Here is a 72,089-nt window from a genome sequence, read left to right on the forward strand (position 1 = left end):
CGTATATGAGTATTGTAGTAATAAATATGGTAACCTTTCAAATGTTGTAATGTTTACCCTTAAGTTTGCTTAAGTATAGTTTTTAGTAGCTTATAACCATTAAACTTTGTTATCGAAAAGAATACATAGTAAATGTGCATTTGATTTATGGGTGATGATTTGTTTTGTTGTATTTAGTTGTTTCCACCCCCCCTCCCCAAAAAAAAAAATTTTGCTAGGATCTTCTATAAGAGATGCCGAGGAAAAGTTTAGGCCCAAAATGGAGCGGTTATGCATTTTTCAAGCAGCAGTATTCATAAGTCCATGGTGCATTTAGGTGTTCATTGTCATAACCTATTTTTAAGTTTTCCCTAAAATTGTCTTGTTTTGAAATATAAAAATAATAAAAAATATATAAAAATGAATGAGGATCGGCAAATTTATTGGAAAAAAGACAAGCTAGAGAGGGATTTAAGTGCAAAACTGGAAGCTCAATCATATCCTTGAAGGACCCAAATGTGAGGAAAAATATAGATTCAAGGGTAACTTGAGTGAATATTAGATGAATTTGCATAGAAATTAAGTTTGAAAACTTAATTAGACTTTTAATATACCAATTTGATTTAATTATGAGCCTAATAAAAGATTTAAGTAATTTTAAAAATTAATTTAGGCCATAATTAAAAGATTTAATTAAGTGCAAGGACTTAATTAGACTTTTAATTAGTCAAATTAATTTTTTAAGTACTTAATTGGTGAAAAATTAAACTTGGAAGCCTAATTCGGGCTTAATTGAGAAGATTGAAATTCTGGAGGACATTTGTTTTTTACAAACTTAATCAGATAAAATAAAAGGCAAATTTGCAAGAAAATCAAAGTTTAAGGGTCAATTGAGAGCTAAATTGAAGAATTTCAAGATCGAGGACCACTTTGTAAAAAGCGCAAAAATTTAAGGGTCAAGTTGTTTAACTTGTAAGCCTAGACCCTGAATAACATGTCATTTAGGTACTATTCATTGTCTTTTTTTGAAACACAAAAGAAAATGATGCTCAAATACCCACTTTTCAGCCATAATTTATCCATCACCTCAACATCACACCATACAAATCTAATTCCAACTTATATCCTATTACTTGTAATTCAATCCAAGACAAAATTCCAACTCTGATTGAACAAAAAATACATGCAGATTCTCTTCCAAAAACACTACCAGCACTGCTCCACCTGTAAAAACAACCTTTTGTTCCCTTATTGCTAGTTGCAGAGCAAAAAGCTTCAACAAATGGCCGAGTCTATTCTTCAACATCAAGGGTCAATATAGCATCAATCCATAGGTCATATAACCTCCCTGCTATCCTATAAAAACCCTACAAAACCCTAACCCAAGTAGCCTGGAGAGTGAGGAACATTGACATTTATTGCCTCCCAACCAAGACTACAACAAATATGAAAACTCCAACCAAAACATCTTAAAATAAACCCCAAACCATACAAAGCTTGAACCACTACAAGACCATCCAAACAACCATTTTTCATACTAGAAAAGTCCATTTCCAAGTCACCCCAAGACAACCCTCAAATGATCACAAAACAACCCTTACAAGTAGTGGCAGTAGCAACTAACTATAAAGACAAAACAAGAGCATACATCGAACTTCAACGTAGCAGAGCTTCCTCTACAGAGATTTGATTGTGGCACTGTTAGTGGGGAATCTGATTAGTACTTAAAAGTGCATTTTTATCAAGGTTTTATATCATCATTTTGCACTTAAAGTATCAATAACTCCTTAACTAAAGCATGTTTTATAATAACATATCGAATTATATAAGATACCTTTAATTTATGGTAAATGTTTATCTTAAATGCAGGCCTATCACATAAATGAAAGAATTAATTGATGAGTTGAAGTACTGAAATTGAAAGGACAAAAAGATGGCCAAAGAGATGCTGGTGCAGTCCAAACTGGAACACTGTTCGGTAATTGGGTCATATCTAGAGCTGTAGATCTTGGATTTAGGTCCATTTTATATGGATGGAAAGCTAAGACATAGGCCTACAACTTTCATGTGGAGCCCAAGATTTAACAAGGCCGTTTTCAAGTCCAAATTGTAGCAACAAAGAAGAAGTCCGAATCTGTCCTGCAGCCCAGACACTGTTCAGTGTTCAGCCCATATCTCGAGTTCTAGAAGTCCAAATGATCTCCAATTTTTACCCTGGAAAGATGAGACAATTTCCTAGAACTTTCATGATTCAAGTTTGTTCAAATTATGACGTCATCAATGACGTTTTTGGCAGACAAGAAGATAAGAATTGTCACCAAGTCAAGATGTGGCCACCTACTCATCAATTAGTCAACAAATCAATAGTTCCGAATTTTGGCCTATAAAAGGAGGCATTTGCCATGTATTTAAGCATCTTGGTGTTGAGATCAAGATCATGCTCTTGCTTTCTCTCTTTATATTTTGTAATGCTTAAGTTTTGCTTATATTAATCTCTTGCTTATGCTTTTCATTTCCTTTCCTTGTTTATCTATGTTTCTTTCTTTCATTATGTCTAGCTAAGTTAATTATGTCAAGGTGAAAAGGGTACACTAATGGTGTAAGAATAAGTATAATATAAACTTAACATGGACCTTAATGTTGGATACTAACATGCTTTATATTTGCTATCTTGTTCACTTATAATACTTTGCTTGTTAAATGGTTAATCAAGATTTATGTTGTATAACATTTGGTACAACAAATACTTGGCACTTTCATAGCCCATACTGTATGGTATAACCGACACCTGAGCTATGAAAGGAACTTGATTTGTTGTTAACATAAGTTATAATCATGAATGCCTGACAACATTTACAAGTATTAGCGTTATTCGAATAAGATAACTAATGTAATCATGTTAACAATTTATAATCTGATTGGAACCTCCTTTGTGTGTGGTTTCCAATTGAATAATAAGAGTTTATACTATACTTGTTTGATGTACCATTAGTGGATCCTCTAACCTTGATATTTGTTGTTATCCTTGTTTAATCCTTAAATCAATATCACATCTCAAAGCTTTCTTTAACTTATTATTATTGTTGCTATTGTTGTTGTTGTATTATTGTTGTCTATAATTTATACAATTAACCTCCCTGTGGTTCGACCCCGGTCTTGCCAGGTTATTTATTACTTCGACACTCCTGCACTTGGGAGAAGACATCAATCTTTTGGTCGTGTCAAGTTTTTGGCGCCGTTGCCGGGGAGGTAAATTCTTGTACAAATTATAGTATTTACTTTATTTTCTCTTTTCTCTTTTCTCTTTTCTTGTATCTAACTTTGTTACTTTTGTTTTGTTTCTCTTTCTTTTATTTTCTTCTTCCTTTTATTCTCTTCTTACACGTGCATGAGAGTGTGGTCACGTACATTAAGTGGTAGACTTTGTAGGGTATCCTCATCATTTTCAGAAAATATGGCTGAAGAAGATAACCAATCACTTCATAATGAGAATAATGAGAATATTCGGGTTAGAACTCTTAGAGACCACATGAATCCCACAAGGACAAGTGCACCCTCATGCATAGTTTTTCCTCCTGATGCATCTCATTTTAATTTTAAGACAGGCATTATTCAACTTTTACCATCTTTTCATGGCTTAGATTTAGAAAATTCATACTTGCATTTAAGGGAATTTGAGGAGGTTTGCAGCACGTATAATGACTCAAATTGTAGCATGAACACCATTAGATTGAAGCTTTTTCCTTTTTCATTAAAAGATAAAGCTAAAACATGGCTACAAAATTTGAGACCTGGATCCATTCGTGCTTGGGATGAAATGCAACAACAATTTTTAAAGAAGTTTTTTCCATCCCACAGAACAAACTCTTTCAAAAGACAAATCATTACTTTCTCTCAAAAACCAGGAGAAACATTTTATCAATGTTGGGATAGGTATCGAGACTTACTTAATACTTGCCCCCATCATGGTTTTGAAACATGGAGATTAGTTTCACATTTTTATGAAGGGTTAACTCCTAGAGATAGGCAAATGGTTGAATTGATGTGCAATGGAACTTTTGAGGATAAAGACCCTAATGAAGCAATGGAGTACTTAGATTTGCTAGCTGAAAATGCACAAAATTGGGACACCACAGGTACTTATGAGGCACCAAGTAAAACCCAACCTCATTCATCTAGTGGGGGTATGTACAACCTTAGGGATGATCATGACCTCCAAGCCAAGTTTGCATCTTTAGCTAAAAAAGTCGAAGCGCTAGAATTGAAAAGGAGTGGTCAATTAAAATCTGTTCAAGACATTGCATGTCAAATCTGTGAAACCAACGAACATTCAACCAATGACTGTCCAACCTTGCCTTCTTTTAAAGAATGTCTCCATGAACAAGCCCATGCATTAAATAGTTTTCAAAGGCCCAACCATAACCCATATTCGCAAACATATAACCCTGGTTGGAGAAATCATCCAAATTTCAGTTGGAAGAGTGAGAACAATAATGCTCAAACTTCATAGCCACCATTTCAAGCACATCATAATTTCCAAAATTCTCATGGATATGCACCTCCTTATGCTCCCCCTCCTAGAAGAAATCTTGAGGAAACATTGCATGCATTTATGGAAAAGCAAGAGGCAATTAACACTCAACTTGCTCAAAGCATGACAGATTTTAAAGATACTCTTGCAAAGTTCACATCTGCTCTCATTTCCAAGAGAAAGGTAAGTTTCCTTCTCAACCACAACAAAATCCAAAGGGGCAATACAATGTAAATGCAAGTAGTTCTGGAAGCCAACACATGGATCAAGTCAAATCAGTCATCACTCTTCGCAGTGGTAAGGTTATTGAAAAACCCACTCTTGAACCTTGTGAGAATGATGATGAATCAATCTCTGAGGGTAAGGAAGGGGTTGAATATGATCATTGCAAAGAAAAGACTGATTCTCCGCCAGCACTTCCATTTCCTCATGTCATGACTAAACAAAGGAAAGTCAATCACAACTCTGAAATCTTTGAAACTTTCAAACAGGTAAGGATCAATATACCTTTGCTGGATGCTATCAAACAGGTTCCTTCTTATGCTAAATTTTTGAAAGATCTGTGCACTGTGAAGAGAAAACTGAATGTGAAAAAGAAAGCCTTTTTAGCCGAACAAGTAAGTGCCATTCTTCAGAACAATAATGCTTTGAAATATAAAGACCCTGGTTGTCCTACAATTTCTTGCTTTATTGGAGAACATAAAATTGAAAGAGCCTTACTTGATCTTGGAGCTAGTGTGAATTTACTTCCATATTCAGTTTTTCAAAGTCTCAATCTAGGTGAGTTAAAACCAACTTCTGTAACTCTTTTACTTGCCGATAGATCTGTAAAAATGCCTAGAGGAATAGTTGAAGATGTGTTAGTACAAGTCGATAAGTTCATTTATCCTGTGGATTTTATTGTCTTGGACACACAACCTGTTGAAGCATGCAACTCATTTCCTGTTATTTTAGGGCGTCCATTTCTTGCAACTTCTAATGCATTGATTAATTGTAGGAATGGACTGATGAAGCTATCATTTGGGAACATGACATTGGAGATGAATGTTTTCAACATTTGCAAGCAACCTCGAGATGATAATGATTTACAAGAAGCAGATTTTATTGAAGAATTGGTTTGTGATCAATTTGAATCTACTTTGAGTAATACTGAGTTTGATGAATTTGAAGATTTGCAAATGACTTATTCTCAGGAAGAAATCACGGATGAAAAAGACACCGAAAATGTTGATGCGAATCTTTTGTCAAGAGCGACAACAGATTCGATATCTGACATCACACCAACCGATGATTACTTTCCTGATAAATCCTTACTTTCTCTTAGTTCAATGCCTTGGTTTGCTAAAAATATCAATTTCCTTGCCTCAGGAGATTTGCCAACTCATTGGAGTACCGAAGACAAAGATGAGTTTCTAAACGAAGTGAAGAAATTTAATTGGGATGACCCTTACTTATTCGAATATTGTCCTGATCAAATATTTCGAAGATGCATTCCTGACAATGAGGTAAGTAATGTCATTAAATTTTGTCATTCTGAAGCATGTGGGAGTCATTTCTTGTCAAAAAAGACCATTGCGAAAATCTTTCAAAATGGATTTTATTGGCCCACCATGTTCAAGGACACGCATACATTCTGCAAAGCTTGTGAAAATTGTCAAAAGTCAGGATTTATTTCAAAACATAAGGAATCTTTAGATAATCTTCTATTGACTTTGAAGACATATCCTGGTGGAGATGTGCATTGTGCATTTCAAGACTTATGACCCCATTTCCATAAAGAACGTGATTGACTTAGTCTTGGGAATCTGACTGTAAAAGACCCTGTTTGCCAGCTTTTAAGAAAACTGGATGGGAAGCCTATCCCCGACCCATAGAGGGCGTTTAAGCCGTTCTTGGACGTAAAACCAAGGGAAGATGTGAGCCACAATCACAACTACGATTTGAGTCTTAGTTTGTAAAAATTTATGTCTTTCGGTTTTATTAATAGCATAATATCCTTTTGTTTTGTTATCTCTTATATTTGTTTAAGTGTGTTTCAGGATTGTCAGTGTTCGTTGTTTCAGGTAATGTCTTCTATACTCTATCTTTCTACCTTAAGACATTGAGGACAATGTCTCGTTTTGGTTGGAGGGAGAGGGTAGTAGTATTTAAAAAAAAAAAAAAAACTAACCAACTAACTGTTTTTGTTTTAAAAACCATTGGGCAAAACTGTTATTACTAGGATGGTAGAGTAAGGGGGAATGACTCTTGAGACGCATCTTAGTAAACATTTTCTAATGGTTATTTGCAATATTCATAACAAGGCCTATTAGAATACTTCTTGAAATATTCAGGTTTACAAACTCTCGCATTGTTATCACTTAATTCTGCTCATATACTCATTTAACAAGTATTCTTAAACCTTCATTTTCACACACACACTTTAACATATGATTGTGGGTTGCACATTGGATTATTACATTATTTATGTTCTTTTGTTAAAGGTAACAACTAAAGGATAGGGATAGTCTATATTTTGCAAAAAAAAAAAAAAAGAAGAAAAAAAAAAGAAAGAAAAGAAAAAGAAAAGGATGATAATAAAAACGTAGATAAGTTTGATTTCGTAGCCTCCCTAACCTAAGCAATTAAGCCCGAAGGGGTGTTTTAACACCTAATACCCTAAAGTCAACTGATTTGGGAGCTATTGGCCCAAAGCTTGTTACATGGGTTAAGGAGAAAAGCTTAAGGGAATCAAACATTGCACTATCTACGTATCAGTATCTGCAACCCGAGTTACTAAGCTCGTAGGGGTGTCTCAACACCTAATGCCCTAAGATCAACTGGTCTGGGAGTCATTAGCCGAAAGCTCGTTACATGGGTTAAAGATACATTGTGTTTTATGTTATATGTATAGATATTAAAAAAAAAAAGTAAAATAAAATAAAATAAAATAATCCCAACCCAAGGAAGTTAACCTTAAACATTAGAACAAAAATATTGTTTTCTTCCAACAAAAGCCCCATCATCTATGTTTCATACATTGAGCACATAACAAGGAAGGTTTATTAATATTTTGTTTAAGAGGTATTGAGCAGATATATAAATTTAATGAGAGTTTGTTTATCTGGATAGATTAATGGAAGTTGAATGATGAATGCCTTGCTTTGTGGAAATTTGCAAATTGTTTTTCTATTTTAACGCCTTAATTACTAGGGACTAGTAATAAGCTGGTTGGGGGGTGTGATTAGTACTTAAAAGTGCATTTTTATCAAGGTTTTATATCATCATTTTGCACTTAAAGTATCAATAACTCCTTAACTAAAGCATGTTTTATAATAACATATCGAATTATATAAGATACCTTTAATTTATGGTAAATGTTCATCTTAAATGTAGGCCTATCACATAAATGAAAGAATTAATTGATGAGTTGAAGTACTGAAATTGAAAGGACAAAAAGATGGCCAAAGAGATGCTGGTGCAGTCCAAACTGGAACACTGTTCGGTAATTGGGTCATATCTAGAGCTGTAGATCTTGGATTTAGGTCCATTTTATATGGATGGAAAGCTAAGACATAGGCCTACAACTTTCATGTGGAGCCCAAGATTTAACAAGGCCGTTTTCAAGTCCAAATTGTAGCAACAAAGAAGAAGTCCGAATCTGTCCTGCAGCCCAGACACTGTTCAGTGTTCAGCCCATATCTCGAGTTCTAGAAGTCCAAATGATCTCAACTTTTTACCCTGGAAAGATGAGACAATTTCCTAGAACTTTCATGATTCAAGTTTGTTCAAATTATGACGTCATCAATGACGTTTTTGGCAGACAAGAAGATAAGAATTGTCACCAAGTCAAGATGTGGCCACCTACTCATCAATTAGTCAACAAATCAATAGTTCCGAATTTTGGCCTATAAAAGGAGGCATTTGCCATGTATTTAAGCATCTTGGTGTTGAGATCAAGATCATGCTCTTGCTTTCTCTCTTTATATTTTGTAATGCTTAAGTTTTGCTTATATTAATCTCTTGCTTATGCTTTTCATTTCCTTTCCTTGTTTATCTATGTTTCTTTCTTTCATTATGTCTAGCTAAGTTAATTATGTCAAGGTGAAAAGGGTACACTAATGGTGTAAGAATAAGTATAATATAAACTTAACATGGACCTTAATGTTGGATACTAACATGCTTTATATTTGCTATCTTGTTCACTTATAATACTTTGCTTGTTAAATGGTTAATCTAGATTTATGTTGTATAACATTTGGTACAACAAATACTTGGCACTTTCATAGCCCATACTGTATGGTATAACCGACATCTGAGCTATGAAATGAACTTGATTTGTTGTTAACATAAGTTATAATCATGAATGCCTGACAACATTTACAAGTATTAGCGTTATTCGAATAAGATAACTAATGTAATCATGTTAACAATTTATAATCTGATTGGAACCTCCTTTGTGTGTGGTTTCTAATTGAATAATAAGAGTTTATACTATACTTGTTTGATGTACCATTAGTGGATCCTCTAACCTTGACATTTGTTGTTATCCTTGTTTAATCCTTAAATCAATATCACATCTCAAAGCTTTTTTTAACTTATTATTATTGTTGCTATTATTGTTGTTGTATTATTGTTGTCTATAATTTATACAATTAACCTCCCTGTGGTTCGACCTCGGTCTTGCTGGGTTATTTATTACTTCGACACTCCTGCACTTGGGAGAAGACATCAATCTTTTGGTCGTGTCAGAATCCAAGAGAGGATGTAGTAGTTTCAGACCTTGTAAAATTTTATCCCACCAGTAGTAGCACTAAAACACAGTAATAGAGAAAAAAGACAAATCTGGGTTGAAAAATAAAAGCAAACATTGTACTTTAATGTAGCAGAAATATACCTCTATAGAGATCCATAACACTCCCACCGTTATAACCTCCTTATTTTAGTTGGTACAAACCAAAGCTTAAATGTGAATGTCATATCGGCACACTAGGACATTACATTAACACATGCAATGCATTAGAAAACAAACTCTTATAGTTGATCAAAGTCGAATGGATAATATTTGAGAAGACTCCAAATATGAATACAAATCCACTACCTAATCATGCTACGTTTAGTAGATCCATATACGTGCTAGAGACTGAAAGCCTAAGGAGCTTAAATGTGTCTTTGGATAGTATTTATAAACTGTTGGTAGAAACAAGATACAAAAAGGGTAGTTATGAAGACGGGTTGACAAGTAGGGATTTCTGTAAGTATCACTAAGAAAACGACCATATGATCAACAAATGCAAAGATTTTTGCAATGAGGTGATACAAATATTGACTCAATAAACTCTTATAATTAAACCGGCAACAGACAGAGAGGTGTTCGTGGTAGATGAACCTAGCAGGAACAAGGAAGTCTGCCAAACATAATTTACTGCAGATAGGTTGTGCAAATTAATTTTGTCTAAACCTATAGTGGCAGGTAAGAGAAATTACAATGCCTTGTCATATAACTACAAGTATTTCTTCTATAGCATGCAACCAATACTCGTTTTTCAATCAGAAGTTAGAGGTCTGACATGAAGTTGGAGGTGATTTACCCCATAAGAACTTGAGAACAAAGGAAAACTAAGGGGAAAAAGGTAGTTGACCTGTTAGAGGAAGTAAATAAACTTGTCACTGAGGAAGAGACCAATAAGTTCTTGTAGCTGATAAACACAGTGAATATAATGTCGTTGAGTAGCTTAAGAAAACTCCAACTAGAATATTATTGCTATCATTGGTTTTGAGCTCTGAACCACATAAGAAAGCTCTGCAGAAGATGCTAAATAAGGCATATATACCTCAAGATATCAACTAAGAAACAATGGAGCACCTGATGGGTAGAATCTAGAGCTCAAATTATATGTACTTCATTGAAGATGCATTGGACCCCGATGGTACTGGGTATAACTAACCATTGTACATCACAATGTAATGCAGAGATGCCCTGTTAGGCAACATAATGATTGATGATGGTTCGATATTGAACATGTTGCCATGACATATGCTGAAGGAAATATTTGTCGATGAATCACACATGAGGCCAAGTACCATGATGGAAAGGGTGTGTGATGGCTCATCAATACAGATAATCAGGACCCTAGGAGTGGAGTTATATGTGGGATCACAAGTGTTCTTGGTGACACTGTATGTGATGCACATTCATCCTTCCTATAATATGTTGTTAAGAAAACAATGGATTCATGTAGCTGGAGCAGTAGCTTTCTTATTATATCAGTGCTTGAAATACATCATGAATGGGATGTTCGTAACTATTACGGTTGAAGAAATAGTTTTCATGACAAGGAACGTGGTTGTACCATTCATCAAGGTAAAAGACTGTAAGGACATGAATATTCATGTTTTTGAAATCATGAACACTAAGTTAGTTTTTGAGAACAAAATGATAAGAAGGACAAAGATTTCAGAAGCAGCAAGAATGAAATTAATTGTTTCATAAAACATGAGATTCCTTTTCAATTTGATCTCGACATCAGAATGCCAAAAGTTAATTTGATGAAACTAAAATGTCTTAAAGGAAACCAATGAACAAATTAAGGAGATGAAGGTCTAGATGACTATAGACGAGTTACTAGGATCACTAAGGAAGCAAGGATGGTGAAAATTTTAGGAAACGAACTAGAAAAAAAAAGAGCTGGCTATCCCACCACGTTTGTTTTTTCTCGATTTCAACCTTCAACGTTATATTTTTTAGAAATGGGGCTTACTAATATTTTTTATTATATCACGAGTTTAACAAGTTAACTTGGATTGGCTCGGGTTATTTTTTTAGCCACCATTCTCTAATTGATTTTTTTTTATTTCATTCTTTAATATTAATTTGGTTGGAAATTGAGTTTTGTATTTTTTTTAATTCTTTCTAAGAGATTATCTCGATTTCATGATCTCGATCGTGAGTTTGATAGATTAATCAGTGTTGACTCTGTTCATTTTTGTTTACTATGTTTTTAATCAAATATTTTTTTTAATTGGGATTTGTAATTTTTTTTCTTTCTATAAGGTTATATCAATCACATGACCCGAGTCACGTTTGACAAATTGACTTGATTCATATTTTTTGGGTTTTTTAATTGAATATATATATATATATATATATATATATATATTTAATTTCACCCTCTAACAAATCAATTTTTTTATTTAGTTTTGTTTTTTCAATTTTATCATTTGATATTAGATTGTTTGAGAATTAAGTTTCCTAATTTTTTTAATTTGCTTTATGTGGAGTTATCCCAATCTAATGGATTAAGTTATTTTTTCTCAATTTCAACTTTCAACATTGGATTTCTTGATGATGTAGTTTCATAATTTTAACTTTTTATGAAGTTATTCGGGTCTCATAGTCATGTCACATATTTAACATGTTAGCTCGGGTTGACTTAGGTTATTTTTTCTTGGTCATTTTTTTAATTGATTTTTTTTATTTCATCCTTTAATATTGAGTTTGTTAGAAATTGAACTTCAGGAAGTTTTTTGATTTGCATTCTTTGAGGTTATTCCGATCTCATGACTTGGGTTACATGTTTGGCAAGTAACTCAAGTAGTTTTTTTTATCATTTTTTAATTTAATATTTTTTTTTCAATTTTATCTTTCAACATTAGATTGATTAGGAATTGGACTTCATAATTTATTTTGATTTGCTTTGCTTTCTATAGGATTATTATGGTTTCATGACTCGGTTGAAGATTTGTCAGGTTGACACGAATTAATCCAATATATAGCTATCTTAATATTTAAAAACAAATATCATCAAATATGTAGTTATATCAATATTTAAAAAACATGTTAATGATTAATATTTTGAGTTCATTATTAAATGTTTTTTATTAAAAAACATGTTAATAATACTAATATTTTTCAATGTTAAAAATAATATGATCCTCAGAGCAACATGTTCCAATAATATAATGGAAGCTATAAAACAATAAAGCAACACTAGGCACGTGCTATTTTACCTAAATGTCCATAGGAGCATGGGTTGATGCATGCTGGTTCTCTCTGTGAATTACATTTATTTATTTTAATAGCGCAGTAAACTATCCTTGAAGGTGCTCAGAAAGTTGTAGAGAAGGGAGCACATGCAAAAGACACTGTAGTTGAAGGGCCTAAAAAATCCACGCAATATGCTACAGAGAAGGGAATACAAGCAAAGGACACTGTTGCTGAAGGGACTTAGAAAACTACCCTTTATCTTGCAGAGAAAAGAGCACATGTAAAGGACACTCTAGTTGAAGGAGCTAAGAAATCTACCCAGTATGTAACAGAGAAGGGAGCACAAGCAAAAGACACCATTGTACAAGGGGCTAAGAAAACTTCAGAGTACGTTGCAGAGAAGGCAGTAACAACTAAAGATGTGACAGTGGAACATTTCATCAAATCTCGTCTGACACCAATGCTATTAGATCAGCATCCGTAACTCTCTAGAACATCAGCAATTTAGATTAGAGTCAGCTAATAATTAAAGAATTCAATCCCACAAAGGTTTTTCTTTCTCTTTTCAGAAAGCATGATTAGACTTCACTTTCAGTAAAGGTTTCTGATGCTGACGTCCAATAAACATGACAACCATGACAAATTGGCAGGGCAATCACTGAAGTCTCTGCTGGATGCAAGGCAGAGAATCTTCAATTTAATGCAACTATCTTCTAACATCAAATACTCATCAATCTAATCCCTATTGTTTTACCTGATCCTTCCTTTTAGCAACAAAATGCTTGGGCTGTGTTTGCTTCTAGGGCGAAGGTGAGGAAAGGGGGAGAATGGGGAAAAGTAAAAGACAAACAGCAAAAAGGAAAATAAAGTAATGTGATTGTTTGAATTTCATGGGAAAACCTGTGGAAATATAGCAGAGGCTCTACTGTTCTTCAAGTCACACTCCCACCAGAAGTGTCTTATGGTCAAACATACAGACAATTTGATTTTTCAGAGACAGGATTCGTATCCCTAGCTACGAAGTTTTCTCCTGATTTTCCTCTAGGTTGTCTTAATTCTCAACATTTTGGGGAGAGAATGGGAAGCCACAACCAGCACCGTCTTTTCTTCTTGTATTTTCCATCCCAAACATAAAAACGCAATAAGATGCTTGCTTTTGCAAGACCACAGCAATCATCCAAAAAGCTGTTCAAGATGGAGGAAAATATGACAAGTCATCTACGAAAAACAATCCTCAACAGTACGTAAACTTAATGGAATGGCACAAGGTTAGTAAGATATCATCATCAGTTCACCTTCACCTTTTCTGTTTCAGCTACACCCAGTTACAGTACCGTGTAACTTGAAAGAAAATAACTAAAATTTTTTTTTGATAAACATAAACACATGTATAAAAACTTAGAACAAAGCAAGTCTGATATGATGACGCGGAAACAAAATGTGGGAAAAACAATAATGGTTTTAAGCATCTTATTTAGACATATCCAGAATTTAGTAACATGCACATTACTTTGCAAGTTTCATTCCTAGCTAGTCCTCGTTGAGAAGAAAATTCTACAGGAGAACTAATTATAACTGCACTTTTGCATATGAACAAGCACTAAATAACATGTACTGGCAACATAAACGCCAGTAAGGTAAGTTAAAAGCAAACTGACAAACACGGCATCCTTGTTTATTGAAAGTCCCATAATGCCCAACCTGATGCATGCCACTCTCATGAGCAAAAGCATTACCTCTAACAAGTGGTGCAGGTGAAAACACAGACAATAGGACAATATCAAGATAAAACATATTAATGACTGAAATAAGGTACAATATAAAAAACCTTAATTTATAGTTTTATTTCTTAAAGAAAAAACTCTATTATGGCCTTGTTTATTTAAGAAATTTCCAACTCCTTAAATAAACCTAGAAACCATTCTAAACAAACTAGAAAACCTGAAAATAATAAAAATAATAAAAATCCTAAACAAACTAGAAAAATAAAATTGTCAATCTAAATACTTGATTTCTAAACTAAATAGAAAAAAAATCATTATAAGAAAATATATTTCCTTAAACTATATAGGAAATTAAAAAAAATAAGAACAATATTTTTTTTTTCTAAAAATCCTCCTCCATTAGTTTCCCCAAATTAGAAAGAACTCTTCCTCGAGTTCTGATTATCACGTTGCTTTTGTTGTTGACCACTAAAAACAGTGTTATTGCTCTTGCGCTCTCTTGTTCCACACCGACTTAGATAAGATAGGCCAAGAATCAATTCTTAAAATACCCTTAATCTTGACAAAACCATCACTAATCGTCAATGATGTGTTCCACACTATATCTTTACTCACATTATTTGGACTCTCCACCTTTTCATCTTTTTCCTTTTCTTCCTTTTCCATAATTCTGGATAAAAACAACATATTTTTACCCATACTTTCAACAACCTCCTTCTCTCATGTTGGCATGGCTTACCTAATAGTAGATGACATATATCCATGGGCACAACATCACATCAAAACACTATTAAAATATTGTTTGCCTATAGAAAACAAAATGAGTCGATGCATATCCATAATTATCTCAGTGTCTTTATTTAGCTAAGTTAGCTTGTAGGGCATAGGGTGGTTCTCGATTTTCAATTGGAGCTTCCATATTGCCTTTTTAGACACCACATTCTTTCATCCACCATTGTCTATCATTAAGTTGCAAACTTTATCTTCTAAAGTGCATGTTGAGTGGAAAATGTTAGAACATCGTCAATCTTCTTAATTTTGAATCACCCTTGGGAATCAACTATCTCTTTCAGATTACTATATTAACACCACCATCTCTACATAGAATCTCTATGTTGTTATCTAAGTCATTATAAACAAGATTAACCACATCATCCACAGACTCCTTTATCAATAAACATATTCTTATCCAGGTGACTTTTTTGTTTTACTATACTTATTAGCTTGATCCCCCAATTCATCATATTTGTAACAACAAATTCAAAAAGTTAACCAGGACCCTAACTTGTACTCTGACATGTTGTCTTCTGAGTTTGTTGAGTAGGTATAGCTTGAGAGGTGGTTGGAGTTTGATTATTGTTGGGTCCTCCTCTATTGTATTGATCTGTTTAAAAACTTTTACTAATTACTATAGCAACATGTTGTTTCTTAATTGTTAAAGCCTTTTGATATGTCTTCAAAACTGTCCACAAATACTGCAAGCACAACATGTCCTAGATGGATCTTCGTAAACCCTTTATATATCTAGCCACCATTTGTTATTTTGTGCCAAGTTATTCTTGACCATTAATTGATAAAATACATCAGTATAATCATTGATAAATTTACCTTTTTATCTCATAGTCATTGGTAGAAGGTTTACACATAGCTAAAAGGAACGAAGTGCTCCTTCATCATATCCCAATTACTGATTCCCAGCTTTCCTTGCCTCTCCTGTGATCTCTTTAACGATTCCCACCAGGTAGTAGCCCAGCTATTCAATTTAATTACAATTAGTTTCACCCTCATATGCTCTAGAATATCATTCATTTAACTGATGAACTCATCTACTTGTAAAGTTCCTATAAAATTAGGAAATTGAATTCAAAAACAAAATCTTCACAATGTTCTTCCCTATTAAGAGACCTCCTCCTTTGCATCTGCCTTAGGAATGGGTTTAAGTAGTGGTTGGAGACCTTTGGGTAGTCTCTTCTTCCTCTCGTTAGGGTTTTTCTACCAACCATTAAGTAAGCTTTGCAATTTGCCTTTGCATGTCCTCTATCATGAGCTCCTGAATGTTTCTCCCTTGAGAAGAACCTCCTTATCCCCTCCTATCTAAACATATCCTACTTTGCGACCTTTTCATATCATGGTTTTTCTGCAACACGCAACAAAGCAAAAGTAATCTGTAATTGCAACACCTAACAAGCAATAAAACAGGATTGTTAGGTTCTTATACCGACTGACACACTCAAAAGCACAAACAATAGGACAATAACAAGATAAAATAGATTAATGACCAAAATAGAGTAGAACACAAGAACCTTAATTTGTATTTTTATTGTAAAAAAGAAAGCTTTATTATTGTTTGCCTCTTTTTAAGAGGTTTACAACTCTTAAAATAAGTCCATAAATCATCCTAAACAAATTAGAAAACCCAAAATTTTAAAAAAATAATAAAAATTCTAAATAAACTCAGAAAATAAAATTAAGAAATTTTGTTTCCTAAAAATTCCCCTGCGTTAACAATAGCCTTGTATGGTTGCACATGTAAAGAAATAAAAGAACCAATTATGTATTTGAGAATTACACTTTTTCTTGATTATTTGTTATGTACATATCCGGCTGGCAACAGCTATAGATTTGAATTCATGGGATCATATCTTCCAACCATTTATCTGTTGCTGCATTCACTGTCTTGTAGTCTTTATCTGCTGCTGCATTCATGGAGGATAATTTGATGCTGCTTCAATCACGAGTAGATCAGAGTCCTGATCTTCATAGGATTGTTTGGTGTGATCTTCTGGAGTTCCTGTTACTGCATTCACGGGTGGATCAGTATCTTCACCCTTGAATTCAGTAACCATTACTTGATCTTCTACACGCCCTCTCAATCTGGAGGGTAGGTCACGAACATTCAGATTGCGTTGAACCTGTCTGAATTTAACTGGTGGCAAAGGCTTGGTAAGTGCATCGGCTAACTGATTTGTGCTAGAGATAAATTGAACCACGAGTTCTTTGTTGTAAACTTGATTGTGGATGAAATGAACATCAATTTCAATGTGTTTGGTTCATGCATGAAATTTAGGATTGGACATCAGGTAAGTTGCACCAATATTATCACACCAAAAAGTTGGACTATGCTGCGGGGGCAAACCGAGTTCATGGAGAATGGATTTAAACCAAATGAGTTCTGCAACAACATTGGCAATGGCTTTGTACTCAGCTTCTGTGCTGCTGCGTGCTACTGTAGGTTGTTGTTTGCAACTCCAAGAAATTAAGTTGGAACCCATGTAAATACAGCAAGCACCAACTGATCTACGATCATCTCTGTCGGCGGCCTAGTCAGAATCGGAGAATGCCTGCAAGGTGAAATTAACAGTTTTGGTGATGAACAGACCTGTTGAGATGGAGTGCTTGAGGTAGCGAAGGATACGCTTGACAGCCAGCCAATGAATGTCTAGAGGATTGTGCATAAATTTGCTAACTTTATGAACAACAAACGTTATATCAGGTCTCGTGAAAGCCAAATACTGCATATTACCTACTATACTGCGGTAAAGGTTGATGTCTTTAAATGGAGTACCATCAGTAGAAGTAAGTCGACAGTTAGAGGCCATTGGACTGGTGTAGGGCTTAGCATTCTCCATCTTGCTTCTTTTTAGCAAGTCAGCAATATATTTGCGTTGAGTTAAGCATATACCATCTGTGCACCAAAGTGCTTCAACACCAAGAAAATAAGCAAGACTGAATAAATCTTTGACAGCAAAGGTGATTTGTAGAGAATGAATGATATTATCGATGACAGATGCACTTGAGCCAATAATTAATAGATCATCAACATATATAAGAATGTAGATCACAGAATTAAATTTCTGAAGCACGAAGAGAGATGTATCTGCCTTACTTTTACTAAACCCCAACGACAGGAGTTTGGTTGAAAGTTTGGAGAACCAAGAGCGGGGAGCTTGGCGTAAACCATAAAGGGATTTGTGCAGTTTGCACACATGGTTAGGATACTGAGGATGAACATAACCTTATGGTTGAATCATAAACACATTTTCATGCAAGTCACCATGCAAGAAAGCATTTTGAACATCCAATTACTTGATAGGCCACTTATATGTTACTGCAATAGAGATGACTAACCGAATGGTGGCATGTTTGATGACTGGGCTGAATGTTTCAGAGAAATCAACCCCCTCCTGCTGATGAAATCATTTAGCTATTAAGCGAGCCTTATATCGCTCAATAGCTCCATCACCTTTCTTTTGATTTTGTAAATCCATCAACATCCAACAATATTTGCATATGTGGGAGGTGAGACCAAAGACCAGGTGCCATTATGAATTAATGCTGAGAATTCTTGATTCATGGCCTCTTGCCAATGCATAGATTTGGAGGCTTGACTATATGATGTTGGTTCTATTTCTGTGGGAAAAAGTGTTGTTGTTAAGGCTTTTGGTAATGGATAGCAAATGAAGTCATCACTTGATTGTCTAAGGCGATGAATATTATTTTTCGACCTTGTGACCATAGAATGATTGTTGGTAGGAACGGGCAGAGGATCAGCATGTGAAACTGGAGCAGTAGCTGGAGAAATAGTGGAAGGCAAAGCTAGTTCTGTTTCTGTAGCGTGTGCTGGAGGCGGAACCTAAGCATTTGTTTCTGCAGGAATCAACATAAGAGGTGCAAGTGGTGTTCATGTAGGAATATGGTTAGGATGCAACTCATTGGGACATGGGAATTGTGGCACAATGATCTGATGAAGAAGAGACACAGACATGGAAGGAGAAAGTTTATCACTCACGGAGATAATGGTTTATGAGTAGGGGAAAAGAGTTTCATCGAATATAACATTGCGAGAAACATAGATTTTACCCATAGAGAGATCTAGACATTTGTACCCTTGATGACAAAGACTATAACCAATGAAAATGCAGGTTTTTGATCTGAAATTGAGTTTATTCCTGTTATATGGTCTTAAGTTTGGCCAGCAGACACATCCAAACACACGCAAAAAACGATAATCAGGGATCCTATTATGAAGTATTTCAAAGGGGGATCTGCGGTTTAAAATAGGTGTTGGAAGTCTGTTTATGATATAGGTAGCGGTTTGAAAAGCATCTTCCCAATATATCTTAGGTAATTGAGAATGAGCTAACAAGCTCAAACCAACTTCAACAATGTGTCGATGTTTGCGTTCAATAGAGCTATTTTGTTGGTGAGTGTGCAGGCAAGCTAGGCAATGATTAATACCATTTTGGTGAAAATAAGTGTTTAGTCGTCGATACTCCCTACCCCAGTCTGATTGAATTGCTTTTATTTTCCTGTCAAACTGTTTTTCAACATATGTCTGAAAATTTAAAAAGACATGTTCAACATCATATTTAAGTTGAATAGGAAATAACCAAAGAAACTTGAAATAATCATCAAGAAAGCTAACATAATATTTAGCACCGGTTGTGGAAGACACTGATGCAGGTCCCCACACATCGGTGAAAATTAAATCTAAAGGGTGCAACAAAATAGAAGTAGAAGTTTTAAAAGGCAAATCATGGCTTTTTGCCATTTGACATTCAGGGTGTGTTTTATTTTTCTCTATGGGAAAAGAAAGGAGGGATAACACTTGGTGAACCACTGGAGTAGAGGCATGGCCAAGCCTACGATGCCACTCATAGGAATGAACACAGAAAAGGCTTGAGGAAGACTGGAATTATTGGTGAATTGATAGAGTTCATTATAGAGATAGCCTCGATGAAGGACATTCCCCGAGTAATCCTTCACAAGAAAATAATATGAGTGAAACTCCAAATACATGTTATTGTCAACACAGAATTGGTGCACTGACAATAAATTTTTATGTATTTAAGGAACAAGAAGAATGTTATTAAGAACAAAGGTAGAAGAGGGAGTGGAAGTTTTGGAGGTCCTAGTTTTTGAGATTTGCAAACCTTGGCCATTTCCAACTTGAACACTGTCTGGACCAGCATAGTCGGATTTTTGAAGATTCAAAGTGTTAGCATCATTGGTAAAATGATGTGTGGCTCCTGTATCTGCATGCCATGTAAAGTCCCACATATTGTTTGAACTGTTACGCATAGCGACCAGACCGTGTTTTGTTGGTAGAGGAAATGTTTCCTGTAAGATAAATCAAAATAAAAATAGCATTTCTTAGTAGAGTGTATGATTTTAACTCATATCTGGCAAAAAACAGATGGTTGATCATGATTCTTATTGTTGGAATTATAACACCACGATTAGCACACCCCCTGTCACGAAAACCACCACGCCTTGGAAGATTGGATTGTCGATAAGGTAATATTGGCAGAAGGTTGCTAGATAACAGGGGTGAGTTGATGTCGTGACAGGCGCGCTTCAGAAGTCAGTAATAGAGAATAAATTTCCTCAAATGTAATGTCATCAGTACGTGCTGATATGGAGGCTACAAAGCTGTCATATTCATGGCTGAGTCCTGCAAGAATATATGTTATAATATCATCATGATTCAATGGTTGTCCAGTAACGGCCAATTCATCAGTAAGTCTTTTGATGTAATGGAAGTAATCAATGGTTGTCTTGCTTCCTTTCGTTGCAGTTGCAAGTTGTGTGCGAATTTGCAGAATGCACGCACGAGACCGAGAGGAGAAGGTATCATCCAACGCATTCCATACAGCCTTGGAAGATGTATAAGTGACAACTTGAGCAAGTATTGGCTCTGACAGAGAAGTCATGAGAGTGCTGAGAATAAGATTATCTTGACGAACCCATTGAAAGTAGGCTGGGTTTAGACGTTCAGAGAAAACATAAGTTTCAGGGTGAGTAACAGAGATGATTTTAGATGGTTTGGGAATGCTACCATCTATATAACCAAAGAGATCTTGGCCTCTGAAATATGGTATAAGTTGTGCTTTCTAGAGAAGGAAGTTGTCATAGTTGAGTTTGACAGTAGCAACAGAAGGCACGGAGATGACAGAAGAGTGGGGTGGAGTTGCAAGAGAATTTGAGGAAGACATTTAGACGTTAGTCTTTTTATGGCTCTGATACCATAAAGAAATAAAAGAATCAATTGTGTATTTGAGAATTACACTTCTTTCTTGATTATTTGTTCTATACATATCGTGATATATATATTACAGTGACAACTTCTAACGTTTATATTGATGTGGCTGGCAACAGCTATAGATTTGAATTCATGGGATCATATCTTCCAGCCATTTATTTGTTGCTGCATTCATTGTCTTGTAGTCTTTATCTGCTGCTGCATTCACGAAGGATAAGTTGCTGCTACTTCAATCACGAGTGGATCAGAGTCCTGATCTTCATAGGATTGTTTGGTGTGATCTTCTACAGTTCTTGTTACTGCATTCACGGGTGGATCAATATCTTCACCCTTGAATTCAGTATCCATTACTTGATCTTCTACAACATGCAACCCTGTGCGATCTTCTACCTAGGGAAAGAACTAACAACCTTATACAACAATCAAATGACAACCTAAAAACCTTTCATAGAAAACCTAAGAGTAAAGAAAAATGGGTAAGAAAGGGGTTATAAATTGAGCCACAACAAATGGATTTATTTATGTCTATGGACAATATGAATTCTTTCTAAAAAGGAAAGTATGATTTTTGCAGTTTTTGCCTTTTCTTTTTATTTATTTAACTAAATTCAGACGCTTTGATTAAATTAAGGTTTCTCTTATATAAATTCCCGCCTCGTATAATGCCTGTTAAATGAGTTGAAGCCTAAACTGATAGTTTAGGCATGCGGAGATGAAACCGTTGCACTAATCCTTTTAGCATCCACTGTGATGCTTGTTCGTGGAGTATATACTTCTTTTTATTGGAAATATCTTCAAACTATTTATGGGTTGAGAATAAATATTTTCTTAGTACGTGATCTTAATTAGGGTTGATGTTTTTATTTTAATCTAATGCATTTAAGGAATAAATTTCTTTATATTTAACTTTTTAGTTCATACTTAAAAAAAAAAAAATTCATTTGTAGCTAAAAATGAATGGAGTAATTTTACGTAAAATCATTGCAACCAGGAGCGGAGCTGGAATTATATAACGGGAAGGGCCAAAACTCCAGATATAATTTATTATTAGAAAACTTATCTATTTAAAATAAAAATATAATATATTATCCTATATTTAAATACTAAAAATGCAAAAATTCAAAATATTTCTGGCCTCACCCTGTTCCGCCCCTAATTGCAACTACCAATAATTAATAACTAAATGTGTTAGATTTTAGGAAGAGACTCTTAGAAGCAACTACATGAGTACTGATCTTTTTAAATAAAAAGATAACTATGTGTGCTAACTATCCTCTAATTAATAACCAAGAAGAAACATGAGGCATCATGGAGCAGTACAAAGACCATGGAAAGACAAGAAGGTATCATCAATACACGTTAAAGTAGATGATCAATAATCAACACAACATCACTAGCTTTTTCCCTCAAGTTTCAGCACATCTAAAGTTTGTTTAGGTAATAGTTATAGACTAGTTTGGTCATTTTGTGAGCTCCCAGAAGATCCTCTGGTGTTGAAAACATCATGTTTGGAGGGAGAATCTAGGGTTCCAAGTTTCCTTTTTTATCTTAAAGTTGCAATCTTGCTTTCATTACTTGACTGGTGTTTGATTCTAGAATTATTAGGATCATCAATATATGTTTTAACTTCAATAAGGCCTAGAGAGTATAAATTAGTAGTTTAAAATGATCATCATTATTAATAATTACCCTTGTAATTAGTCTCTTAGCTGGTCTGGTAGAATATGGACTTTAATTAGTTGGAGTTGACAATCGAGGCAGACATAGAAGAACCCTTATGCTATAATAAAATTATTTAGTCAAGAGTGGTTGGAAAATATGATCCAACTAATCATATATTACAAACATGTTGAATTTAAACCAATCGATATTGAATTATAAGTGTTTTTATTGCCATAATTTTCTTTCTATTTTTTTTTATTATTATTATGAAGGGAATAGCAAAAACAAGAATCAAACTCGATGCTTATTTGGTAAATTTATGCTTTTATAGCATATGATCGAATGTTTTAATATGCTTTTGGTTAAGATTCTTTGCTTTGAAAACTACTGGAAATAGGTGAAATTTGGGTTGTCGTCCATGATTGGAAAGCAAAAAACTGCAGTCAAAGCTCTCTTAAGATTGTTTTTAGATGATAGATTTTTATATATACATTATTTTATAAAATAATAACTAACGAGACAGAATATGAGAATGAATGAAACTGTCGACTAAAAATACTATTTGACAAGAAAATATATTTACACTAAGTTCAGGCATCTAATTATGGAAATCATGTGTGTTTTTCTCTATGGGCACGTTGAATAACAAAGATCCTAGCTAGGACTTCATCATACTCTACACTTTGGAAGTAGAGGTACACACTCCCTTGTTTTCCCTGCAAAAACAATACAAATCACACAACACTGTAAGAAGAAACTAGTGATTATTTAAAAAAAAATAGATATGAATAACAAAAACATGTTACAGGCTCCAAATATAAATACAAATCCACTACCTAATCATGCTACAAGTAACATATTCATAAACATGTTAGAGACTGAAGGCCTAAAAAGCTTAAAGGTGTATCTAGATAGGATTTATAAAATGTTGGTAGAAACTAGATACAAAAAGAATAGTTATGAAGATGGGTTGACAAGCAGGAATTTCTGTAAGTATCACAAAAAAAAAAAAACCATATGATCAACCAATGCAAAGATTTTTGCAATGAGGGGCAACATGCAAAGATTACTTTCTAAAGTCCCTTAAAAGAATATATATTATAAGTATTGTAAAGAAATGAACAACAGTTATAATCAAATTTTGTATCCCCTAAAATGCTTATTATATATATATATATATATATATATATATATATATATATATATATATATATATTTCTTTTTATTCAAAAATAACAAAAAAATTAAAAATTTAAAAATATTTTCGGGACACAAGTAGATGAGCTCTTAAGTTGTAACAAGCCAAAATAATAGAAGAATTGTCAAATTAAAATATTATTGACAAGATAGACTGGAGAAAGATTTAATGAAAAGAAAATTAAGTTTAAAACTTGATTTGACCAAAATTATAAGATTTAATTAAGTTCAAGAGCTTAATTAAATTTCTAATGGACTTAATTAACTTAATTAAAAACTTAATTGAAGCAAAACTAAGTTTGAAAGTCAATTTGATCAAAATTTGAAATTAAATAAGTTTAAGGGCTTAATTAAACTTTTAATAGGTTTATTTAACTTATTTAAAGACTTAATTTAAAGAAAATTAAGGTTGAATTTCAACTTGACCAAAATTGAAAGAATTAATTAAGTATAAAGGATTAATTAAACTTTTAATTGTTTTAATTGACTTAATTAAGGATTTAATTAAAGCAAAAATTAAGTTTAAAAGTCAATTTGGTTAACATTAAAAGAATTAATTAAGTTTAAGGGATTAATTAAATTTCTAATGGGTTTCCTCAATCAGAGAGTTAATTGAATAAAGATTAAGTTTAGAGGCTTAATTCAGATCAATTTGTAATAATTAGAAGATCAAGGACTGAATTGAGACTATAAAGAGCCAAATTTTGTGCAATCAGATGTTTAATTGAAAGAAATTTGTAGTTTGAAAGTTGATTAAGGGCTTAATTGAAAAAATTCAAAGTCAAGGACTAAGATACAGAAGGCACGTGCATTCAGGTACTAAAATTGGTCAAACCAGGGGTTAGTTTAAGACAAGTTGAAAGTTTGATGATTAATAAGGGTCAAATTGCATAATCTGAAAACTTGAGACTAATTTGTAAAAGGCATGCAAATTAAGGGTTTCCAATTAATATTTTCAAGGATGTGATTGCAAGAATTGAGAAGTTTCCAAGTATAGGGACTAGATTGAAAATTCTCAAAAACATAATTAAAAATTTTAATTTTTAGGATTTAGAATAGACAACTTGTCACTCGGATTTTAATGAAAAAAACCACCGATGCATCGTTTGGTCGCTATTTTTCTTTTTCTTCAGCTTAGAAGACCGAACAAGAAGCCACCTTATAAAATTTCTCGCCAAGCAACCTATAACCTATATAAAACAATTTGGACCCAAAACAGTTAATTTCTCATGGTCGATCAAATTCTCATTGCAACAATCAGCGAGTGGAAAGAAAACTAATTAAGTTGACAATGGTGTACGGTCTTATGAACCCCGTGTGTGTGTGTGTGTGTGTACGTACAAAGAAAGTTGACATTGGTGTATAGAGCTGTAAGGATCTAATTATTATACATTTATAACTGAAGAATCTTGGAGACCAAACAGGCCAGCAAGCAACAACTCCCCTGCTCTCAAGATTTATATTTTAGTGAGAAGGCACCAAAATAGCCAGCCCACGGGTCTTGAAGGTCGAGCTTATGCTGGGGAATCAGGAGACAGGTCAAAAGAATATGAAAACTTACAGCCTCGATGTATAGATAAGATGAGTCCTACTTGGTTAGTATTATACAGGCTTCATTCATGATCTCTCGGTCGGTGCTGTCTTTTTCTTTTCTTTTCTTTTCTTTTTCTTTTTCAAGGTTTTCTTCTTCATGTACGTAGTCCCTATATAATATTGCTTGAACTTTGATATAGCTAGCACTTACATATCTCAAGTTAGTACACCGAGTTCAAGAATATGGTCAGGTTTACAACTCTCTCTGTCTGTGTTTCTGTGCTTTTCTTCCTCCATTTGGTGTTTTTTGTTCACGGGAAAGATGATACCAATCAACTGCTGGTGGGCAATGGAGATTCTGCTCATATGGTCAGTGCTTGATATTTCATTATTATTTTCTTCTGCCAAATCTAGCCCTTAATGTTTTTTTTCTTTGTTTTATACTACCCTATTGAATCCATTATTCATACGAGGTCTTATTTCTTATTTGAATTAGCAAAAGCTTAATTTTCAGATTTGTGTGGTTTGCTTTAATTAATTTGAAATGATGATACAGGGAAGAGCAGATCATGAGTGTAGAGGCAAGGAGAGGGGAAAGTGCAAGAAAGTAGGAGATGAAGAGTCAGAAGAGACTCTTTACGAGAATGAGGACTACATATACACTCAATCTAATCCTTAATTAGATCATATTTATTCTCTTTCGTGTAATATTGTAATTTGTGAATTTTCTGTTAATTCAATCAATAATGAAGCCTTGGTGTTAAGCTAGCAAGAGTATGGTCGAACATAGAATATTTGAGTCTTTTCATTAGCAAATGTCTTTCATTCTATCCTTTCTGTTTATTCGTTAGCAAATCTCTTGAGCGGATAATGCCCTATGCAGAACCATTTTCCTATTTGGCTCAACTCGGTATTAGAGAAATCCTTTTTCTTTAAAACCTCTAACTTCGAATCTTCTTTTGTAATATATAAAAAAAATGAATTTATAATTTCAAAATTGAGATTAATTTTCGAGTTCTACTTCTTCTTCTTCTTTTTTATGAGCAAGGGATGCTATTTAGGCTTTGTAAATATTTTATTTTTTCTTTGGGAGATCATAACTGATGAGTCATTATTACTTTTTACTCAATATTTTGATGTTTTGTGAAAAAACTTAAATTCATAATAGGGTGATAACCCAAGCAAATGTAATTTTAAAAAGTTACCATACTCAATATAGTTGAGTTCAGCCATGTATTGAACTCAAGATGATACCAATCAACTCGAGCTTTATGATTGTTGTTTTAGTATGGTGATTTCGGTCTCATGATTTGGATCACAAGTATAAGATGTTAATCCAGATCGGTATTGGTCTTTTTTTTTAATCTTTTTTATTACATCAATTTCTTTTTCAATTTCATCCTTCAACATTGAGTTTATTAAAGATTGAGTTTCTTTAATTTTTTATGTTTGCTTTATATGAGGATAGCATGGCGGCACAACCTGGGCCATAAGTCTCGAAATGGCTCGGGGATTTTACATCATTTTATTGCATTTTATTATTTTTTATTAAATTTAATCCTCATTATTTTAATTTTTTTTTTTTTTTGCTTTGGATCCTTCTTTTAAATTGATTTTTTTTCAATTTTATCCTTTAACATTATATTGGTTGAGAATTGGGCTTTGTAATTTTTTTTATGTGGTGATCCCAACCTTTTAATCCACATCACAAGTATAAAATGTTAACCCAGATTGCCATTAAATTTCTTAATCCTTTTTACACTGATTGTTTTTCGATTTCATCCTTCCTTCAACACTATGTTTGTTGAAGATAAAGCTTCTTTATTATTATTTTTTTTTATTTCTATAAGAATGGTTCGGCCTCACGACCCAGGTCATGGATTTGTCATACTAACCCGGATTGACTTGAGGCTTTTGTATCATTTTATTTTTATATCAAATTTTTTTATCATTCTTTTAGTTGCTTTTTTTATCCTTTTTTGAAATTAATTTTCTTTTTTGAATTTCATTCTTCAACATTAGATTGTTAAGAATTAGGTTTCGTAATTTTATTTTTATGCAGTGATTATAGTCTTGTGACCTGAGTCATGGATATGAAATGTTAAATTGGATTCATATAAGTCTTTTTTATTTTATTTTATTTTTCACCAATTTTTTTTTATTTCAACCTTGAGCATTGAGCTTATTAAATATTGAGCTCTTTATTTTATTTTAATTTATTTTTCTTTATACGAGGATGACCCAACGTCACGATCTAAATCACGAGTTTGGCATACTAACTTGGAATGGATCAAGAATTATTGTCATTTTTCAAAAAAAATAATTTAATTTTGTCCTTCAACATTGGGTTATCTTTAAATACACATCATCATCATCATCACTTATATATATATATATATATATATATATATATATATATATATAATTAAATTAATTCATCTTGTTATTAAACCTCGAAGTCGCTAAATTTATTTTCCTTTAAGACACTCTAACAGTGCTTAGATATTATTATTTTTAAATTTAGTAGAAAAATCAACTTATCTCACGACAAAACATGTACCACCTATCTAATTACTAGTGATACATGTTATACTATTACTTGCTTCGTTTCTAGAGCATAACCAAAAGAGGTTTCTAATAAAAAAGAGATGGCCGAAAGCTTATTTACATTGAACGAAGGTAAGAGTTTGTATTTGATTCTATAGAATATGAGGAACTATAGCAAGATTGGTCTCAAAAGAACAGAGATATGTAGTTGTTTTCTGCACTTTTTACGTTGACTAACGTCTCTGTTTTAATAAATAAATAAATAAAGTTTTTCGTTGATTAGGGTTTTTTTGTCCTGAAAAATACATAGATTGAAAGGCTTCAAGGACTTACACGTGTACAATTGCATGGGTTGAAATCTAGCCCCACTGACAAGTATCCAGATTAAGAGGTCATTGAATGTGCACTTGAGGGCCTAGCTGCTGTGGTCAACCGTGTGACTTGTTCCGTCCCCGTCCCGGGTTCGACCCTCTATGTGCACGCCTGTCACCCCCGCGGTGCCTAACCTGCCCCTGGGCTTGCAGGATGTCCAGTGGGCCGTGGGGAATAGTCGTGGTGCGCGCAAGCTGGCCCGGACACCCCACGTAAATCAAAAAAAAAAAAAAAAAAAAAAGAGGTCATTGAATGTATGTTTAAGAGTGTTTAATAATTGATTTAAGAGCTGAAACAATTGGATTAACAAGTAAATATGAAAGTCAGAAGTTGCTGGACAAGTATGCAGCCAAGATGCACATAGATTCAGAAGAAAAGTCTTCAAAAGGACATGAAATTTGGATCGCAAACAGAACTCATTATAACTCATACTTAACAAAAATGATTACATTATATTATAGTATTATACACGGTTTATGGACATGCCAACTCGTGGAATTATGACAGAACAGTATACGCAAAGTTGCTGATCTCACTTGTTAAAACATTTGGGTCATGTCTGTTTCACTAGAAAAAGATGAGAGAGGGATGGATTAAGGGAGTAACTGATCAATGAAGCTAAGGTCCTAGATGTAAAAATAAATCAGCAATCCATACTTCATACTTATGCAACTCCTACTCTGTGTCATCTGATCTAGTCTCACACATTATACAATTCTGTATCAAAGAAGTAGAAAAAACCAAGAGAACGGTGCATAATACAGGAATATTTACTTACTCAAGTTACGCAGTTCCTGTTATCAACCTTTCCTGTTGATCTAACTTTTTCACCTTTATAAGGCCAAAGAGGACTTGGAAACTGAAGAATGCACAAAAGATGGATGCTGCAATGGCTGGTACCTATCAAAGATAACACATTCAAACAAATGATTGGATGAAAATCAAGAAGAAAAGATGCAAAATGATGCATAGCAAACATAAATTAGAGCTGGTGGCTTACTCGAATGGAATTGAGATATAAAATAGTTGCAAGGTTTACTAGACTTCCAACAGCTACAGCCTGTTGATTGGTCAAAGAGGATGTTACAAAGAGTACACATCCAGATCCGCACCAAAACACATAAAGTAAAATATTTCTATTTCTGAAATATAGGGGGAAATAACCAAATAATACATATTACGCATACAAGTATGCTCCTCATGTTTCAACTAAAACATGAGGTGGCAAGCCTGACAACTCCTAGAATACTAGACATGCTAACATGCCATAAATGCACACAATCATAAATTTAGATTTTTTACTATACATTCAACAATTAAGTTTCCTGCATGCAGAAGCAGCAATGATGGAGAAAATGTAAATGATGATAATCTTGTTTAAGTTTCTTCACAAAAAAACATAGCCAAGGTGAATCTTGTTAAATTCTTCTATCCCTATTTATAAAAAGTTTGACATGACTGGAAAAATGTGTCATGTCCTGAAGTGAACTTGCAAATTTCAACAGAAGTTTAGTCCGATTATGTCAAAAAACGACCAGTATACTCCATGATCAAGAGGAAAATATAGCATTGCACTCCATGGGAGCTGCAAGAAAGATAAACCATAATATGACAAGATTGACTTTATGAAGTCCTAAGATTGATAAACTCACACTCCCTACTATCTTCTGGACAGCTGCAACACGCTGGAATGCCCTCTCAGCCTCCAGAGTTCGAACTCGGAGCTTCAAATCACCTTGCTCCTGCAATGCAGTGTTGATTGCTAAGTAACATGTTGAAGACATGATGTCGAAGACATGGATCCACAGGCCTACTATAAAGCACTAGAATTATTTAGAACACTCAAATTAAAAGACACCAAGGATTCCTGAATCCTACCAATCGTTGGATAGTATCAGCAAGCTTTTGAACTCTATCAGCCTGTCTAAATAAGTTGTAGAATGCACGAGACTGCCTGTCCCACCTTTTTCTGAAGTCCTGAAACATTTACAGGATCGGTTATGAAAATGAGACTTACTATTATGTCCAACATCAAGGTTAGAGCAGATTAAGATGGTCCTATTTTATCTTCAAGAGAACTAAATAAATAAAATCTCTACCTTCAAGAGAACTTCAACTCCAGCTTCGCGAAACTTTAGCAGCTCAAGTGCATAGCTGAAATATATCGCATGCAGGACAAGTTAGACATATAATTTACATAGCCAACCTAATTTCAGAAATTTCCTGAGAATGTTTAGAAAACTGTAACAGCAGCAAAACACACTCACGGTTTTGCAATCTCCGTAATATCAAACCGAGGGTCAAGGCCTTTCCCAATGCCATCCAATACTGCAGAGAATAATTTCCTTGTCTAAGGTTAATGTTGAGCATAGCATTTCATAACAATGACTCCTCCAAATTACAGTACTTCACCTGAAAATGCTCTCACAACAAATGTGAAAGTGGCAGGAAAACGGAAAGGTTGATCTGCTGCAATGGATAATAAATCTTCCCCTGTTAAGAGAACGTAACCGCATGAGATGCAGTTATCTAAATATTCACAGAAATCTTGTGAAAGCTATAATATTTGCAAAATCTTATCCTAATTAGATAATTTGCACAATATGCTGGGCCATTAAGTTCAATAATAGGATAAGGCTATGCCATAACAAGACTTGTACTTAAGTATACCAGATTGCGAAATAAACTCATCTCAGCTAAACCTCAATCCAAAACTTGCTGGGGAGGGCTACAAGGATCCGTATCCTAAGATTGAGAAATAAAAACTGGAAAATAAAATGAAGAAGGACAACTTGAACGGTGGAGTGTTAGTGACTAATAGACACTCACATATGGTATGCATATCTTACAATAGTTGCTTTTATGCAGATGCCAAAAGAAAGTGAAATGGTCTCACCTCTTGCTATTTGGAAACAAATTGCACTATAAATTAAATCTAGAAAAGTGTGAAACCTCATATATATATAGAACCACACTGCAGGAGTTACCTATTGCAGCCAGACGTTGCTTCTTTTTCTCTATTTTTTCATCCTTGCTCAACGGCTTTTTAAAGCCGAGTTGTGCTGTTTCCATTTCTCTCTCTCTTCTTTGAGCAGCAAGACGCTCTTCGAAACTGCCAAAGTTTGAAATTAGAATTTTGAGGTTATAAGAGGTTGAACATAGAAATATACATCACTTATTAGATGATCCAAAGGTAGTTTCAACATTCCCACTTTGGTCCAATGTGCAAGTCAAAACGTCAGTACATTGTCTGGCTTTTCTATATCACGGTATACATGTTATTCAAAATGAATGTCAGCTTATCTCCTTGGTCTTTAGTACTGACTATTCCTGGCTCTTCTTCTTCAGAAAATGCCTCAATCTTGAGAACCTCTCTTTCAATCTTTCAATTCAATCTCAACCTTGAGACCTTGAAGTAAGAGCATGATTGAGTGGTTATGTCGTCTTCCTCCAAATGAGACAATTGATCTGTCATTTACACTCAGATCTCTGATTTTGCTCATACCTGTTGAGCATCTAAACCTCAATAACAGTAAAGGCAGGATCAATACTTCAATTAAGATCCTCTTTCCTTGTTCAATCTGGCTAGAGACTAACTCTTGATCTATCAAAGCTGCCACCCCAATTCCCTTCTTCTGTTGGGCAGTTGAGGCTCAAACCTAAATTATCATTATTATTCATTTTCATTTTCATTTTCATTTTCATTTTCATTTTTCATTTTTCATTTTTCATTGGGAATTATGATGGTATGACAGCTTTGAGCAGAATTCCTTCCTATTAAGCACAACTTTCAAATGATCCCTATGAATATTCTGTCTTGCATCCAAAGGTGTCTACAATTAGTAACAGCCTTGTCCTTCCCTCGTATTTATTTTTTGACTTTGAGCTTCTTCCAAATTCTACCCATACCAGCAGTAGAGGATTAGTCAAATCTGGCCAATGTCTTATGCTGAAACAATAATAAAGATGGTGATGACAATCAAAGCGAGAACCCAAACAGTTATCCCTTTCTTTCAAAGCACCTGTTGAGAAAGAATAGTGCAGTTCGTCTGACAGCTGTCATGTCTCCAGTAGGCACAAGAACACCCATTTGGATCATTGCCTCAAGGACCTGCACTAGCATAGAAAAGCATCAGACCATGTGAACTGTGACATGTTAAGTTTGTATAACAAGAATAAGGAAACCTAGACATGGCCATGAGCCACCACCCTTAAGCACAATCACCTTATCCGGATCCTTTTCATAAATTCCATAGAATGCTTCCAGCAACCCTTCTCGAATGTTTGGACTGATACTGCAATATATGAAGACAAAGGACAGTCATAATACAAAACTTGATAATGGACTTGTTTGGCATCCTAATTGCAGATAGCCAGCAGAGGATTAGACAGTACCTTCCCATCATTCCAAAATCATAAAAGATCAACCTTCCTCCATTGACATCATCAACAGCAATATTTCCTGGATGCTGCACAGAAAGAAACAAGACCTGATCTCATACTTGTGAACTTTAGATGCCATTAAGTAATCATGATACGAAAGGACCACATCTTCCTCATCTCCAAAAGGAAAAATAATCATAAAAAGATTGTAGGAAGACTTTGAAGACAGTACCCTGCCTATGAACACATATCCACAGTTGTTCCGATTGGCACAGACCACAATATGGAGGGGAAGGATATCAAAACAAATAATTCATTCAATTCACATATTCCAGAATACAGATATAATCCAAACTTTCCTTAGTTGTTCAAAAAGACAACTTCTTTTTCCATTTATTGGGCTGGAAATTTATTGGCACAACCAGAGGAATGTAGCTTCAAATATTTAAGAAGCACATGTCAAAGGCTACGTTCAATTTTGATATTTACCACTCTTCTTTTAGGCTTCAGCTGAAGTTCAATGACTTCTCCCTGTCCCACTTTCTTTGAGATTAGATTGTGAAATCAATTTCTAATTCTAGCTATCTCTGACCTCCATATTTCAAATAAAATCTGGTCTACACGTAGGATGCACTAAACCAAAACAAGTCCATTTCATGATTCAACTAGAGAAATTATCCAAATTCATACAACATGTAAAAAATAATGATGCACTTATTTTGAATTTAAGGAAAAAATGCATAGTTGAAGAAACTGTGTTATAATTAAAGGACTCTAAATTCCTATCAGCATCAAGTAAGGTAACCTTTAATACACTGTGCACTAGGAAATTAAAAAGAAAAATAAAGGTTCTCTCTTCGGATGATTAATCGAGCATCACCTACAGACATTTTGAAACAATAATAAATAGGATTGCTATGTAAAGTTTCTCATGAAAAATGCAATTTCAGATCAGTGCATGTAAATCACAACTCAAGATGTGGAGGCATAAGATCAATCATGCCTTCATTTAAGCCATCTAAAACACGTGCACCTTCCGCATCTCCAGCAGAATTTTCTAGATCTTTTTTTTTTTAATTTATGAAGTAAGCCTTCCAATAAAGGCCTAACAAGCCCCTGAACTACTTTCTGTGTATCTCCATATAAAAGTACAATAAGCTCAAAATAAATGTTCACTTTCTCAAACAATTTTGTCATATTGAGAATCCCAAATAGCAAACATTTCAAGCACCACCAAAAACCAGAAGTGGCAATAAAACTCACAGGGTCGGCATGGAAGAATCCATGAGATAGAATTTGTTCCAAATAAGATTCGACCGCATATCTGCCCAATCTGCAGGACATTATAAAAGATGACAATCATTTCAGCTGACAATAAAGTAATTTTTCACGATACTAAATTTGACAATTACAAGCATTGAAAGCACAAGAGTTGAAGGTAGCATGTGACATGATTTCACCAAGCTCAATAACAGGAGATTATCTTAACCTTTTGCGATCAACACCCAGTTGATCTAATGCTTGAATTTTGTTTATTTTGATCCCTGGGACATATTCCATTGTCAGAACCTACATTCAGATAAATAAATAAAGGAGCAAGCAGTTACAAGTAACTTTAGAGATAATGTTTTTATAAGAAGAAAAAAAATTAAGTTCATGATTACTAATAGGAACCTGCGGTGTGGTGTATTCCCAATATATTGCTGGGACTTTAACATACTCCATCTCTTTGAAATTACTGGCAAACAGTTCTGCATTAGAGGCTTCCATAGTATAATCAATCTCCTGAAAATGTCAAATATTATTAGCCATTGCAATTATAAAATGGTAATCTGAAAATTGAACTAGAATGCAGCTACATAATAATTTAGGTCAGTGACCACTTAGACACTAAGACCTGCAAGTTAAATCACAATTAAAGTTTAGAACTTAAATTTACAATTTTATTGAATTTCCTTAAAACACAAAGAATTAATCTAAAAAGGCATTTCTAGCATATGTTAATTCTCTGTGATATCCTAGCTTCAAAAGTTTGATACATTTCCAACACATCAGCACTTTTTTGGTGCAAGTACCAATCAACTTGAAGTCCTCATGGCATTTGTTTTCATTTTGCACCAACCATGTGCATCTGCCTATGTTGCACTACCATTGAAATATTCCTACAGATTGCCATAACTAAAGTTGTACTCAGTAATACCTTTTTGGCTTCATCTAGCATAAAAGCAACTACACAAATTATGTTCTCTATGTTCTGTTAGAGCTCATTTATGTGGTTAAATCATAGGCTGCCATGTCGTGCAAATTTCATAATTTTGGACATAATTATTGTTATTGTAATATTTATTTAATTTTTATGGTTTTCTAGAATTCGTTACCTATATTTGATTAGACAATTGGTTTATTAGAAAATTAGTGATAGCTCTAGAATTCTATTTTTCATATATATATTTTGCTTTACTATTAAGTTTTATTAGGGTTTTCTAGTTTTTTTGTTTAAAGAGTTGTATTAGCCTTTTGACACTAAGAATTAATGAATAAAAATTAAGTTATTTTACAGCTCTGTTGTGTTTTCTTTTTAAGGATTTTTTGGAACAAACAAACATATCCATTTGAATCTTTGATCACTCATTTCATGAGGCCTTTCTGCTGTCTTACTGCTCATCCATGCCAAACATCCTGACTTTAACAGACTAAAGATTGTAAAATTTTTGTTTCATGAGCATCCTAATGCCCATTTAATTTGCAACTTTATCATAGCCATGTCTTTTATTACAACCACAACCAATATTGTAGAGGTCTTCCCTTCTGTCTTCCTATCCATCCATGTCCCCCATCCTGATTTCAACTTGACTAAGATGGGTAGGATGTTGTTTCATGAAGCATGACTGTCCTAGTGCTCATTTCATTTGCAATTTTATCATTGTAAGAAAAATTCATCAAAAACCTCAAATGAGTGAACTTACTACACCAACTTAACTGAAAAACATTAATTATTGCAAACAGAAAAAAGGACTTGGGAAATTGGAGAGAGTAAAAGAGAAAATGCCACTTGTAGCTTTCTAAGCAACCAAGAAGATGAGCCCATAAAGGCAATATTGTTACCTGGTACAAGACATTCGCACATTCATCATATATTGCAACCCAGTCCCTCTTTGCACCATCTGACTTTGGGTCAACCTTTTGAAGATATTCAGCTATTACCTGGAAAAAATCAGCAACTTTTCCATGCTCCGTATATCTCAAGACTCATGGCCTCACCAAAAGTGAAGTACGTAAATAATTTCTTAAGTATAATGGAAACTAACCCTCAGGTTTTTTAAGTCAATATCAAAAAGATCCTTGAGACCAGGTCTTTGGACTTTAATCACAACTTCCTGTCCTTTCAATCTCGCACGGTGAACTTGGCCTACATTAAGAAACAGAGGGAGAGAAAAAGGAAAAGAAAGAAATTGCAACGTTACAGAAATGGTTGAGGAATGTTAATCAGCAAATTGCAAGAGTTTCCCCATCAAAAACCAAGCAAAATGAAGAAAATATTACCAAGACTTGCAGCAGCTATGGGTTCGTAGTCAAACCGATCAAAGATATCACCCACTGGAGCTCCAAGCTCTTCCTCAACTATAGAAACAGCAGTCTCTGATGGAAATGGAGGAACTTGATCCTGCAAGAATACATCAATTTAAACCATCCCAAACAAATCATGAACTCCGAAGGAGGAAGAGGTAGACTATAGAAGAAAATTGAACCAACTAAAAGAAAATACAAACAATGGGAAGCCTTTTTGCCAAATATTATAAGAAAGAATCTAGACCTGAAGTTCAGACAATTGATCAACGTATTCTTGAGCAAGAATGTCCACTCTTGTGGAGAACTGCTGGCCAATTTTTATGAATGTTGGACCTAATCTTAATATGCTTTCCTTTAACCACTTGGCAAGGGCCTTCCTCCTCACCATTTTTTTCTCCTCCGTCATTCCTCCTGCAAATTTCATTTGTATAATTAGACAGGCTAGCAAGTTAAAAAGAGGGAAAAGCTTAACAAGTGAAATTTAGAGGCCAGTCATCCTGAAAAATTAACCATGACTATGCATGAAAAATTAACCATATCTATGCGTAAAATCATGGGTTATTGAGAACTTCGGGCACAAAAATGCAACATGAAGTATAAATAACAAGAGCAACCAATACCAATCAATTAGAAATCACTGACCTCGATAAGAGAATTTCTGGTTGTTCAACCAAGCCTTGAAGATAAATGTTAAAACAGATCCCCATATTTCCAAAGTCCTTTGTATCGTTGAATAGGTCTTGAATCTACTCCATCTCCCACCGGGTGCAACAGAAACCTGTAAGACCCATGTATTGTCATACAAAAAGGGCAGTGTTTCAGAACCCATATTTCATAGGAAGAGCACATGTGCTCAGACAGGATGTGATGACATCATAATGAGACCTGGAATAAATAGGAGAATATAAATGCTATCCAAATAACTTTCAATGACCACTAGGAAGACAATACAGGACTAGATACATGCAAAGACAACATAAGCAGAGACAAAAAAAGCTCGCAGTCTTGCTCAACTAAAGTTAGTGTAATTCTTCTATCACAAAGTCTCATACCTAGCATAACAACTAACCACATGCCCTAAAAAGTATCAATCTGTTGATAAACAGCCAACTGGTGAGCCACATTTCCTAAAATGACCATCAATCTCTACTTCTCTGGTAATCCATCCATACTTGTATCTTATTATATCTGTGATACAAAGGATAAACTACGAACCAGGCATACAACTATGACTAGCTAGTCCCATGGCAAGCATAATTACAATGTACAACGTACAATGATTGTAAATACTTTTTCTTTCCTACAAATTGAGAGATGATTGATGCTTGCTCTTCCCTTTCCTTCACCCTCTCAGCCCAGGTATGAGCTAAATTTCAAGCCAGATTGCGCAGTAAAATGCGACTTTAGCAGTTAAACTAGCTAGCAACCTGGCACGCATAATTTCTATGAACCACCAAAACTCTAAGACCCATTTCTTTCCTATGAAACAAAATGATCAAGCACAACTTCTCTTAAATGATCAAAAAAGGAAATAAAACCTCAATCTGTTGTTGACCAGCACGCTTAAACCAAGCATCTTCTTTCCCGATTTCCTCTATCCTCTTCTGCCTTCCTTCCTCCTTCGACCCTTCCTTCTTCTCCTCCACCAAAATCTCTGCTGTCGCCACGGCTGCAGCACCATTTCCATTCACATACTTCACCAAACTCTCATTACTACTACTCTCTCCCTCTTCCACACTCACCAATCCACCATTTACATACCTCTCCACTGATCCATTCACTCTTCCGTTTCCATTTCCATTGAGTTCCTTCAAAATTTCTCGCTCTCTCTCCTCGATCACAGCAGTATCCTCCTTCAAAGCTCGAGTTACTGGAGTTCGAAGAGGAAGGTTGAATTTAGTTTTTTTACTAGAAACGTTAAGTTTAGAGAGAGAGTGTCTGGAGAGAGAAAGCAGGTGGTGGTGATGTTTTGGAGTTCTGGTTTTTGGAGAGAGAAAGATGAGCTCTGGTAGAGGTAAAGAAGAAGCCATTAATGGAGATTTTGATTTTCTTATTTCAAAACCCTAATATTCATTTTTTAGAGAGGGGGTGAGGGAGGGGAGTGTTCTAAGAGAGTTTGTGGTGTGAGGGTGAAGTAGAGGGAAGCTGGAGAAGGAGAAGAACAAGACACAGAGACTGTCTTTGTTTTTTATAGTTTGAGAAACTACATATCAGTCTTCAACTTTATAAATAATTCATTTGGGTCCTAAAATTAAGCAGCATTGTCCTAAATCAAATGGAACCCGGTTGTGTTGGTTAAAAGCAATTAACAACTTTTAGGGATGATTTTTTTTTTCAATCCGAATTAGTATATCTCTTGGAAAAAAAATTGACCATACATGGAAGTAATTTCAAATTGATCTAATGTTTGGATTTAGATCAACTTCAACTTGCTTAAAAATTTGATCATGTTGTTCTTATACTAAAATATGCATATAATATTACATTTTCATCATTAAAATAGCGGATTTGAAATTATTATTAATTTTCATCATTTTAAAATATTTTAATTAAGAATTACAACATAATTAAAAAAAAACATTAGCTTATAAGGTAGTGATATGCTATGAATCAAATAAAAAAATAAACATGATAAAAAATTCAAAACGTAGAGAATTATTTAGTGTTGTTATTAAACTCGATCTAATCTATCAACTTTAAAACCTTATTAAATGACTATTTGTCTAACTCGGTTTTAAAATTAAATCATGTAAGTATTGGTCCAATATAATTCAATCAACTTGGCTGATCAAAAAACAACATTAATGACTAATAAAAAATAATTATATGGATAAAATTAAGAAAAAAAGATTAAATTGACAAGAAAAAAAACTCTGACTCAATTTTTTATCTAATTTAAATTTAAAATAAAACTACATGGGAGTTTTATCGACATAACCTAGAATTAATATAAAAAAAAGAGTTTTACTATAAGCTCAATTAAGTTTCCAAGTTTTTTAGATGGTAGGGTAACAAGAATTATAAAATAAATATAAATTTATTTGTTGCCGTTGCAATCGGAGGAAAACCAATCAACTAAGGTAGTGCTCGAATAGAAACTTGTAATACCTAAATGTACGTATCTATACAGTTAGATGACTGTTTTGTAGTTTTCCATGAAACTAGGAAATCATGTGAAGACGACAGCAACAAAAAGAGAGGGAGGGAGGGAGGGAAAGGGGTGGAGGAAGGGAGAACACGTGGCAAGTGGGAAGATGAGAGCAGGGAGATTGCGCGGTTCTTACTGGGTGAGGGAGTTCGGTTCTAAGCCACAGAAGGATAGTTTTGGCTTTTGTTGGATTTTTTTTCGACGCTTTTTGGCCTACGTGTCTTTTGTTTAGGATTTATTTTAAATGACAAGAATCATTATAGGGAGTAGAGAGGCTATCTCAAAAGATATCTGGTTGGGCGGCTTCTTCTTCTTCTTCTTCTAGTTTCGCAAAAACCATGGAAAATACCAGTCTCCACCGTCGTATTATATTATAACTTTTCTCAGATTTTATTATCATTAAGGTGTGCAAGAATTTAATTTGTTCTATCCAGTTTTTTAATTTTTTAATTTAATCTTATAGTTTAACTTTAATTTTAAACTTTATTTTTATTATTTTCAGTCTCTAAATATTTAAAAAAAAAAGAGAAACTCATGAAAAGAAAAAAAAAAGTTTTCAAACAACCACATTATAGTGATAAAAAAAAACCTAATTTTGATGTTGATTGATTCATCTTCAAGAGAGGTATCCAATGAAGTTGGTTTGAATCTATAATCGTGCCAAAAAAATAAATCAAGAATCTAAAAGATTTTTTTATTCAATTTAATTTGTATTTTTTAAACTAATTAAGGGTATTTTGGAGTTGTAAATATGGTTATTGAGATTTGAAGTGTTTGTGCTCCCGAGTTCTTATCATGATTGCATCTTGTATATATTAGATGAAAGAAGGTGAGTTGTAGCCCTTTCATATAATAATAAAGAAGAGTTCATATATATTTGATAGTTCAAAATGGAAAAAAAAAAAACATTCTACATCACTAATCATAAAAGACATTGCATCTATTCGTTATATTTATAATAAAAACAGTAGTTGCATCCAAGTGCTCTTGGTACTTTACCACATCATTTCTAACTTAAGTGGTCTGTTGGTACAACTTTTAACTTGATAAGTTACTTGTTCAATCTGTCATGTTATTGGTATTATCTTGTCATGAAATAATATATTATCAGTGATCAGGACACCATTATTAGAAGCTAAGGCCTTGTTCCTTCTCTTAAACACTTGTACTTCCTTTTCTAACTGGTTTACTTTAGTCATTGCCCTTTGCAACGCTTCCTTCTCAATGTTAAGCTCGATTATTTTGGAGTTAATTTGGATCTTAAAATTATTAATGTAGTCTTGACACCCTTAACACTCATGTTTGCTCTCCTTTTATCTCGAAGTACTGGCCTCTCAATTGCTTAGCTCTTCCTCTTGAATCTCTAGTTCAAATTGCACCACCACAAACTGCTTCCTTAAATATTCAACCCTACTTTTATTGTCTTTAGTATCATATTTGGCAGCTTTTCTTGCACTCTTCTCTTCCTCAACCTTTATATATTGTGATCGAACTCTTTTTTCTTTCTCTGTATTAATCTAGTCCAAACCAATTTTTCTCATTTTCAGTGTTTAACTTCTTTCTTATGTTGTCTCTTTTCTTTTTTCAAGAGATTATCATTTTCTTGTTAGTATTTATCTTGCCCTTATTGACTTTTTGACATTGACCAACTCCTTTTTTATTAGCACATATTTGTTGCCCAATTCATCATGCTTGGCTATTCAAGTTCCAAATTCATCTTGGACACCTTTAGCTATTTGTGTGGCTATTTCAGCCTTTTTTTCCCCATTCATATACTATTCCAAGATCTTTCCTCAGAGCTGTTAACTATTCATCCTTTTCTTTTAGCTGCATATTCAAGTAGTTCCTTGTTTTATCTTCATTTTCAAGTTGTTTTTCAAAAGTTGTTGTTTTCCTTTATTGTTGCAGAGATTGATTCTGGATTTTTCTAACTGTTCTCTCAGCTCGTCTTCATTATTGATCATTTTTTTCTTTGGCCCTTCCTCAATTATCTAAGAAAGCCCTACTTCATATTCAAAGGTTTTATGATTCATGGATTCAACCATCATAGAAAGTCCTTCATTCCTTCAAATAGCATAATTTTAGCTAAATATGAATTCAGTCATATTCTTTTCTTCATTTTTTAACCATAAGAAACCTTTTCTAATCTTGTCTAATAAGGCCCAATTTTTCAAGAGACAATTGATTTCTAAATAAACCAGCAAAATCAGCTAACTCTAGAGTCTTAGGAACATATTGTATTCTTCTAAGTTGTCTGGTTACCAATGCAGCCTATGCAGGTGCATAATAAACATAACTAGTTACCCAGATTACGGAGACCTGTATTTTGCTACCACAACTTATAACTCATGTTGTGTTATTTATTTATGGTGTTTTTCATTTAAAGTTACTTTATGGCAATGCAACATATTTCTCTACTTATGCTCTCTCATCCAAGTCCTTCCAAGATTCATCTATAATAATCTTCAACGGTCTTAGATCGAACAATAAACAAATATTGAAAATATCTCTAGGGCTCTTAATGTGGCTAACAATCCATAGATATAATATTGGAACACAACATCTTATGACTTCTTTTCCGCACGTCCCATAATGATTAAGTGATAGCATGGTTATTTTTCAAAATTACAACAGAAAGGTTGATTTTAGTATGTTTATATTCTAATAATGCATTTACAGCTCCTAGACTAGTAACTCTAATGTCGGATTAGAACAAAATTAGCTTAAATATGGCAAAGGCTACTATCTTGTACATCTTATTTCCTAGTTTTCCTTCCTTTATGTTTTTCTTCATTTTGACTTCAATATTTTTCCATCTAAACCCTTCATTAGCTATTCTACACTAGCTAACCTTACCTAAACACAATAATCTAGTTATTTTAGAAGTAATATTTTTAAATCTCTATCTGGAATAAACTTTACAACTTTCTTTTGAAAAATCTAAAATCCTACTATATTCTTCAAAGGTAGGTGTCATATCAATGTTTTCAAAGGTAAAACACTTATAATTAGGATCCCAAAAATAAAATAGTGTTTTTATTGTTAGGTTTGCTTTTAATGCAACATTAATATTTAGTAGCATTTACCTATAGGCAGGTTATAGTCATTAAGTGAAATATGAGTAAGTTTTTTACCTTGTCTAAGAGTCTTAGATCTACCCAATGAAAGTTCTTATAAGAATAGTATAGGGGCATTGCAGAAATAGTTAAGGCATACATGCAAATCATTACCAAGCAAGCATTCATATATGAGTTAGGTGTTCATGAGCCTGAACCTTGACCGATGGTCATAAGACAAACCGTTAATCCCTCATCTAACTTGGAAACTTATGTGTGTTATAACAAATTAAAGCATGTGATACATGAAGGTATTAATCTATATCCATTATACAATGCATGAGCAATATATGTAACATACATATTGAAAATAAATACACTGACCAATCAAATTAATATACAACAAACAGACAAACAAAAAAGCTTAGTCCAGAAAACTCTCCAATGGAGTTGTCATTCTGTTGTACGTGCACAACATCGTAACAATCACCCTTCTAGATCAGATTTTGGTGGTGTGGGAAGAACAAGTTGTCTTTTTTATTGTTGAAAAGGTTTTGAGTTGCCGTCTAGTATTTTAGTCATTAGAAACCTTAACCGGTCATTAGAATCTAGATAAGAGAACTAGGGGTGTATAAGGAAACGATATCACCTCTAATACACTTTACTTAAGGTAAGTTGCACTGTTTATTTGTCTGTTTATTTCTAAGGCATCATTGTGTTGTTATAACATTGGTTTATCTATTGATCAAAGTAGATCCACCTTAATAAGATAAACCATGATTTTATTGATAAAACCTGACCATTCTAAAACCAAAACACAGTTATGTATTTATTTCTTTTAAAATATCATGAATATATTTTACTATAAGTTTATAATTCTCGATATTAAAAATAAACAAGTTGATTTTTTTATATTTTTTGAAAATTAAGCCAAATCACCATGAGCTTAATAAACTTGTTACTAAGTCTATGATGCATGCAAAATATAGAAAATATTCTTTTGAATATTTTTGGTATTGTTTTTAATAAAAAAAATGTTAAATCATACAATGCATTTTGTTTTTTCTTGTATTTGTTTTAGATAAAAAATGCAACACATGATTTTTTTGGAGTAACTTGGCCATATGCAATTTTAAAACATAAATGTATATATTAATTTTTTAAAAAAAAGATTTTCTTATGAAAAAAATAGTTTATTTAATATTAGAAAAGTGTCTTATATATGAGTTCACAATAAAAAATATTAAATACAAGGGAGACAAAATGGTATAAAATACCTAAAATTAATTACAAAACGGTTCCTAAAAAAATATGAAGATTAATTAAAATTAAATGGAGGGTGCGTTTGGAGAAAAAAACATTAAAAAAATAGAAATATAAGGCTAGAAAAAAATGGTAAGGCGTGTTTGTCAAATACATCCTTAGCTAAAAATCACTAACTTAAAAAATATTCTAAGGGCGTGTTTAGCAAACACACTTTAATGACCCAAAAATATGTTTTTCCTTTGATAAATTTTTATATTGCCAAACACAGTCTTATGTCTTAAAAGGTTTGGCCCAGTCGCGTGGATTAGGCTTCCCAGTCTGGCCCACAAATTGAAGGCCCGGCTCAATCACATGGGCTGGGCTTTTCAGTCTAGCCCAAACTCATAAACACAACCCATAATCAAAACAAAAATAAAAATGATCAAACAAGAAATTTAAGTTGAATATCCTTATAAACACAACATGAATCCAGAAATTCAATCGAAGCTAAAGACCAAATTGTATCAAATCATGAGTGAGCATATAAAGATAGAATATGGATAAGTGAAGCCAAAAGACTTATTCAAATGGAAATATATGCCATAAATTTCAAGAGTTGAATTTTAACAGCCTTAAGCCTAACCCAGATATTCAAAGTCATTAAGGATCAGTTGATCCAAACCAAACCTCAAATGGACAAAATACGAGTAAGGAATAATCATGTATAAGTTTAGGCTTCAATAAAAACATATAAGACAAGCAAAAACTTTATATTACAAGAAAATCAAATTGACAACCAATAAACACTAACCTAGAAAAACCCAGAACATGCTCTAAATCCATAAATTGACTAAAATCCCAAAATAACAGCTTAAACACAACAACTTAGTTCAAACATGCTCTTAGTAATTGTTTGAACCATAAAAAAACTCAAGAAAACAAACAAAAAAGCAATGCAATAGATAAATCAAACAAACCTTAAATCCTTAAAAAATCTAAACATTGTCACTATATTTTAACACTTGTTTTTAACTAGTATTATCATGAACATAGCTTATTTAAACCTCAGGTCTCATAAAAAATAACCAATGATCATAGTTTTGGTAAATCACTTACCAACAAATAAAATCAAAACAAATCTAGTGATTAACTTAAACATCAAAGCATACTTAGCTGTCATTTAAATCATCTTTATGTTAACAATCCTAAAATATCAAACTATGTTTTCAATACCATCTTAAATATACATTTCAAAACAATGCATATTACTTCAAAACATGATTTGATACATCAAAACACTTACATTGTCCCTAAACTAATAACTAACCACAATAGATGAACAATAAATATTCTAGTAAGAATTTAAAAAAGGTTAATGAGGGGTGTGCTCATTGAGCCATACCCTCTCATCAAAGGTAAGTAATATACCTTGAGTCATAATGTTGCCTTCTTTTCTAGATATTTTTGCTTCTTCTTCTTGTTTCCAACTCCTTTTCAACCTTTTATTCTTGTGCTCATTTTTCTTTTTTTTCTCTTATTTTCTCATTTTTGCTAACTATTTTTTCTGGAATTTCCCTCTTGATCTCCTCTGGAATCTCTCTCTCTCCATCCCTTTTTCTTCTTTGGAAAGACACTCATTTTATAGGTTCAAACAAAATCAGGAAGTTACAAAACCATTCACCATTTTCATGGTGGTTTTTCCTAAATGTAGGTTGTTATGGAAGATTCCCCCCTCTCTTCCCCTAAAAGTTGTGGTGTCTAGTTTCCTTTTGTTCTCTATAAAATAAACTCTATCATGAGAAGGCAACCTTAAAGTTGGTTGTTTTATGAGTGACTTTATTTTTCAATCAAGGCTAACTGGGTAGGATATATTGACAAATTAATCTTGGAGATTGGGATATAAACATGTCATTAACATACCTAAACATGATGAGATGTATATCTATGACTGGGAATTAACCATGCTTGCTTTGGAGGTCTAGAACTCTACATCCATTGATTGAAAGATTGTCCCTCAATCAATTTGAATATGTTAAGGCAGAGGAAATTGACTAGGGACAAGATATTATAAAGTTCATCAAAATATATGGGATATAAACGCTTGATGAAGATGAATGATCCTTGTAGAGAAAGTGTTTATCATATATTTGGTGCCAATTAGTGCTCCTGATATGGTTAGAGACATTATATTTATTCTTCTGAATATGGCTCACCAATCAACCTTCTCGGTAGAAAAAAAAAAAGAAGAAAAAAGTAGTGCTTGAATGAAGTGTGACTCATTCTCTTTATTAAAACCCAAAGGACACGTCGCCTAGCCTACACTCTAAAAATTAGGGTTTTGAGAATTTTCATTATAGCCCATGTACTTTGATTTTTTGCGCATGAATCCTCTATTAACCTGAAAACTTTTCAATTCATACAATCTCATCCCTAAAAATGTTGATTGGAATCCTTTAAGTCGTGTCTTTTATAAATAGGTCTTTAGTTTTCAGATTGTGCAACTTGGCCCTTGTTTATCCATTAAAATTTCATTTTATCTTAATTTGACCCCTGATTCCGTCAATTCTAGCTCCTAAAGGTAAGTGCCTTTTACACCTTGGTCTTTGGTTTTGAATTCTTTTAATTGAATTCCTAATTGGCCTTCAAAAATTTTTTCTTCACAATTAAGCCCCTAAATTGACTGGTTAACTTATTAAAATTCAAAATTGGTCCCCAAAACTTGCAACTTAACTAAAATTAGGCCTTCAAACTTAGTTTTTTCTCAATTAAGTCAATTAAACCCATTAAAAGTTTAATTAAGTCTTAGGTTACATTACTTTTTTTTTATTTCAATTTAAATTAATACCCTCTCTTTATGATTTTTTTTTAAATTTGTATTGTTCTCTTTTTTTTTAAGTAATAGTTATTTTAAAATTTATTTTGTATTTTTATAATATTTCAAAGAGATTATTGTAATTTATTTTTTTTATTTGATGACCACCATTCATAAACACAGTGAACCTCATGCCTAGTTTTTTTTTTTAATTTTTATTTTTTTTTAATTTCATCTTTTTACAGTTTAATTAACCAGGAGACAACTATTGTTCAGATGAATAATGAACCTTCTACCTAGTTTTGTTTTTCTAATTTTCTAATTTTGTTTTTCCTACTACCCAATTGTTTTTCTTTAATTTTAAAACTTAAGTTTTTTGTTTCTTTGAATTGCATCCTTTGATAGAAAATTAGGTTCCAAATTTTAATAGAAATATAAAATTAAATGATAGAGAATTAAAATGTAAAACACAAAGAAAATACATGGCTCACCTCAAATTCATGACAATTTTTATTTTGGTCCAAAAGATCATTTGTTTATTTTCTAGTCATTGAGTTAGAAAGAAGAGAGAGAAATTTACTGGGAAAATATGAAATAGAGAGATAAGGATTGATTATTGCGATTCTAGTCCATTTGATGAGGGGAGTTTGATGGTAGTAGATTTCTCTTGTAAACACGAATGAAAAAGGAGATTGATTTTCATTTTGGTTTTCTAGGTTCAACTAATTTAGCTTAGTAGGTTGTTTATAAGGGTTTTTATAGTGTTTAATAGGTGTGTTTTATTTTTTTTTGTGAAAATGTATTGAAAAATGGATTTTTAACCCAAAAAACTCCACCCTGTGATTTTTCTACCACTATAGTGACGGCTGAATTTTGAGTTAGGCAATAATTAATGACACGTTGTCTATTAATTTTTTTTTCAAAACATTTAGGGTGGACAACATGTTGTGTGCCTCTTAAAAATAAAAAAATAAAAAAATATGGCCCAGGAGCACAGGCCTAACACAAGCCCAAACACCTCGACTTTTCTTAAGGCCCTAACACGTTGACTCACTTAAGCTTACGCACTTGGCCTGACATATTTTTTTTTTTAAAGAAAACTTCAACATTAGGTTTTTGATGAGTTTTTTTTTAATTTTATTTTTTAATATTGAGTTGATTTTGAAAAAGATCCTTATTTTTATCAAATAATTAAAATAAAAAAATATTAAATTTATTAAAATTCAAAACCCAACTCACGAGTTTAATAGATTAACCAAAATCGATATAATATGCCATTATCTCTATGCAAGAGGAAAAAAGAAAGATACCAGCTTCAAATTTTTTGCTAATACCATGTTGCAGCCGAAATGGTTAGAACATCTTAAGACATGCTATTTTAAGAAGCTAAATTAATAAAATAACATTTTAAATAATATAAATATAATTTTTTTATTATATATATTTTAATAGAAAAAATCATTTGAAAAGTAGGAAGAAATAAATACTTTATTTTTTTTTAATGAGTTGTTGTCTTTTTTTTTTTTTTACATAACTGCATTTAATTAAAAAAAAATTTATTGGCTTCACATTGTTTGTTTTGATTTTTTTAAAAGATATGTAAAATCATTATTTCTTTAAAAAAACACATTTTAACATTTTGTTTAACACTTAACATTATTTTTTGACATTTCATTTTACACACCCTTGGAGTTGCCCTTAGCGCAGGCGAGACAAGACTGAGGTCATTAGTGCGATTCCCGCTGGGAGCAAGCATATTTACTGCATTGTGACAGACAATATCACATTTTTATTTTTAAAAAAAAAACATAAAGGGTCGGACACAGGCAACATGTCGTTTGGCCCCTTAATACAAAAAAAAAAAAAAAAAAAAAAAAAAAAAAGTAGAGCCAGGTGCATAACTTCAAAGATTGAAAACACTAAGAAACTTCACACTATGGAAAATTTCCCCGGATAGAAGAAGAAAGGAGAATGTGCGGACAAAATAAAGCATTGCTTTCCGGTCGGTCATCATACGAGCTTCTGCTATCGAATAACTACATTAATGTTACAAGAATAAAAGAGCACAAAGCATTCGGTACATTCATACTTTCTGCCCTGCAGTTTGCCTTGTAAGATCCATAAACGTACCCCAGAAAGATTCATATGCACAGATTTTTAATATATATTCCTAAGGCGACAACATTGGGTTAACTTGAAGATTAGAGACAAGAATGCAAAGGGGGCACAGCAAAAACAAAAAATAAAAGTAAATCATGGATTTTCTTATCTATCGAAAAGGTATGATCATCTCGGACCAGACAATTCTACAGCATGAAGGTTGTCAGTGGAGTCGAGGAGCCATTCAGAGTTTCGAGATGGGGCCAAATCAATATCCTGGTGGACAACCTCTACCTTCTGCCATTCCTCCCATCTCTCTGCCAATCCATCACCTTCAAGCATCCTCACCACCTCTGACATCTTAGGCCGCTCCATAGGGGAGCTTTGGGTGCAGAGCAATGCTACTTGTATTAGTTGTTCCACCTCTGAATCGACATAATTGTTCTGCAGGTCTGGATCGACCAGCATTTCCAACTTCTTCTCTTTTAGAAGTGCTTTAACCTGCAAAACTTGCAGAAGTTTTGATCAGTGAACGAGCATTAGAGGCATAGATAAGTCCAGGAGAAAGTATGAGAACTATCAAAGAGGTGTACCAATAATCCAGCAACAAGCAGGAAGTTTGCATCTGTAAAAAGAATGCACTCACACATGCTGTGACTCAGCAGCCAAAGTAATTATTAAAGACGAGTAATGAAACTCAAGTAATTTATAATCGAGATGAGCTATAGTCAAAGCCCATTTGGATGTCATATGAGAATTAAGTTCACACTGTTCTCTTGAACAAATCCCTCGGTGATAGGTATGGGTGAGTCAGTTCAAGAGTGCCCGCCATCATTGGAGAGGAAATAAGAGAAAATGCAGAAATAAGAGGCATTCTAGGATGACAGTTTCCAAAATTAATCGCAAATCACCATATGAATGATGATGATAGCACCAACTACCTTTGAATCAGCTATCTAAGGTAATAAGTTTACGCCCTAGATGCTATTTAAAGACTAATTCCATGAGATAACAAAATAAATTTTCCATAGTAGAGTTCAGGCAGAATGCCCAGTCTACAGGATATAAGGCTTCTCTTAAGGCAAGATAGTGAGTTCAGGCAGAATGCCCAGCCTACGCATATGACATGGAGAAGAGTCTCCAAACTTTCCCTCAAGCTTTACAGGAATTTGAATGATCAAAGCACCCTAAGAAAAAAAAGAAATTAAGCTAAGAGATAACAGGTGGTAAGAAACCAAATCCTGTTTCTTATCAACTCAATAAATTTCAGAACACTAAAATTTTTTGGGATATAATCACCAGAGTAACTAGGACACAATGAATACATTTGAGTTGCAAAACTGGGCATGGTTTTATGAAAAAGGAGAAGGGAATAAGCAGAGACAGCACAGCAGTGTGAAACAATGATCCAACTGACCAAAGCCATGAGCATTATTTAATGCATCCGTGCACAAAACAAGATTAACACACATATATATATATATATATATGTATATATATATATATATATATATCCAAAGCTAACATTGTTGAATCAAGATTAGAACATCATTAATCACTACAAAATAAACTCCTGCAGTTTGAACACATGCACAAGAAGCATCTGATAAATAACAAGCAGGAAGGTGTGAATTCATTACCCAATCAAGTAGCATAACATCATCATCATTGGCAAGCCTTGCAAGATCAAATGCCCGCTGTCCAGTGATAAGCTCTAAGAGCATGATTCCATAGCCAAAAACATCAGTCTTCTCGGATGACTTTCCAGTGGAAAGATATTCAGGGGCTATATGCCCAATGGTTCCACGTACAGCAGTTGTGACATGGGTATCTTTGTAGTCCATAAGTTTAGCCAACCCAAAGTCACCAACAACTGCCTCAAACTCCTCATCCAATAATATATTTGCAGCTTTCACATCACGATGAATGATCTTCGGGTCGCAGTGATCATGCAAATAAGAAAGACCCCTTGCAGACCCCAATGCAATTCTCTTCCTACTCGACCAATCAAGAGGAGCTTCTGATGTTGGACGTTCTACAAGAATACATAAAAAAGGATCATGAGTACCAATTTCACATAGTAAAGGTGTTTTTAAGTTAAAATCCCCATTGATATAAATGAATTAGAGTGGCGATGGAGATATGACAGCAGCAGACACTGGAATGAGCATTAAAGCTTAGCTTTAGTGTAAAAATCACATAAACGAGTAAACCAAAGCAGTTGGATGAGGTCTATAGCATAATGATAGCAGAGATAACCTAAAAGAATGAGAAACAACCAACAAGTAGTACCTCTTAGACAGGATGCAACACTTCCATTAGCCATGTATGGATAAACAAGCAGCCGTTCTGTAGGTGTCATGCAAAACCCACGCAACCGCAGGAGATTTCGATGCACAGCCATGCTGATCATTTCTACTTCTGTTTGAAACTGCAATTCCCCTCCTGGCGTCCGCTCCTCTTTAAGTCTTTTTACTGCCACCAATGTGCCATCAGCCAGGCGTCCCTTGTACACCTTACCAAATCCACCTCGGCCAAGAATGTTCTTGTTGCTAAAACTATCTGTTGCAACCAGTAGTTCTCGCAAAGAAAACCTTTTGAGCTGTCCCAAGTGGACTTCTGGATCTTCTTCAGCTGGAGAAAGAACAGAGTTAGAAGAACATCTCAGATCCAAACATTAAAACTAGTCTATTTTGAAGGTGAGACACAAACCAGGTACATCAAAGAAAAGCTCTGGTGGTCTCCTTCGCCTCCAATACGCAAACCAAATAGCTGGCGCTGCAAACAGTAAAGCAGCACCAGCAGCCACTCCTCCAGCAATTGCTCCAGTGGGGTTGCCTTCTCCTGAAATTATAATGTAGTTCAGTCTCCTAAAGCAAATTTGTCTGAACAAAACACACTTCAACACATTGATTTCAACATAACCGCCATTACAACAATAATTTCCACTTCCCAATAATAGGAATAGTCTTAAAAGAAACACTTATTTTTTAGAATTGGTAATTAGAACAAGGCTATTAGTGCAACAAGTGGCCGCTGCAACATAAAATAAAGCAAAAATCTTGAAATGCATGAGCAGTTATAGAAATGATTGTAGTGGATTAAAAGTAAATCAAACGCCAACTATTCCCATGGTAAGACACGATACGAAGATGATCAAGCTGAAAATAAGAAAAATATGATAATATGATATAATTGTATATTCACTGTGAGTGAAAGTGATTACCAGGATAAGAATCAGTTGAAGGTGGAACAAAAGGAGGTGGTGGGGCAAATGGTGGAGATCCAGGGCAAGGCTTCCCCGTAACTGGGCCACATAGGTCCAAGTTATTTGCAAAGCTGTTTAAGGCAATTACTAATTAGCTAATGGTTCAATATTAAACATCCAGAATTCCAGATATAGGACATTTCAATTATAATCTAGAAAACCTGATGGGAGTAAATAATGAAAATGAGCCATTATCTGGTACAGGTCCTGATAGACGATTATTTGACAAGTCCCTGCAACCAAATTTGCAAAATGTTGGTATCACATCATTATAACCAACACAGTACTGATGGCTGAAAAAGAAGAGAGTTCAAGATGGGTGCTTACAAGACTTGAAGGGCAGTGATATTTATCAAGGACAAGGGTATTGAACCTGACAAGCTATTGTTGTTGAGTCGGCTATCCTTACAGAGACGTGCAAAACAAAAATGTTAAGTTTCATGTCCACCACTTTAGTATATATTCATTATTAAAATCCTGCTGGAACCAACACATGTGCAAACACACACAACAGAAGTTAGAATCTAATAAAATTAGGAAAGAAAGTGGAATGGCTCAGCCCTGAAGTTCTACTCTACTCAAGCAGAAAACAGAATCATGAAATCACCTGAAGGCAATTTAAAAACTACACCAATCACGATGGAGTCCTTTGTCGATTGCTCATATGCTAACTTGCAGCAAATGTCACATACCAAGTTCCCTAGTTAAAAATTAATAAATGGACTATTTCACTGCTTTCCTTAAACATAATAAACCTTCAGGTTAACTTTCATAATTACAAGTGAGGGTACTCCAATATCAAGGACGGTTCACTTCAATCTGCAGAACAGTCTCACATGCATGGCAACATGATACTACTTGAGTTTACACTGCCACTTGCCCTCTTTTACTATTGGCAAGCACAATCAAACAGGAAAAAAAATAAAAAAAAAGGAAAAAAAAAAGAAATAATTGAAGTTCCTGTGTACTATTGCAAATGTGTAATACAATACATGGCATCCTAATTATGATGCTTGATATTCATAAACAAAATTAATCTTTGTCCTAACCAATCTTTTCTAATAAACAACCAAACTATATGAAAAAAAAATAAAGAAAAAAACTAGAAATGAATTCCTTTGTGTTAAGCAATAATGGCCACTTCCTTTCACTATTGCTCATGGATGAAATACTTCATCATAACATAATTATGATGCTAGACATTTGTCAACAGATTAAGCTTTGTGGCTCAAAAAAATGAAAAAAGCTTTGTACTAAGCACTCTTTTCCAACAAACAAAATATATGAAGTTCTAAAAAGTCGCAATGAATTCAGTAGAGAGATAATTAAATAAGACAAGGCAAGGCCAAGGATGCTGATTCATACAGGAAGCGTAGTTTCGTCAGTTTGCCCAATGTGTTTGGAATAGGACCACTGAAACTGTTCAGGTATAGATCCAAGCTAACCAAGTTTGTCAGATTCCCAAGATCACTAGGAATTGGTCCACTTATGTTGTTACCATAGAGTTCCCTGTCATAAAAAAATAGATCACAAATCAATAAAACTTAAAAGAAAACATATGATGTTAAAGCAATACAAACTAATAAGATGGTTCAAGAAAAGAATATCATTCAGCACATATTAGACACACACACACACACACTTATATATAGGATATTATAATAATTATGCTAAGTTCCTTCATTAAACCAGATAATCCAAAAAGAAGTCAAGATTCTCAAGAATCCTATGTGGTTTGTATTTTGCTACGAGTAAAAAGAATGTACTTCATACTCATCAAAACCCCCCCTTTCAAGCTGTTGTTTGAACTTATATCTTCTTCAATGTTGTTATTAATAATGATCATTCAAAATTTGCCATAATTCAAAATTTTAAATCTAATTGTTGTACATAGTGATGACCTCCAAATTTATCCAAAATACAGAATAGAACATTAAATACATGGAGATAATCATGCTCTAGGCGGACTAGCTAATTCCTTAAATTCACAGGATCCATTTCTCCTCTAAAATCAAAGCAACCTTAATTAACAACTCACTCAATAGTTAATTCAATTAGATTAAACAGGTATGCTATGTGATAACTCAGTACCATGTTAAAACAATTAGCTATAATAACTTTCTAAATAATAACTTTCTCAAAAAAAAGTATTTGCAAGTACAATATAAAAACCCCCCACTCAACAACTTTATATCAGGAAGATTAACTATGTTTCCTAAGACTTCATTTTCTCTATCTACCCATGTCCATTCCCCCCTCCCCTCCCCACTTTTAGAACAGGTACAAAAGTAGCCATTGATACTACGGCAACTGGCATATTAACAGGCATCACCAATTATGTATATCTACAGATAACAATATTCACGTAGATGAATCCATTTCAACAAAGAAGGATGATTAGAGAGGTAGCAAACATTGAACATAAAAATTGTCAATCAAGAATGCACAAAATAATGTAATTCAGAGTTAACAGAAGCATAGAGAGAAGAAGCAGTTAACCACAAAAAATAGACACAGCATTAGAGTGCGGATAATAAACACTCTTATGGATGACTTACAGGTACTGTAAATTCTTAAGCTGGCCAACCTGCGGGACCAATTGACCAGATAATGCTGCATTTCCAAGGTCACTGTGGGATACAAGAAATGACACTTTTAGCATATAGAAGATCATAAAACAAGCAGAGTCTCTTTTAACAAAGTGATTTATTAAACAAGGTTGCTTACACTCTAATAACACTATTGTCATTGTTGCATGTAACATGAAACCATGTACAGGGGTTAACAAGGGTAGGATCCCAGCTCTGCAGGACATTGTTAGGATCTTGTAGATTTATCCGTAGATTATGCAATGCATCACCTGCGTACAGATGCAAACAATTTTAATCACAAAATTGTGAGATGAAGATCAAACAAAGGAAGAAAAGCAACAATGAGATAAAGCACACTTCTAGAGCTTTGAGGCAGAGTCACTCAACTTCACATCAGCACTAGATTTCACTATCTTTGATATCATCTAACAAGAATTAAATTACCCATTACAACTGACTATGTTCTACAGAATTTGGGAAGATGTACTCTTTCAACCATCTAATGCCATGAGAAGAGGATCGCTTTCACAGAAATAAATAACAAGTCAATTTCTTCTGTTGCCTAATCTAGATACCTCAATTAAATCTCCGAATGCTACAAGCCCATCTCCGACTGCATTAAAACTCCTCTTTCTTATCTAACTCAAAGCAAAAGAACCTAGCATAGCACTTTGAAGCAAACAAAAATTGAACCGAGGCAACAACTAATTGAAATTTTGGAACATTCAGCCCATTCAAAGAAAATGAGTTACCAAATCCTTCACTGTAAAGCTTCCCATGTAAGAACTTAACCTCAAAAAGGGGGGGGGGGGGGGGGAGGGATTTTTTAATGACGGTAATTAACAGAGTCCCTTTGATCTGATATGAAAATGACATCTTAACTTAATAACAAACACCATAACAAGTCCTAAAATCCAAACTTATTACACATATTCTGTCATAATCCAATAAAAAAAGTTTCTTAATCGCACATCCTGTCACTGAAACACCATGAAAATAACTCACAACTAGTCCAATCAATCTCCATAAACACAATAACAAAGCATTAATTACGCATTTACTTTTCAAAATAATTCTATATAGCCTGCAGTCAACAACCTAGCAACATAAAAAAGCAAATAACCACACTCAATAACTCCACATATTTCCTAGGGCCACAACAATTAAATTTCAGAACAAGAGAAACCACAATTAATATGAAAAAATAAACATGTAAGAACCTTCCATATTGGCAGAGATCCTTGAAAGAGGGAGTACGAATAGCACCAGGATCATCCACAGGGTAACCACGGAAACCCCAGTTTCTCTCTCCATTAAACTTGACAGAATGAACACTGACACAAACCCACATCACCAAAAAACGCAAATCTTAGTACCTCACTCTAAAAACACAAAAAGAAGTCAAATCTCACACTCATAATCCTCCACTCCCCACCCGAAAAAACCATTATTAACGAAGACTAATAAAAGGGTAGTTTTCAAAAGCAAGTCTAGTAGTCTTGATGTAAAAAAGGAGGTTTAGATTAAGCAGAGAGGATTTTTTGTTAATGAGATGAAAGAAGATTCTTGAAAATCTTCTTTTTAAATAAATGCTTCAACTTTAATGCACTTTTTGGCCAAAATATAAACAAGGAATTGGATTAGAGTATCTTTTTGTTGTTGTTAAGCTTTTTATGCCTATGGAGAGAGAGGGGGGGGAGAGAAGGTGGCGTGCAGTGGTGCAGTGCCAACTTGGGTCCCAGTCAAAGCATGCAAATGGTAGGGAGGAAGTGCAAAAGGTGAAAATAAAAGTATCATTTGATCCTTTTTGTTCTTACAAAATAGTTAGTTGACCCCTTTATCTTTAAAGATCCAATATTGCATCCCTCTAAGATTACAACCCGTTAGTTTTTGCAGTTGAAAAGTACTTTTGAAAAAATTTATATTTTTTTATTTTAAATTAAAATTTTTAGTATTTTTATATTATTTTAATTTGTTAATATCAAAAATAAATTATAAAAAAAATAAAAAAATATTATTTCGATGTATTTTTAAATAAAAAAATATTTTGAAAAGAAACTGTTGTTATCGCAATATCAAACGGGTTGTATATTTGTTTGGAACTTATTCCTTTTATTAGTTTTGTATAACAATTTCATTTTTTTCCCCTCCAAAAGTCCTTGATATTTAGTGAATTAAGCAAAAAATACCTTAGGATTGGTAGTCTGGGCATTTAAAAAAGAATTAACAGCCAATCTGGTGGATAAACATATAATTCTTTAAAAAAAGAGTGATTAACTTGCAGAATCTTAAGAAACAGAGGACCAAGCTAGTAATTTACTCAAAGTGAACTCCGTTTTGAAAGTCAAAGGACAAGAAGCTGGGGTCCATGGTGCCAACTCGGATTTGGTCAAAATAACTCTCATTACATTCTTGGTCCGAATACGCATGATTATCTACAGTATGATATTTATGATACCATGATAATTATAAAACCGTTTCAAGCACTATCATTCGGTAAGAAATAAAATTAAACAGGAGGATAATTTTGAACAAGGTTGTCAAAAAAAAAAAATGCTTTTCTAACATGATACAAAACATATAATATAAATTTAGATTGGAAAATCATAAAATCACAAGAAAAATATTTTAACTAATTATATATTGATAATTTCAGTCAAGTAGTAAATAATAATATAACATAATTAAAATAAAAGTGAAATAAATAATACAAATGTCTAAACACCTTAAAATACATAATTCAAATAAAAATTCATACATGGTTTAAATAACTTAAAAATACAAAATATAAAAAATAAGATTGAACAACTATGTTTTATTGATAGAGTTTCAGAATATTTTCTAGAGGACAAGTCTTGAAACACACCGCATACAACTAGTGAGATGATACAACATTCTAAGATATATCACCAACTTTTAAAAAAAAAATAACAGAGACCAATACAGTGAACCCGTGACAACGAGAACAAAAATGTACAAAATGACATCAATTTAATCTCATGTCACCTCACCTTCCACCTTTTTTATGTTAGTAACAAGCCCTAGAAATAATGTCCAAATATCCCACCAAGCAAGACATGTATTTCAAGTTCTCTCTGAGTCTTTGTCGTCTCTCTTTGTAGTTAACAAATGATTAGTCTAAAACACAGTATTTCTCTCTATATAAGTATTTCTATCTCTTATTTTACTCCTTTGATTCCCCACCATCTACATCTGTCTTCCCATGATTTCGATCCTCCGATCATGCCTTCTCGGCCTAAAATACAGTATAAGGCTTTCTCATACCCAAGATCCTCTAATGTTGGTGTTGGACTGCTAAGATTGAAAATTTGAGATTTAGGCAATGGGGAAAGGGGAGACTGGGGAGTGGGGACCATGTAGTGGAGTGTCAAGGGACTCGGACAGAGAGGCAGTAAATTTTTTTAACTTTTGTGGGTTAAAACTCGAAATCGGTCAAACTTTTGTGGGTTACCGATTTTGACAGATTTCAAGTTTTAACCCAATTTGACACGTTATATACATGTTGACTCGTAAAATCGTAAGATTTTAAGAATTAACTTGCGATTTTAACAACCTTGATTGTGAGCATTGTCGTCTGTTGTGTTATGGGATTCATATCAACATAATGAATTTCATGTATAATCATGCGTTGAAGGTGAAGTTTAATATGTATTCATGAATAAAACTAATTATAATTGATGGTGTAACAAAAACACTTGATTATCTAATAAGACTAAGTTGAAGGCATTTCCACCATTATTACTCTAATAACTCTTCCATTCAATCTTGAATTTCAGCCTAACCCTAGCCCAATCGAACCCAATTTTGAACCCAACCTAACACTCTCATTTCCTAACTAAACCCTTTACTCTTTAAGCCCAACCGAACCCTTTATAGACCAAGCCTAACCAACTCTTATCCTAAACTTAACTGAAGATGAAGAAGAGAAGGAAAAGAGAAAAAATGTCAGCCTAACCATGACCTAACTAAACCATATACCTAGCTTGTAATAGCCATTCTCACTAGGTAATAACTACTTTTCCGACTTAACCTATCTTAAGACAACATTTTCACTGATGATTATCTATAAGCTTGACTTTACACCAACTCTCGTAGCTTAGCCACTCTTTTTATTAAAAATTTACTCTCAAGCGCCAACTTATTCTCCAATAATAAATATGACATAACAACCAATGACTTAACATTTTAGAAAAACAAATATTCCTCATCATTTTTTTCTCTCCATCAAGTAAGCTTGTGTGACATCTTATATTTATAAATATTATAGGTTGTCAGATAAGAAGGAATGTTAAGACAAGCTCACTTGACTCTATTATTCTTTTGTTCTCCACGTAACATTATTCTTCCTAGCCATATATTCTCTATTCACATATTATTTTACATTTCCTACATTTATTAACTTAAGCATCAGAATGCCTCACTCCCTCTATAGTTGATTTGCTACAAACCTAATTCTTAAAGGGCATTAACTTAGTGTCATATTGGTTTGCATGTATGTCGAAGTAATATTTTCAATTATATATAACACCCTGAAATACTTCGAAACTAAAATTTATCGTTCTAATAAAAAAAAACAAAACGTCAACCGGAACGTAATTGATAACTTTGAATTTAATTGATAATATAAGATTAGGGTCTAGGATAACTGGATAATGACAAATGTTATTATTAATCAACAACAAAATAATTATTCCATGATTTGAATAAGATGATGAGTTTAGGCTTAATGACCAAAAATATTTGTTTGTAAATACTTTTGATAAGGGTAATTATCTATTTTTTTTTATTGAACTCACTACCTCTATCCCTTACCTACCAAGTTCTCTCTAATCATATTTAATTTTTATGCTTGTGTTTTTTAAAAAAAATTATTTAAAACTAATTTTATACCTTTCTTTTATGAAAAAAAATAAATCACTTCTGTACTATAAGATTTGAGAATTATTATAGAGCTTCACTGTTCATATAAACAATAAAGCTTTTATTTTTATTTTTTATTTTTTTTTAATTCAACCCCTCTTTTTTTTTCCATTTCCTTTTAAAAAAAAATCATCCTTTATTTTTTCTACATTTCATCTCCTCAGATATTTTTTTAACAAACATTCAGGTTGCTTTTGAATTAACCAAAGTAGATTAGATTAAGTCAAGATAACTTCCATATAATTTAATTTTAAACCCGAGCTAAGAAATGAGTTATATCAAAAGGTTTTTTTCCTATCTATCTCATCATTTTTTCCTTTAATTTTATCCTTAGATTTTTTTTACGGGTTGGCCATATTGCTTTTGAACTAGCTAAGTTGATTAAGTCACGTTATGGTAACTCTCATACAGTTTAATTTTAAACCTAACTCAAGTAAAAAATTGGGTCAAGAGGGTTATTTTATGCATGTTTCCATCCTATCTTTTTTTTTTAATTTTATTTTCAAACTTTTTTTACTGGTATGACAAGATGCTTTTTGACCAATCATTGACTTGGTCATGTCAGGACCCACATGATTTAACTTTAAACCTAGGCTATATAAGGAGTCAGATCAAGAGATTTCAAACTTGACATGATAAAATATTATGGTGTTCATAAAATAACTAGTGACATCCTATTAGTTACTATGTGAGTTTACATTGAAAAAGAGATAAACATGAAAATGAGAGAGAAAATAAAACTTAATCTACAAAAAATAATAAGAATATCTCCACCTTGGATTTTTCTCTTCTACTTGTATCTATTTTTTTCTTTAAAGTGGGTTCAAAGAATAATTAATAGGATGCCACTAATTACTTTTTAGGTATTATAAAATTTCTTGTTGACCTGCTAGATTAGGTTTAATAAAAATAATAAATAGTAAAAAAAAAAACTATGTACTAGGGTTTTATTACATTAAAAAAAATTCTAAATATTAAATAGGTACTAGTCTAACTTACAATGTAGCACAGATTTGTAAACTAGTCTGATTCTAAATAACTATGTACTAGGATTTAATTAAAAAAAGATAATATTAAAAGTCAATTTATTGTACTAGCTAGCTACTAGACATATATCAATTTAAGATATTATATTGATGAAGAACTTTATTGTCGAACCAGAAGATACTAAGGGTTGGTATTTTCATCTCTATTGTATTAAAAAAAACAAATTAAATTCCCTATAACTAATCACTTTTATTAATAATTATCATAATTTATTGTATAAAATAAAAAAAAATCAATTTAAATTTTAATAGCATTCCTTAACTCGGCAAGTTAATTAATAATTATTAAAACAATTAAGAATAAAAAGATGTTAGTTATTTTGAAAAATATTCCTAATAAAGAAATTATAAATGAAAAAAATTAGTTGTAGTCAATTTATTTATTTTAAATAAAATCTTTAATAGGTATCAATTTAAAATCTTCATGGGCGCGGCGTGATGAAAAAGAGTTTGAGATCTGGATAGCAGGTCTCGAGTTCGAGTTATAACGTGTATTTTTTGTAAGAGCCTGGGACAGCCGGAGTTTTACTCGCTCACCTGAATTCACAAAATATGCTTTTCGGAAGGTGGGTTTCCTCAAATAAAAAAAAGGTATCAATTTAAATTTTAATAGGATTTCTTAATTTAATAGGTTAATTAACAATTACAAAAACCTCAAAACCTCAATTCTTTTTTCAGCCAAAACCTCCATGTGTTTACCTAAAATCAAGCACTGACCTGCCTATCTATCCCCAGACCTTAAAACTGACTCTCTTTTTTTCACCTTTTCCTCACCCTTTTTCTGCCCAAAATCAAGCTCTAATCCACCGGCCACCATCAAACTGGTCACTTTTCTCGACTTCTCTTGTATTTTCTTGCCACCCCACCACCTCAAACATTCTTCAGTCATCAAAACTCAAGTGTAACCACAAACCTGCAACTTTTCACCTAAAAATAACACTAGAACCTCCGGCCACCACCATCCCCAAAAACCAAGTGTGAGTTTTTTATTTTAAATCTTTTCTTTTTAAATTACTTGCACATGCCCATTCATCTAAGATATATTTTTGAAATGAAATTATTCATGTGCAAATCAACTTGACTTTTTTTTTAATGATTTTGTCAAAAAAAAAACCCTAACATTCTATTTTTTTTAAATGTATATAATCCTAAAATTTCCCGGTTATTGATTTTCTTCACTTCAATTCAAACTTTGGTCATACCATGTCCTACCAAACTATTTGACCAAAGATACCCTTGAATGCATTTCTCTGTTATTATAATCTCATATTTATATCTTTCAAATAACTTTTGCCTCTTTGTTTTTTATATTTTAAAAATATTTTAAAAAAATTGAATTTTTTAATTTTTTAATTTTTTTCAAATTAATTTTTTTCTTGTGTTTTCAGATCGTTTTAATGTGTTGATGTTAAAAAAAATTAAAAATTAAAAATATATATTATTTTGATATATTTCTAAACAAAAAAATACTTTAAAAAACAATAGTTATCGCAATACCAAATATAATTAACATTTAAATCACCAAAAGAGATAAAAGAACTGAAGTAAACCTTCTTTTTTTCCTTGTTCGGTTCAATATCACGTTTGCCATCCAAGTCTCCACAGAAACTTTTTTTTTTTTTTTTTCCCGCGTGAGACCAAGAGGAACAAATTCCATTGTTTTTGGAGGCAATGTTGAATAGGATGACATCGTGATTGGAAAATCTTCCAAACGAGCCCCTGCTTTTCTGTCAATTCAACAAATAAGCCCTTGTAAAAACTTTCATGAAATTTACACCACTCATCACATTTGATCAATGAACCCAATTGTACTTGGTTATACTCAATAGTCTATCCTAACATTGGGTACTTTCGTCATTTTGTTTTTTTACATTTGGGTTAAAATGGATTGAATATGGGAAATATAGGGTAAATTTGATAAATAAAAATAATTTACAAAAACTTATTTACCAAATTGGCAGGAGATAAACTATAGACCTTTTTATAATTATTCCAATAATGTTTTTCTTTCAGATAACCGCAGTACCTCCTTAAAAATCTAAAATGTAAGAATTTTCTTTAAAAAATAAACACGAATAAATAATTGCTTGATCCAACCATAGATTAGATCCTATTTCTTTTAAAAAAAAAAAAGAAAAAAGAAAAAAAGAAATTAGCATGGCTGGGCTTGTTGCGCGCCCAGCCTGTGCATGCCAGAACGGTGGGATTTTAGATTTTTATACCAATGCAACGTTGCGGGATAATCTTTGAAGTTAATTTTTATTTAATTATAGAATAATTAAAATAAAAATTCATTCAAGGTTTGGAAGATCTTAATTTTGACAGAGAAAATATATTTTCTAAGTCGAAGTCCAAATCTTTTTTTTTATTGACAAAAAGATATCTTTGTTTATTAACAATGTTTTTTTTTTTACTTTTTGTAAAAACACAAGGTAATTAAAATAAATATTTTTGAAAAAATTATTTCTAAATGCAAAACTCCCATTTTATAATTAATTTATCTTGTTGGATGAAAACATATTTTTTTATCAGTAGCATGTTATTAAACAGAAACTTATCATAATTTAAAAAATAAGTTTCAAAAAACTATTTTTAAAAAAATGTTTTCATAATTTTTATATTGATGTATTAAAAAACAAAGAATAATTAATTTATAAAAACTATATAAAGAAACAATAGATTATTCTCATTGAATATTCATATGCAATATGTCTATAAATTACTGCATATTAGGATCACATATAATTATTAAAAAAAACTATTGTAAATATGATCATAAAAGCTCTAATTGCATTTAAAAAATATGGCATATATAATCAGAAGTTTTTTAAATAGCATTGTAATTATTAATTTAAAAACGTTTTATTTAATTTTTTTAAAAAGGTTTTCTAGGACTAGAAGGCTCTCTTTCTCTAATCTCACTTTTCGTGGAATTTGAACCCTAAAAACTTGAAATTATGTCATCAATTTGGCCTATCTGCATATCTCGTGTGGAATCCCTCCCCTCCCTCCCTTCTTATGTCTAGGACTCAACAAAGCAGGCAACCCTCTTGTCTAAAACTTAAAATTTATTTGCCAGTGTGGTTGTGGGTGTTTTTTAAATAATTTTTCATGTCAAAATGCATGTCAATGATATTTTTTTATTTTTAAAAAATTATTTTTGACATCAGCACATCAAAACGATCCAAAACGTACAAATCATATTAAATTTTAACAAAAAAAAAATTTAAAATTTTTTAGGAATATAGATTGAACCGTGTTCTCAAACACTCTCTTTTAGTGACATTCAATAAAATCTATTAAAAAGAAGAGGCGAAAGAAAAAACAATAGTAAGAGAAGAAAAGAAAAGGAAGAGTTTTCGCAGTGGAGATGACCTCCCATTCCTTTGTCCCTTGGACGTATAGTTGTTGCAGACTCATTCAGAGTATCAATCTAGGTAAAACTTGCCTCTCTCCTCTTGATTTTGCCATGTTTTTTCATGTACTGTAATGGTTCATACAGAGTGTCACTGAACAAGCATATAGGTTACACCATGTTTAGGAAACTTCCTTCCTTTCTGTTCAGCCCTGACTTGTTTTTGAACATGTCGAGAATCTTGATGTTAATCCCTATAAATAAATAAAAAGATTTCAATAATTTTTAGATTTGAATAAACAATTTGATGTTAATTTCTAAAAATAAAAGATTTCATTAATTTTTGAATTTTAAAAATATTTTGACTTTAATCCCTAAAAATAAGAGATTTCGCCAACTTTTGAATTACAATGAAGATCTTCATGTAAATCCCTAAAAATAAAAGATTTTAATAAATTTGAACTTTTAACAAAAATTTCAACGCTATCCTTAAAAATAATAGATTTCATCAATTTTGAATTTTAATAAAATAATGACGTTAATCCCTAATAGCATGAGATTTCATTGAAATTGAAATTTTTATAAAAATTATGATGTTAATCCTTAATAATTGTAGATTTCATCAAAATTGAATTTTAAAATAAACATTGCACCCATATGAATTATGAGAATTAGTCTTTAAACCCACTCTTTTGAATACATCTAACATGATCATTCACAACCAATCCTGATCAACAAATATTTCATCATAATATTTAACAATATATTTAAAAATTATGCAAATCTAAACATCTCATCAAAATACCATAAATTAATAACATGTTGAATTTTTATTTTTTTTTTTTGTAAAAATAAGCAATAAGATGCAATATAGGGTTAAGATCAACCTATTAGGGATGTTGGAGTTGTCTAGAAGCTATTGGAACATGGTCCAAACAGTAAAAATAGTGACAACGGGTGGGGTTTACGCGCCACCTCTAGTGTTGATATATGTTCCAATAGGGATAGGTAGTTAGGAGAACCAATTTCCTGATTTGGGATTGATGCCCTGTTAAATTGACAAGTATGAAAATTTGTTATCAGAAGTAAAACCCTAGATAACAGGCTATTTTTTTTTATAAAATACAATTTAATAATGTGTCGTCTAACTTTTTAAATTGTTTAATTAATGTGTAGGTTTATCTCAACATCGAACCATCTAATTAATGTCTTTTTTACATGTAACAACCCTAAAAGTATGTATTGATATTAAATTTTATGAAATGAAAGTTTGGAAAAGCATTTGGTTACATGATAACTGCTTTAAGTCCATGAGGTTGGACTCTAGAATTAGTAATCAAACGGTAAGGGAGAGGGACTAAGGGCTATCACGGGTTCTTGTCCTCTCTTTATTTTTATTTACTTTTTATTTTTATTTTCTATTTTCATCTCTTCTCTCTCTATTTTACTAATTTCTTAAGGTTTCATTACTATTTATAGGACAAAATTTTTGTCATATTCTCTTTAGTTAATTGGTGCCAAGTAACTCAATTTTATTTTGATCTTTCATTGTTCTTCTTCTAAACTTTAGCCCTAGCCCACTTGATTTTTGTCATATTCTTCTTCTTCTTCTTCTTCTTCTTTTAATTACTTGTCTCCAAGAACCTTAATTTTATCTCCATCATTTGTTTGTTTGTTTTTATTGTTTTATACTTTAGCCCGTAGTCCATTTTGCTTCATATTTTATTTTTCATTCTTAATTGTTTTTTTTTTTATTATTTGAAAAGCAAAGTTAACATCTATTTGATAAGAAAAGCAATCAAGAATTACAAAATAGACAAGAATCAGCCGAAAACATATTTCCTTGAATTTGATTTTTTGAAAAGAAATTGAAATTTATGAAATGGAGACAAATGTATCGAAAATCAAATCTAACAAATAAAAAAATTAAATGATGAAGAAAATAAAATAATAATAATAACCATTTCATAAATTATTTCAAATAAAATAAGTATGAAGAAAATAAAATAATAATAATAATAATCATTTCATAAATTATTTCAAATAAAATAAGTATGAAGAAAATAAAATAATAATAATAACCATTTCATAAATTATTTCAAATAAAATAAGTAACAATCAAAATAATGAAGACCAAATTTGATAGATAAAAAATTTCAATTAAAAAATAATAAGGGAAAAGCAAATAACAATTATAAAAATTAGGACCAAAGTTAATATAAAAATTAAATTCTAAGGGATGAAATTGAAAAAGAAATATTTAAAACAAAAAATATATATAACAATCAAAAGTTTGAGGATCAAATTTGATAAAATTAGCAAATAATATAATATTTTTAAATTTTTCACAACTTCTAAAAAATATTTTTCTTTTACTGAAAATTGTTTTTTATTGATCAATTTTTCTAATAACAAACAAATATAAAAAAATTTAGAAAATAATTTTCAAAAAACCACTTTTCATCAAACAAACACCTCTTCTAACCATACTAATTCCTGGAGGCTGTACTGAATTGGCCTGAGGGCACCCAAAATTATTATGAAGAAAGAGGAATATAGTAGAGCTAGGCACTTACTGGAGGCCCACAGCTTTGTGACACAGGAACTAAACTGGCAGGGAAAAAACATTAAGGAGCTAAAACAGTGCACAAACTTGATCTCCTTGAGGAAAAAAAAAAAAAAAAGCCTTGCTCCTGGTTTCTCCAATACATGAGAATTTCCAACGCCATGAGAGGAAAACTCTTGTGCCTTCTTTAGGCCGCAGCCTATATGGAAATCAAACTACCAGGGCAGAAACTAGGAAAGCAGCACCAGCAGCCTCTCCCCCTTCTATCCAAATCATCCCATGTATATTTATGATAGAACATTTTTTATTTTTGGATTCAACAGGCAGAAAGCAAAGCAGGAACATTAACTTGTCAGGAATATGAGTAACAGAAACAATGCTAGTAGTAGTATACCAGGTATAGAAACTGCGGGAGGAGATGATCCAGGCACGCACCTCATGAGTCCCTGTTAAATAATAATAAATACAGTTAAATCAGTTATCGTGAACAAATAACCTGTCAGAAGTAAAAAATGAAACGAATCATTGCTTTGGGACAAGTCCTAATAGGTTGTTACTGGATAGATTCCTGAAGCCGATATTCAGAAAAGCTCACTGTTGCAGCCAAAACAATGCCGAAGAAAAGTAAAAAGGGAAAAGAGTGGTAGAATTCAACGAGGAACTCACAAGAATCGCAGGGCATGGAGGTTTGTCAGTGGCATATGTAGGTATTGAACCTTGCAAGACTGTTATCGTTGAGGCAGCTATTTCAAGTCGGGCATGCAACAATTACAACAATCTTAAGTTCCATTCCTATCAGTAATTGCAGCAGAAAAAATCGAAAACCACTAAAGGAACAAAAACAAAACACACTGAATTTAGGAATTAGGAGGCTGAAAAAGGGACCATATCTGCAGTATCATTTGGACAGTGGAATGCATTATTATCAATTTATCTAGGTTAAAGACTTTTTAAAGAACCTGCATCATGCAGCGTCTCTTACGTGCTTCGACAAAGTTCCTTTCTGTTTCTTAGCAAATGTTTAAATCAGTATTTAATGTTCGCTATAAACCAGACCTTCAATTAACATTTCACGCATTTCTGGAACTATAGAGATGCATTAATATGTGCAACATGTTCATCATTTATCATGTTACTACTTCGCAGATAACGAAAAGACCTTCTGAAAGAGTAGTTTAGGAGACAGCAAAGGTGGAGGTGTGTTCATACAGGAACCGCAATTTTTTCAGATTTCCCAATGTGTCTGGAATGGAACCATTGAAATTGTTCTAGTCAAGATCCAAGTTCAACAAGTTTGTCAGATTCCCAATATCACTAGGAATCTGTCCACCTGATAAGTTGTTGCCAGAAAGTTCCCTGTCATAGAAATATTGTTCTAATTCAAGCAGGACAAATATCTCTGATGGTGTGTTACTTGTCACAAAACTAGCACAATAAAGCAACAGGGGGTCGAGAATTAATAAAAGCAAAATAATAATAGACATTTTAGCGTTCCTAGCCCAGCTCCAATGCACATAAAAGAGACCAATCCAAAGGAATCCACCGAGTATACTTAAAAATCCACAAGTCTGGTGCGTTCTTCACCTTATCTAGTTTACAAAGCTAAAACAAGTTTAAAATCCCTTTGGACCAAGAAATTATCACTGCCGATCTATTTCACCATCACAAGACATTTTGTCCCTGCAAATTGTCTGACAAGTAAAGTACATGCACAAGCAAATATGGCTTTCATGGACCTGTCTCCTACCATAAATAAATAAAAAACAATTCTTGCCTTTTATTTCTCAAATGTGGGGTTCTTTGCTCTCAACCCAATCATATGAATTTCCGCCAATGAATTGATCAGCTTTCTAGGTGGACTGTAAACCAGGTTCATCAAAGGAATCCTTTTGTGGTTTCCTGTGTCTCCGCCAGCATGCAAACCAAATTACCAGAGCAGCAAATAGTAACACCACACAGCAACCACCCCTCCAACTATTGCTCCAATATTGGGCTTACCGTCTCCTGAAATGAAAAACAAGAGCGTTATATAGTCAGTTTTCTCATGCATATTTCTCCTCGTCGTTTAGCTTTAAACAGACAGAAGCGACAGTAAAATCTCAAGAACATTAATAAACATAATGCCGATAATCTTCTTCTTTTTAACTCGTCTTGTCCTGAAATGTGAAAATCTTGCAATAAAAAGTTAGTGCTTAAGGAATTTGTTGGTTCATACTTCTGTACTCCACTCGGTACTCTTGCTATACTTTGGGAAACGGCTTATGGCTGTCAAGACAGAAGTTCTTACTGCCAAAAACTTGAGAAGTTAAACTATACTGGTTAGGAAAAAGAGAAACAACAGAATACAAGCAATTCCGATAATCAAAGAACAGTGAGTGGTTCGTGGTCATTAGGCTAATTAATCTGGGATCACATCTAAAATTGATAAATCAATTAAGAGAGCATACCATCTGGACTAGAAACTGCAGGTGGGGATGATCCAGGGCAAGGCTTCTCAGTAATTGGCCCGCATAGATCCAAGTTATTTGCATAACTGCAAATATAAAAACCATTGACTCGTCAGTCCCCACTAGTGAAAAATAAATCCACTTTACATCACTTTTACTTGGCACAAAACCTGACGGCAGTAAACAATGAAAATGAGCCATTGTGTGGAACAGGTCCTGATAGGCGGTTACTGGATAGATCCCTGCATTCAATATTCAGAAATCTTAATCCTTGAAGCCAAAATAGTGCTAACTGCTACGAGAAAATGGAAATGATTGTAAATTTTTTCCAGGAACTCACAAGACTTTCAAGGAGTAGAGGTTAGTCAGTGACATAGGTATTGAACCTGACAGGTTGTTGCTGTAGAGTCGGCTATTGGAAGTTTGGCATACAAAAAGATAACAATCTTGAGTTCCAATACTATCAGTAATCGCAGCATAAAACTCATAAACTAATACAATGAGAAAGCAAGGGAATAAATTTGCAAAATCACTTGGACAATTAGAAAACAACATTGTCAAGGCTAAAGACTTTGGACAATTAGCCTTCCTAAAGGGCTTGTTATTTCAGATCAAATAGTGGGGCGGTTGTGTTAGCAATAGTTTCTTAAAAACCACACTTTCAGTTAACATTTTGAGCAACTTGATTCATGAGAATTTAAGTCATTAAGATGCCGTAAACACCACATCAATTTGTTTGCAGATGCTTTGGCATTCTCGTGCCAAGGGATAAGAAACATCTAGAGATTCTTGGTGTAGCTAGTAGAAAAACAATGTCCCAATTGCATGGAAATTTGAAACATTGAGTCACGGTGATGTTTGAACAGCAGTTCATCATGTCTAATGGTACAGGAAATAACTATTTCCCCAGTTGTAGCTCCAAGTAACTTTTCTTTAACAACATCAGTATAAGCTAGCAAAGATATAGAGCTAATCAACATAAATATCAGTACAAGATCTCCACTAAAGATTAATCTTACTGGAGAATTATGGGAATAATTGCATTTTTTTCTCTCTCTCACTACTTCACAGGCAAGCAAAAAATAAGAAGTATTTGAATGTGCAGTAAAGAAATAATGCTCTTACAGGAATCGTAGTTTGAACAGCTTTCCCAGTGCGTCTGGAATGGGACCATCAAAATTGTTGAAGTAAAGATCCAAGCTCACCAAGTTCGTCAGGTTCTCAAGATAAACAGGAATATGTCCACTTAAGTTGTTAGCATAAAGTTCCCTGACAAGCAATGAAACCAAAAACTGATAAAACATCTAAACTACAAGACAAACAAGCCTCCCCGGACCATACAAGTGCACGGCGAGCCCATGCAAAGGGTTTGGTTAAGATAGCTAGATTCCACCAAATATACAAATGGAACTTAACCATACATGCCCCCAATTATATCTTCCAAATCATCCACACAAACAATCCATCCTTCTTCTCCTCCTCCATAAAGAGATTTTAGTAAATAACAAAAAATAAAACTTGGGCTAAGAGTCAAAATGGTAATTTTTCTTACATCCCCATCCGAAGCCGGGTGCCATATACACCTCCAAGATAAAGAGCTCTGAATACTAGAAGAAAAGCACCTATACCTAACAAGATACCTAAAATTGTAATAATTTTATTTCTATCTTTCCATACATAACCATAAAATGGAAAAGATGAGTCTCGGCTTCTAGAAGAGCATGATAAATACCGTCAAAGCCCAATACTGCAGAGGAAATTAAATGAAGTACGCCAGATAGAAAGCATGGAAAGGTGTCTATCACTTCCTCGTCAAGACCCACCCCAAATGTTATTGCAGTTTAAGATGCAGGGATCGCGAAGGGTATGTAAGATTTAACAGATGGTAAAAAAAATGACTTACAAATACTGCAAATTTGTAAGCAGTGCAAGCTGTGGAACCAGTTGACCAGATAATGATGCATTTCCCATATCACTGCAGAAGAAGAAAGGTTATGGTCATACATAATGAATTTCTTTTTACATATGAAAGATTGCAGGATTCACTTGTATATATGAAAAGGGTAATTCAGGATTTGCCAAAATGAAGTTGCTTACAGTCTTACAACACTATCCAAGCTGTTGCATGTAACTTGATTCCACTTGCAGGGTTCTTGTCTGTACGATTCCAAATGTCCAGGATATTGTTGGGATCTTGCAGATTGTTCCGAAAGATATACAGAGCATCGCCTGCTTATAAAGCCAAGCAACAACCACAGAAAAACCTGGAAATTAAACTATGTACATAAACAATACATGCTTGATAAAAATGTCCTAACAGGATGATGATAAATTTCTCTGCTAAGTAAATAAACTTCCCAATTACAGAACAGTTTACTTCTAAAAACGAATAAGATTTCTTTTATCTGGACATTATTCTTCCAACTTAGGATCAAAAGAAGAAACAAAAACCACAAAGAATAAGATAATATAAAGCAAACTATAACACAAGCCATATATATATGAATACACACACCTTCCTCATTAGCGAAAATCTTTGACAAAAGGAATGCTACTAGAATTAACACAGCAAGACAAGTCCTAAACTCTCTCCCCTTCAGCCTCCACATAATAATTACTATGCGAATCTCTTTACTTGCTAGCTTAAATCTTTGTCACTTTGTAATCAATGGGACTGTAAAGCATAACTTTTGTTTTGTTTAAGACGATGGGTTTCCTTTGTTTCGTTTTGCTAACAATTGATTCAAATTCCTCCATTGCAGACTTTGCAGTCTAAAAGTCAACCAGTGTTTTACTGACAATGATAACATGCCGCCAAACATGAATTCCAATAGCAAGGCCCATTTGTGCTGAAATTTGGACGTTTTTTATTTATCGAGTAAATTTTTAGAAAGTAATTTTGTTTTTTTAATCTAATAATATCATGAAAAATAAATTGAAAAATATTTTTTAATATTTAGTTATATCATAAAAAATAACTTGAAAGATAACTTATTAATATTTTATTT

General features: G+C 33.1%; 3 protein-coding genes, 1 long non-coding RNA gene and 1 other non-coding gene across 9 annotated transcripts; 1 reads left to right on the top strand and 4 right to left on the bottom strand.

Annotated features, from left to right (window-relative positions):
- Positions 1–20,555: 20,555 nt before the first annotated feature.
- Positions 20,556–20,694, bottom strand: LOC133673603 (small nucleolar RNA Z247). The gene has a single exon (XR_009835016.1). It is a non-coding gene; the product is annotated as a small nucleolar RNA Z247 (small nucleolar RNA).
- A 2,737-nt stretch (positions 20,695–23,431) lies between these two features.
- LOC133673065 (protein ACTIVITY OF BC1 COMPLEX KINASE 8, chloroplastic-like) lies at positions 23,432–38,674 on the bottom strand. 5 transcript variants are annotated; one of them, XM_062093690.1, is made up of 21 exons: positions 38,045–38,674; positions 37,149–37,284; positions 36,751–36,917; positions 36,480–36,600; positions 36,245–36,345; positions 36,042–36,140; positions 34,611–34,721; positions 34,426–34,505; positions 34,200–34,269; positions 32,949–33,022; positions 32,779–32,848; positions 32,576–32,664; positions 31,541–31,665; positions 30,966–31,046; positions 30,821–30,881; positions 30,653–30,707; positions 30,432–30,530; positions 30,206–30,295; positions 29,554–29,613; positions 29,332–29,453; positions 23,432–23,620 (listed from the first exon to the last, which is right to left on the bottom strand). In XM_062093690.1, the coding sequence occupies exons 1-20, from the start codon at positions 38,534–38,536 to the stop codon at positions 29,337–29,339; spliced, it is 2,298 nt and encodes a 765-aa protein (XP_061949674.1). In that variant the 5' UTR covers positions 38,537–38,674; the 3' UTR covers positions 23,432–23,620; positions 29,332–29,336. The 5 variants fall into 5 exon arrangements, with proteins under 5 accessions (XP_061949674.1, XP_061949675.1, XP_061949672.1 ...); XM_062093691.1 differs by lacking the exon at positions 23,432–23,620 and adding an exon at positions 25,034–25,291; XM_062093688.1 differs by lacking the exon at positions 23,432–23,620 and adding an exon at positions 28,427–28,747.
- On the top strand, positions 25,518–26,641 carry LOC133673067 (uncharacterized). Its single transcript, XR_009834949.1, has 2 exons — positions 25,518–26,003; positions 26,191–26,641. It is a non-coding gene; the product is annotated as an uncharacterized LOC133673067 (long non-coding RNA).
- Positions 38,675–48,741: 10,067 nt separating the features above from the next.
- On the bottom strand, positions 48,742–56,460 carry LOC133673220 (somatic embryogenesis receptor kinase 2-like). The gene is made up of 11 exons (XM_062093937.1): positions 55,947–56,460; positions 54,863–54,995; positions 54,694–54,765; positions 53,501–53,644; positions 52,463–52,534; positions 52,297–52,368; positions 52,094–52,206; positions 51,580–51,711; positions 51,160–51,501; positions 50,508–50,902; positions 48,742–49,368 (listed from the first exon to the last, which is right to left on the bottom strand). Exons 1-11 carry the CDS (start codon positions 56,038–56,040, stop codon positions 49,054–49,056), a joined length of 1,884 nt encoding a protein of 627 aa, XP_061949921.1. The 5' UTR covers positions 56,041–56,460; the 3' UTR covers positions 48,742–49,053.
- An 11,512-nt stretch (positions 56,461–67,972) lies between these two features.
- LOC133673221 (somatic embryogenesis receptor kinase 2-like) lies at positions 67,973–71,837 on the bottom strand. Its single transcript, XM_062093939.1, has 8 exons — positions 71,597–71,837; positions 71,179–71,310; positions 70,985–71,056; positions 70,207–70,350; positions 69,422–69,493; positions 69,252–69,323; positions 69,082–69,167; positions 67,973–68,638 (listed from the first exon to the last, which is right to left on the bottom strand). The coding sequence occupies exons 3-8, from the start codon at positions 71,050–71,052 to the stop codon at positions 68,562–68,564; spliced, it is 519 nt and encodes a 172-aa protein (XP_061949923.1). The 5' UTR covers positions 71,053–71,056; positions 71,179–71,310; positions 71,597–71,837; the 3' UTR covers positions 67,973–68,561.
- Between the last annotated feature and the right edge of the window lie 252 nt (positions 71,838–72,089).

This window comes from Populus nigra, chromosome 14, assembly GCF_951802175.1.
Source record: "Populus nigra chromosome 14, ddPopNigr1.1, whole genome shotgun sequence".
In the NCBI taxonomy this organism is placed as follows: Eukaryota; Viridiplantae; Streptophyta; class Magnoliopsida; order Malpighiales; family Salicaceae; genus Populus; species Populus nigra.

Bases quoted from the DNA above. Each gene is read 5' to 3' on its own strand.
- LOC133673065 (XM_062093690.1), bottom strand. From the start codon at position 38,536: ATGGCTTCTTCTTTACCTCTACCAGAGCTCATCTTTCTCTCTCCAAAA. The intron at 36,918-37,148 runs GTCAGTGATTTC...TGAAATTTGCAG, and splicing joins CCAGAAATTCTCTTATCGAG to GAGGAATGACGGAGGAGAAA. The intron at 36,601-36,750 runs GTCTAGATTCTT...GTATTCTTGCAG, and splicing joins ATCAATTGTCTGAACTTCAG to GATCAAGTTCCTCCATTTCC.
- LOC133673220 (XM_062093937.1), bottom strand. From the start codon at position 56,040: ATGGAGAGAGAAACTGGGGTTTCCGTGGTTACCCTGTGGATGATCCTG. The intron at 52,369-52,462 runs GTAAGCACCCAT...ATTTGGTTGCAG, and splicing joins ATCACTGCCCTTCAAGTCTT to GGACTTGTCAAATAATCGTC. The intron at 50,903-51,159 runs GTACTACTTGTT...GTATTCTTGTAG, and splicing joins TGTTGCATCCTGTCTAAGAG to AACGTCCAACATCAGAAGCT.
- LOC133673221 (XM_062093939.1), bottom strand. From the start codon at position 71,052: ATGGGAAATGCATCATTATCTGGTCAACTGGTTCCACAGCTTGCACTG. The intron at 69,494-70,206 runs GTAAGAGCATTA...AACTTCCAATAG, and splicing joins CTGTTCAAACTACGATTCCT to CCGACTCTACAGCAACAACC. The intron at 69,324-69,421 runs GTGAGTTCCTGG...TATTGAATGCAG, and splicing joins CTCTACTCCTTGAAAGTCTT to GGATCTATCCAGTAACCGCC.